The sequence below is a fragment of the Onychomys torridus genome, chromosome 8, assembly GCF_903995425.1.
Source record: "Onychomys torridus chromosome 8, mOncTor1.1, whole genome shotgun sequence".
NCBI lineage: Eukaryota > Metazoa > Chordata > Mammalia > Rodentia > Cricetidae > Onychomys > Onychomys torridus.
This window is the reverse complement of record NC_050450.1, coordinates 37,887,006-37,948,547: the sequence shown is the minus strand read 5'-3', so window position 1 is coordinate 37,948,547 and position 61,542 is coordinate 37,887,006. Positions and strand designations below refer to the sequence as shown.

Sequence of the window (61,542 nt, the reverse complement as noted above, 5' to 3'; positions counted from 1 at the left end):
AACACCTCCCTGGTGGCTAAAGACAGTACCCAGTTACTTGCTCACTCTTCTGGAGGCAAGCAGTCCAACATCACTGGGTTGAAAGCCAAGTGTTGGCAGGACTGCACTCTCTCAGGGGCTCTATGCAGCTAGAGGTTCATCCCTGGCTTCTTATAGCTTTGGGCATTCTTTGGCTCTGGCGATATCTTTCTAATGCCTGTCTCTGCCATCTGATTGTGTGTGTGTGTGTGTGTGTGTGTGTGTGTGTGTGTGTGTGTGAGAGAGAGAGAGAGAGAGAGAGAGAGAGAGAGAGAGAGAGAGAGGAGAGCTGTTTGCCTTTTTATTATGGCTACACGTCATTGCATTTAGGACTCACCCAGATAATCCAGGAGAATTGCCTTGTCCAACTGGCCATAGAAAGTGACATTCAAAGGATTTGGCAATTAGTTTTACTATGTGCCTTATCCTTTAATATTTGTGTTGCCTTCTCACAGGCCAGTGGAGTGTCTCCAGTGGGTGTCAAAGCCTACCTGACAAGGGGAGAGGGAGGGGGTGGACAGGAGTGGTCAGCATCCATTCTGGACTTTCTCTACTAGTTCCTGTATGCCTATCCCCTGGTGGCAGAGGGCTGGCTATGATACCAAGGAAGTGCTTGGCACTTCTTCAGATAACAGGGTCAGCTTGTCCCAGGACATGTTTGCAGGACATCCTATGGGCCAAAACAAACATTCATGCCTTGCCTATCCTCTGGGAGTTCAGGAAGTACTAGACGTAAACAGTGACTTTGAAGGCTCTGAGCATGAGCCAAATATCCACTTTGGAACTGTAGAACCATGAAGACCTCAAAGCTGGGTGCTCAGCCAATGGGGTGCTCCAGCAGATGGGGCCTCTGTCAGGGCTCCTGGCTTCAAAAGGCAGGGTGGGGAGTAGTGGGAGTGGGAGTGGGGGGGGGGGTTGCCGGGGAGGGAGTCATCCAGGCAGGATGCTCAGTGCTGTGCCTCAGGTAACAAAGACAGCAGGCCTCAAGGACTGTGACAAGAACAGAGGCTTGTCTACTCCTTCAAGGTCCATCAGCAGGCCTTTGTTTGAAAGGCCCCCAGGCTTGACCATGCTTTCTCCATGCTCAGATTCCTATCCCAGGCCCAACTCAACTCTCAGAGTGGCTCTGGGGTTTCCCTGGTCTATGCTTGGTGCACCTCCATTCATGTGAACACACCCGGGCCCAACTTGTGGCTGTTATGGGCATGCAGAGATGGAGTTGAAATGTGGGCTGGGACTGCCAGCAAAGCATCTCCTGAGCGCCTGGGTCAGGAGGGTCCCAGAAGGTCTCTTCTTATTTTTTCCACTTTAATTTTTATCAGTCACTAAGACTTGCTACCACAGAGCCCTCTCTGATACCCAGGCTAAGTACATTATTAACCAAGCTATGGACCCAGTTCCATCTCTCAGTGAGGAGTATGGCTGCCCTGCACGAGCAGGTACACCAGCTTCTCTGCCTTTTCAGACCAGGCATCTTGATGGTTACTCATCATGGGAGTTGTCTGGAGGTGAGCGTGAGACTTCCGTGATGACCTTTTCAGTTTTTACCATGACTCATTGCCATGTGGCCTTGCTGTGGGCTAGTTAGGTTAGACCTCTCTTTTTGTGGTTATTATGTGCTGCAGGACTGGTCTTAAAGAATTTGCGCCCATCTCTATGTATAGCCCATGAAGGTTGAAGCTTACAAATGGGCCGTGTTGAGTTTCTCTTCATTCCTTCTGTATTCTTTTCCCACCAGGAGGTGGGGATAGATGGACAGCCTCTGGGGTGAGCTGGTGTGCAGCCTCTTCCCAAGATCCTGGACCCCTTCTTAAGTCTGTGGAGGCATCTGATCTCAGATTCCCTTCCTTTCCACCAGTATGGCCATCTTCCTAGTGATGTCATCATCCTGGGTCATGACAGTTGTATGGTCAAGGGATAGATCCTTCGATCTCTCTTTTGCTTAAGTAGTCACCACGAGGCCAGGTGGGCACATTCAGGCTCTACTGGCAGCTAAGATGAGGCCACCGCAGCAGGGCCCTGGACTCTGTTTAACACCAGGTAAAGGTGGCTTGAAGAAGAAGCCTGGATCTGTCTGGTATGGCTGCAGCCACTAGCAGAGCCAGAGCAGTGGGGGCTGCTGAGCTCTCCCGGAATCCCTGGCTCACCCACCCCGTATACAGATTTGCTGTTCCCTCCTCTGGGGCCACTCGTGAATCTCTGCCAACCTACCCTCCTCGGTGGCCTCCTTCCTCCTTCCTCATGGCTCAGTCAACTGGGCTGTGGGTTCACAGCAGTGTCTCCAGTGTGTCCTGTTAGTACTTGAACGGATACCTTCACTTTGGTCAATATTGATCTGGCTCTTTCAAGCACTTCATTTTCTCCTTCCTCTCCCAAGGCCTCCTACAAAGGACCCTGTAGTGGAGGGGGTGGGACGATACTGTCAGCATGGTTCTCTCTGAGAGGGCTCAGGGCATTGCTGAAGGTGGCAGAGATGCTGACCCACGTGCAATAAGCGGTGATTGGAATTCCAAGGAAGGTGCTGCCATCCATCCAAGTTCAGCTGATGTCAACAGGACCTTGCCCTTCTCGGCTATCTCTCTGCTCCCCTTTTTCAATTTGTCCCTTCTGGGGCGACAAGTCAACAGCCAGCGATGCCAAGCAGGAGGCAGTGATGTGGGCTCAGGGAAACAAAACCTCCTCCTGTCTGCAAGGCCCTCCTTGGAGGTGTCAGTGGGCTCTCACTGCTCCAAAGGGCTGTGTGCTATTTCTGCATGGGCTAGGATGAAGTCCTATTGAGTTCATGGACTGAAGGTAGAGCTCACAGTGGCCCCTTAACAGAGATGAGGAGCGGTGGGGGATGAATATGCTTACCTTACTATAGTAGAAGAAAGTTCAGCAAATACCAGTGAGACGCCTGAGGTCCTCTGAACAGGGTCTGCATCAGAGCCAAGCTTGTCTCATGCCCAGTACCTTCATAGGGCAGGAAGGTCCCCCAGGAACTAGTGTTCTCTGCTGCCTCCACACACCAGGACCCAGAGCCATGTGAGTTGGTGGGTTAGGGACCTGGGGAAATTCCATCCCAAACTCTAGCCCAGTGTCCTGCTCACATCCAAGATGGAGTTACTGCTGTCCCAAAGTGAGATTGATACAACAGCTTAAAATGCAGTCCTTTGGTTACTCTCATCTCTTATTGGACATGGAAGGGGTGGAATGTGCAAGTTCCAGTTTCCCCAGCCCCAAAGCTGCTCCATCCTTCTCAGGGCAGGAAGTGCTCAGGTGTGCTACTGCACACAGGAGACTCTCAGGAGGCTTCCAACAGTGCCTCAGCAGCCAGACAGGACCCCAAGAGGCACACCTGCCTAGCCACCTGACACCTTGTTTGCAGAGGATTTTCAAGGATACTGTCTCCAGACAGTTTTCTCTCTCTGCAGTCTCTCTGAGTATCCCCCTGCCCTAATTTCAGCCTCCATTTCTATGTCCTCCTGACTCCTGTCTGGCTTTTGGCAAATTCATGCAGCTCGAACTGAAAAGTAGAGTGTCCTGCATCCTTCTGCACCTGTGCCTCTGATGGCATTCTGCACCCCTCTGCACCCATGACCGATAGCATTCTGCACCCCTCTGCACCCATGACCGATAGCATTCTGCACCCCTCTGCACCCATGACCAATGGCATTCTGCACCCATGACCGATGGCATTCTGCACCCCTCTGCACCCATGACCAATGGCATTCTGCACCCCTCTGCACCCGTGACCGATGGCATTCTGCACCCCTCTGCACCCGTGACCAATGGCATTCTGCACCCCTCTGCACCTGTGACTGATGGCAAGGCAGTGTAGATCGTTAGGTCCAGGACAGGGAAGCAAGTCACCTCCCTTGCTTTGGTGGTAGTAATCACTGGACTCTAAATTTCCCTAGATTAGAGTCACTGATGGACTCCTTGACTGCAGAACTCCCAGTTTTGTGTAACAGAGGGCTACAGGTCCTTCTGTTAATGTCCATTTCACCCCGTAGCCTCTAAGACAGGCTTCCCACCTCTCCCTGCAAAGCTTTCTGTTGCTGTCAGTGGCTGCAGCCTCCAGCGGTCTCTCTGAAATTGCTTGAAGGGTTGTTGTGGGGAGATGAGAACCCCACTTACTCTGATGCAGATGGATGGATAGGAGGGTGGTGACTTAGCTGAGTTTGCTATAACAAATGTCCATGATCTTGGCTTAAGCATGACACTTGTTCATTGTTTGCACTTCTGGAGGCTGCAAAGTCCAAGATCAAGAAGCAGGTGTGGTCTGTGTCTGGTGAAGGCTTGCTTTTTGAATTGTGGATGTTTTTTCGTATGACAGGAAGTGGGTGAAGGAGCTCTCTCTCTCTCTCTCTCTGTCTCTCTCTCTCTCTCTCTCTCTCTCTCTCTCTCTCTCTCTGTCTCTCTCTCTCTCTCTCTCTCTCTCTGTGTGTGTGTGTGTGTGTGTGTGTGTGTGTGTGTGTAGATGCAAAAAAAAGTCCCCCTTGGATGTTCTTTAGATGTCATCCACCTTGATTTTTGAGACAGGGTCTCAGACTGGTCTAGAGCTGTTGAGCAGGTTAGGCTAGGCTGGTTGCTTAACAGTCCCCAGAGATCTGTTTGCCTGTCTTCCAGGGCTCAGATTACGAACACATGCCACTCCACCTGGCGTTTTTACAACGGGTTCTGGGGGTTTAACTTGGCCTCTGGGCTTTCAAGGCAACTTACAGCACCTTGGTTTCCACCAAAGCTCTCAAGATGGAGACACCAGGGATCTGATGGGCACTGGTGCACCCAGGCTCACCCAGCTTCAGGGAGCCACATCCGGTCACTTGCCTGCCATTCTCAGTCCTGCACAAACCCACAGTCCAGCCTGGTCTGGTCTCTCTGGATAGCGAGAGAGGAGATCTAGTCCCGGGGACAGGCTTCTGTCTCTGATACTGTGGTCAAATGCAACTGATTATAACACAAGCCTAAGTGTCAAAATGTTTAGTGTGGATCTTTTTCTTTTTTTCCTGTTCAGATTTAGATTTATTGTAGAAGCCATGACCAAACAAAGCACCCCTACCACTAGCAGTTGCCTCTGTGGGGAGGAGCTCTTCCCACCAGAATGATGAAAACCAGGGACAACAAGAATGACAGGCCCAGAACGTGCAGCTGGCCCACCAGGGTACTGACCTTGTCTCCGGCCTTTGCCAGGCTCTTTCCTGTTCTCTTGGGTGAGGGGCCCATCTGTTTACGATAGCTGCCTGTTGTTGGGTGCTTAAGTCTACCTCCAGCCTGGTCCAGCTGACAAGCCTGCTGCCTCCCAATGGCCACTGCTAACTTTCCCCACCTGGGCCCCTGGGACATCTGACCTGGAGACAACCTCGGGGGTGTGGTGGACCTGCTTCCTTGGTGTGATTGGAAGGATGTAGGGAGCTGGTGCAGAGGACTTGCCTGGAGCTCAGTCCTCTGTGTCTACCACCGCTGGTGCTCAGAGGGCAACATATTGGTAGGTGACAAGAAAGCACTGCTTTATGTTATAGATGAAGTAGGTACTGGGAGAACATGTGTGTAGCATGTGTCTGGTAAAGACAGACTAGGTGGCCGGGCGGTAGTGGCGCACGCCTTTAATCCCAGCACTCAGGAGGCAGAGCCAGGCGGATCTCTGTGAGTTCGAGGCCAGCCTGGGATACAGAGTGAGCTCCAGGAAAGATGCAAAGCTACACAGAGAAACCCTATCTCAAAACAAAACAAAACAAAACAAAATTAAATAAATAAAAAACCACACACACACACACACACACACACTCACACACACACACACACACACACACACACACTCCAGACTAGGTGAGAGCTGAGCAGGCATCCTGATGCCTCCTCCGTGCCGTCTGCTGGCAGTTTTCGGGAATGTGAGCTGAGTTAGGGAGGGATGGGGATCAGGGCTCAACAAACAGCCTTGTCGAGGAGACCACACCAGGTTTCCTTTGAGCCCAGAAGCCTTTGGGGCTGTACAACATAGACCAGAATTTAACAGACAGCTTATTTAGAATCCATTCATTTTAACTCAAGGACTGGCATCAAGTTTATTATTATCTTCCGTTAAATATCTTAGATCGTTTCTGAGGACACCACCTGAAAGGGGCAGAGTACATTTTCTTCCCCAGTACGTTTTGTATGTGTGTAGTTAGAAGTCAGGAGAGGTGACGCGGACAGGTGACACACACGTGGGGGGAGCGGAGAAGGGCTCTGCAACCCCACCGCAGCCTTTGGTCCTCCCAGAGAACAGCCGCTCTTACTTCCACTAGGCAAGCTTGAGACTCAATCCCACAGACAGGTTAAGTGTGGAGGAATGGGGTAGGGGAGGGCCACAGGGCACAAAGAAGACAAGAATCCTACATGCATTCAACATATCATAGAAGAACAGTACACTTAGTGGGGAGGGTCTGCTGAGCAAGCCCCTGCTTGCTGTATGGTCGCCTGTCCTGCAAGCGTTCTTGTTGGGCTGGGGCTGGGGCTTGATGGGACTTATCTTTGTGAGGCTTTCTTCTGGTAGTGATGGTTGGGCAGTGTGAGCTGGGCTGGAGGTGTGCTGGGCAGGAAGGCCCCAGCTTCCATGGAGCGGTCTCTCAGGACAAAGGTTTGGCTTGTTCCAGTATAAGTATCAGGTCCAAGTCTAGGGTTAGCAGAAGGCAGGGGCCTCCAAGTAGCCTGGGGCCATGGAGCCATGCCAGAATGGCCCCAGGCCATGTGGTCCTCTGTGCCAGCCCCTGAAGCCTTCCTTGACAGACTCCACAGATCCTGGCTCAAGGGAAGTCCAGAACACTAGCTGGTTTCTCAGGTTCTAGGCCATGCATGTGGAGCCTGCCTGGGAGCCTTCAAGAGAGAGAGACAGAGAACTGGAGTGACTGGCATGCTCTGACTCCCTTTCAGTTGTTGGGAGCTTCAGAAGGGTGTCCTTGGGCTTCTTTCCACATGACTCTTTGGAGAATCAATTCTTCACAGCAGCATCTGACCTTCTGGTAAAACAAGGATCTTCTAACACTCAGGGCGGAGGTGCGGCTTTACTGTGATGTGTCATTGCATACACACAGCTGCCATGAGCTAGTTAGGTGTCTAGAGGACTCCTCCATTCCTCCTGAGGGGCTCTGAGATGGAAATGTCGTCTTCTCTCTTCAGCCCTGGAGGGCCAGGAGAAAGAAGCAGGAAGACAGATGGAAGTGGGGGACTTCATGTGGAGGGGATTGTGTTTGGGCCAGGACGTGGAGGCTGTGTGGTCTAACTCCACCTTGGTCCTCTGTGTGGCTCTCAGACACATGCGTTCTTTATCAGAACCCTGTCGTCCACCAGGGTAATGAAAGTAGGTGCTGGAGAAGGGTTCTCTGCCAGAGTGCTCATTCGAGAGCCAGCATCTGCGAATCCTGAGTGCTAAGGCAACTGAATGTGAGGGTGCGGATAACTGTCTGATGAGGGGCACAGGAATGGTGCAAAGTTCAAGGGAGCCCTTGTGTCTGAGTTTGACTCTTCCTGGCTAGGGAGACCGTGGAGGGGGAATAGAAAACTCCAGAGTTGGAGCTAGAGATGAATTCCCAGCCCAGGCCTCCAGCCTTGTCCTACTAGGAATACCCTCTAGCCCAGCAGTCAGAGCCTGGTTTCAGCAAGGGGTAGGAGGCCTTGCCGAATGTTTCCTTAGTAGCTGCTGTCTGCGAAGAAGGGGGAGCCAGCAGATGGGGAGCAGTCGCCTTCTTTACATGGCTGGGAGACCTCCCCGTACTCGCTGTTGTGAAACACCTTGCCTCCTTGTGCCCCTTGGGTGGGTCGCCGCCGCCTCCCCTGGGGGTCAGGGTGTCCTCTGGGAATATCCATGTGCTGGCCAGGACCTTTACAGCTGTCAAGACAGGGAGAATAATCTTAATAAGCACAGTGAGAGGACCCTGAGTCAGGGTGTGATTGGAATCACAGGTACAAGCAGCGCACGATGCGTGTGCAGAGGCTTTAAGACGCAGATTGGACATCAACTGCACAATAGACAGATCTGATGTGACAGGGGCAAGTTTCCTGTCCCAAGCCTGGACACAGGGCCTTGGAAACATGGCTAACTTCATCCCCTCAACCCTGCTGCATTAGGCCAGGAGAATCTATTTGCCCTGGGCAGGTAAACCTGATGCATCTTCTTCTGATGGATTTTAGGAAAAACCAGTGCAGAGAATAGCGCCCTCTGCTGCCATATACAGGGAGGTGCAGGGTACTTAGTAAAAAGTCCTCTTTGTCTTTTGAAATTTTGATACTTGTTTCCTTAGGATTTTTACTTTCCCTCCACTTTTTTCTCACCTCACCACAAAGCACCTAAGGTTCAGCACCGCCTTCCTGCTCACGGCACACTCTGAAGCAGTGGGCTCCCAAGACAGTGGTCCCTGTCTTGTCCATCTCAACAAATAGTGTCAGTGTTCTCTCTAGCTTAAGTCAAGTACCCGACTGTGGTTCTCGACTGTCCTCAGTCTTCATATCCAGTCCATCCAGAGGCCCTCCATTCTAACTGAAAAATACCTCACTGTCGACTCAGAGGGCATATGTCTCTGCATCCATCCTCACTTCCCTCCCTGGAAGGTATTTGGAGAGATCCTTTAGGTTAGATATAACATTGAGGTCCTCTCCTGCCACACCCTCCAAGGGCCTTTCATCACTCTTGGGGTGAAATCCTAGCTTTGGGATGGGGAAGGGCTCAATGGGTAAAATGCTTGCTGTGTAAGCATGAGGAGCAGAGTTTGGAACCCCAGCATCCCTGTAAAAGCAAAAGCCAGGCAGGTGTGGTGGCTCGCCTGCAGTTTCAGTGATCATGAAGGCAGAGACCGGGGATGCCTGGGGCAAGCTAGCTGAACAGCTGAATTAGCAAGCTCTGGATTCTGCAAGAGGTACTGTTTCAGTAAGTAAAGCCTCCAGAGAGATCGAGCAAGACACGTCATGTCAACTCGGGCTCCCATAGGCATGCACATACATGTGCACCTGCACACACACACACACACACACACACACACACACACACACACACACACACACACACCACAAATGCATGCACATCATATGCACAAAGAAGAAAAAATTCTAGCTTCTTGCTATGGCCTAGGAGGACTTGAAGACTCCAGCACTTACCTGCCCATCATCATCCTGCGGAGCACCACCCTTCACTCTCAATTTCTTTGAGGTTTTTATAAAATGGTGATTTATTACTTTTTGTAGCATGGCTCTATTAAGAAAATCATGATACCTTTTTTTAATCATTAGTAACTTGGTCTCTATTTTTTTTACATTTATTTATTTAGTGTGTATGTGTGCGAGAGAGAGACAGACATAGACAGACAGACACACATGTGCCTATGGATATTAGAGGACAACTTCTGGTTCTCTCCTTCCATGTAGGTCTTGAGGATGGAACTCAGGTCCTCCGGTCTAGTGGCGAGTGCTTTTATTGACTAAGCCATCTCCTGGCTTCAGAATATTTATCTTTAAAACCAAATTGTTCTAGAGTTGGGGATTTAGCTCAGTGGTAGAGTGCTTGCCTAGCAAGTGCAAGGCCCTGGGTTTGATCCTCAGCTAAAAAAACCAAAAAAACAAAAAGCAAAAAAACAAAAACAAAAAAACAAAACACAAAACAAAAAACAAAACAAAACAAAAAACAACCCAAATTGTTCTAATAGGAAATATCCCAGAGTTTACTCTTCTAGGTAAATTTCTTTAGGTAGACTTAATTTTTTAAATTAAAATTTTAAATTTGTGAGTGTGTGTGTGTGTGTGTGTGTGTGTGTGTGTGTGCCTTCAGAGGTCAGAAGAGTGCATCAGAACTGCTAGAGTTGGAGTTACAGGAAGTTATGAGTTGCCAGATGTGGGTGCTGGGAACAGAACTCAGGTCCTTTGGAAGAGCAGTGAGTACTCTGAACTGCTGAGCTACCTCTCTAGTCCCTTAGGCATACTTCTAGTATGTAGATTCGTAGCTTTTTTGTTTATATAAAGATGAAAGCTTGTTCTTAGCTTACAAGTTTAAGACAAATACTAACTTATTCTCACTGCCAACAGTGTCTTTAGGAGGCTCCAATTTTACAAATTCCACACTTTTGCTCATCTTCTACATTTATTTTTTCTGATCCTTTTATCTCTTTATTTCATTTAGTTTCATTTTATTGGTTCTTTTTTTCTTTGAGACAGGGTTTTTCTGTGTAGACCTGGCTGTCCTGGAACTCTCTCTATAGAGAAGGCTGGTCTTGAACTCACGGAGATTTCCTGCCTCTGCCTCCTGAGTGCTAGGATTAAGGGCGTGCACCACCACTTATTAGCTCTTTTCATTTCTTCCATTATATATCTAGTCATTTTTATTGTCCCTGGAGTACCCTGTTCTTCATTTGAAGAGGATTTATCTTTCACTTTTTTCCTGTGTTATCCATTTGTATTCTGAGCTATACAATTTCTGATTCTTGGTGCTGTGTTTGTTTCTTTACATATTTCATTCTTGTTGGTATATTGTGTTTGATTTACTCCTTTAAGATTTATTTTTGGGTTGGAGATTTAGCTCAGTGGTAGAGCACTTGCCTAGCAAGCATAAGGCCCTGGGTTCGATCCTCAGCTCCAAAAAAAAAAAAAAAAAGATTTATTTTTATTTATTTTTATTTAACATGTATGAGTGTTTTTCCTGCATGTGTGTACCATGTGTGTGAAGTACCCATAAAGGCCAGAAGAGGGTCAGATTCTCTGGAACTAGATTTGCAGATGGCTGTGAGCCACTGTGAGGGTGCTAGGACCCAAACCTGGGTCCTCTGCAAGAGCAGAGAGAGCTCTTCACCTCTGAGCCATCTCTCCAGCCTCAGCTTTCCTTCCTTCCTTCCTTCCTTCCTTCCTTCCTTCCTTTCTTTCTTTCTTTCTTTTTTCTTTTTTGGTTTTTCCTGACAGGGTTTCTCTGTATAGTTTTGTTGTCTGTCCTGGATCTTGCTCTGCAGACTGGCTGGCTTCGAACTCACAGAGATCCACCTGGCTCTGCCTCCCCAGTGCTGGGATTAAAGGCGTGTGCCACCAACACTTGGCCTTCATTTTTAATGAAGATCCTGCTGTGTCCCCGGTTTAGTTTTGCGGTAACTTCACATGGAGAGAATGCGTGGTTTTGTCTTTATGATGACTCATGTGGCATTTCCTACCTCAGAAGCAGCAGGTTTATCCCCTACAGAGGTGATGGATTCAACAGTTCACAGTTCATAAGCTGGAAAGTCAATCCTCAGTGCGGCCGTGTGGCAAGGTCATTCGGTTCATGCCATGGACCGGTGTCATAAAAACTGGGGTCATCTTTTACCCTACTCTTACCAGTTCCTGCCTTCTAGGGGACTCAGTGGTGCTTTGAGTCCATGCTACAGGAAGGACTCCAGCAGACCCCCTCACCACACTCTCAGACTTCTCAGCCTTAGGGACACAAGTCAACTACATTTTTGCTCACTCTACGTCGCCCAGGCTCAGGTTTGCCGTCACAGCAGCAGAAGGTAAATGAAGGATGATGACTTCCTAGGTTTCCTCATCCAAAAGCGTCATTTCAGACCCACATCTTTGGTTTCACCTCAGGTCCCCTTGATCACATCCTTCCCAGAGCCTCTTCTACCCTGTCCTGCTTTATACCAACAGCACAGGCAATCTGTCACTTTCCCTGGGTCATGCTGCCCAATCCTAACTTACATTGTTCAAGATTTCCTCCCACCCATAGTCTTGAAGCATTTCCAGGGAAACCTGTGCAAACTGTAGCGCCCTCTGCTGCTGTTCTGGAGAGGTGCAGTTTCTGCAATGAGCAAATGGCTTTCTCCTTGTCTTCTAGACTCTTCCTCTCTCTCTCCCTCTGAATTATGGACATTATCTTACTTCTGTAGGGTTATTATCTTCTAGAACTTTCTTCTTTCCTCATCACCAAACAGCAATCCCTTCAAGCTCACTGACCTGTCAGAAGCCATACTTTCCCAAGATAGCTCTGCCTCTGGAGCCTCAGAATTGTGCCAGGACCTTGGCCTTCTCCATTGTTCACTGTCTGTGTGACACATGGCTTTCATGGGACTGTCCCCAGCTGCCCCTCCTGCTGTGGCTCAGGCTTGGTTCTGCTCGGCATGATGTCAAGAACACACACCCAAACATATACATAAACACACAGGCGCAGAAACACAGAGACAGAGACATATACATAGACACACACATACGATACACATACACATAGACACACATACACACAGACACAGACACACAGACAAACATGTACAGATATACAAAGACACAGACACATACACAGACACACACAAACACACATATACACACAGACACATAGATACATACACATAGATACAAACTCAGAGACACAGAGACACAAACATACCCACACAAACACACACATAGACACAGACACACATATGCACAGACACAAACACACATAGACATAAACACACACACACACACACACACACACACACACACACACTCCCTCAGGTGCATCACATGCATGAGCTGAATGCCTTCATTCTAACTCCTTGAGGAACTGTTTTTTTAAGGAAGTGTGGAGATTTGGATTTCCACAGCAGTCATCATCCTTTGGTGGTGCATGGTGGGTGGTGGGGAGTGGGGCAGAGCACTGGGTGGAGCAGTGGTTTGGATCTCAGAGAAGCTCACTTTGAACACACAGAGAAAATAGGAAGGCACACAATCTTTTGGGCAAGAGTGCCAGAGCACTGCCAGGCCCCGGCTGCATCAGTGGGCTCCCACTCAGGGCCCTCCCGAGGATGGCATGCCTGCTTCTGGAGGCCCTTACCTGAAGCTGCCTTCTTGTCTATGCCTGCTTTCTATCTGCTCAAACTCTTCCGAGGCCAGCACCATCCCGCTGTCTGTCTGGTTATCCTGTGGGGAGAGAACCAACCAAGCCTGTGGGCCACGTGTGAGGCCCTTCTGCAGGGAAACTGTGTGCCAGCCTGGTCAGGAACCTGAGCCTTGCTGGCTTTATACCTATCCCTATGGGAACCGAGTTAGGCGAGCAGTTTCCAGCCCATCAGAATGTGCAGAGAGGGCCACATCTCTGACACGAAGGGAGAAACCATGGCCTGATGGTGGAGGCCTGGAGGGGAGGATCTGTGTCTGGCCTGTGGGACACTCCAGACTGGAGGGTGATGGGCTGAGCATGTACTCAATCTGAGTTCCCTAGGAGGCAGGAACTGGAATCTCAGAGCTGTTCCCAGAGGTCTTCATTGAGTGCTGGAGACATAAGCTCAGGTGTCTGTGGTCTGCTCAAGGGCCCCTCCCTGATGACCTTACCACCCACCCTCCCAGGGCCACAGCTCAGAGTCCAGGATCCATGCCCCCGTTGGATGGACTTAGGTCTGAAGCTGGAGCACTGACTCTAAGCCATTGGTCACCAGAGCTCAGACCTGGGGATCCAGTCTCATCCCTTACAGACAGACACACTTGCTGGGCTTCCCAGAACGTTACTATATATGATCTGATCTGAGGACACAAGGGGTCCACAGCCGAGTGGACCCCTGCCAGCTTCCTGCCCTGCATCCTCACCTTTTCAATGACACTTGTATTCTCTGGGTTGGTGGGGCCAACCACCACCCACAAGGTCATCTGTGGCCTAGGCTGGTTGGAATGTGCACTCTCTCTCTCTCACACACACATTCTTATATATACGGATATATGAATATACATGAATGTCCCAGTGTGTGTCTGGAGGGCAAAGAACAATGAACTCCTTCCACTATGTGGAAGGGATTGACCTCAGGTTGTAATCTTATCCACTGAGCTGTCTCACTGGCTCCAAGTCCCCCTCCTCTCCCTCTTCATCTCTTTCTTTAAAAGTGAGGGTTTCTACACAGCTGGGATAAAACGGGCAGGGAGGCCATAGGTGGGAGTGACTAGCAGTCGAGAAAGGATAGCTTTTGAGCGACCACCAAGATGCGAAAGAGCATAAGGTGTTCCCTGGACTTGACATTCTCGAGGACTTCCCCAAGGAGACGCCTTTGTGCCTGTGTATTGTGGCCTGACTCACAATAGGAGAGTGACTACCAGCCTAGGTGCCGTCAACAGAGGATGGGACAGGAAAATGTGGTGTGTGCACACAATGGGGTTTATTCAGCCACAGAGAAGAATAAAGCGCCGTTCTTTGCAGGAAATGAGCGGAACTGGAGGATACCACATGAAGTGAAATAAACCGCATGGAAAGATGAGTACGGCATGTTCTCTCATGTGGAACCTAAAGAATGGTTGACCTGGAAGTAGAACAGCCATTAATAGAGGTTGGGAAGAGTGAGAGGATATGGGTAAAGGGAAGCTGCATTTTATTAGTGCATCCTAGATACACGTCTTGAAATATCATTGCATCTATTAATACACACAATTTACACATTAATAAAAACTTAAATGAAATATTGCTTGCTTTTCTGTTACTAGTGTTGGGAATCCTTGATACTGTCCCCCACCTCTTAACATCCCTTGGCCCTGTCTAAGGTGCACATCCCTTCTCTCTCCACCTTTTCTTACCACAGAGGCTTTGTAGGTTGTAGGAGTCATGGGGAATTCTTCAAATGTCTTCATCCTGGAGGAACCTGGAGTCTGAGTTCCTCTGGTCAGGCACCCGGGAAAGGACACACAATTGTAATATCTGTGGGAAGGACACAGAAGGTCCTGATGAATTCATCCTAGCCTCCCCCACCTCTCAGGCTATTCCTCTCCCCAATGAGAAAGGCCTTCCAGCTGGATGAAGAGTATGGGTGGGGCCTGTCCAAGGTCTGGACTGGTCCTCAGATTCCACATTGGTGTCCATCACACACCTCAGCTGACCTTGGCATACCCCTCCTCGTTCCTGCCCTGCCCTACATTTTCTCTCCTGTTCAAGAGAATGGTGAGTGTACTGCTGGGGCTCTTCAGTGGAAGGAGAGTTGGGTAGTTATTCCCAGGCTGAGCATGGCTTGGAGCTGATTGACAGGTCTGACTTCCTCTTCAGGATGGGCCACAGGGATGGGGCAGTCCGCTTTCCTGCTATTAACCACTGACTGCCCTTTGCACATATGCATGCGTGTGCACAGTGTGTTGGGGGCTTGGTGAAAGCAGCCTGGCAAGGGCTGGCTTGCTCTTCTGTCCCCAGGCATGTCACTGCTCTGAGCACATAGGACAGGAGCCCTGGAGCCCCAGCCTCGCTGTCATGCTGGTCAGAACATGGATGATACAACATATTGGGGGTGTAAACTGCCAAGGGTAAGAGACAATGGATCCAGACTTCTAGAAACAGGCTGTTTCACTTCTGAATACAGAGAGTGTGTGGGCTTCACTGCTCTTAGGGCTTTGCCTGTGGTCCTGGGGATATGCTCTGGAGACAGAACAGAGATTGCACCCTGGGAGGGGTCTTAGCCCAAACACAGCTGACTCTACTTTGTGTCCCCAGAGAAAAATGCTCAAGATGGGTGGTCCCCGGAAAGTGTGGTGAAGGAGAGAGAAGATTTGGAGGAGGCCAGTCGCTGTGGTTGAGATATGGCTAGAGTGTGTCCCTAAGGTCCATATGCCAGAAGCTTCATGTGGAGGTGCTGAGGTGAGGGAGGCCCAGTGCATGGGAGCATCAGTCTTAGATGGACTGATGACCTGGTTAGTTCTCAAGAGACTGAGATGTTGTAAGGAGCGTAGTGAGGACCTCTGGCTCCCTCTGGCTCCCTCTGGCTCCCTCTGGCTCCCTCTGGCTCCCTCTGGCTCCCTCTGGCTCCCTCTGGCTCCCTCTGGCTTCTGTTCTCCCCATATGCTTTCTTCCTCATGTGCTTCTGCTACCAGGATGCCACCTGCCACGATACTCTCCCCAGAGGTAAGCAAATACTGATGCCATGTTCTTGAATCTCCATTGATGTGAACTGAATGGACCTCTTTTCTTTATAAAGCACTCAGCCCCAGGTATTTTGTTACAGCAACGGGCTGAGACACTCATGGGAAGAGATCTCTCTATTTGCTTTCCCTTGAGGACTCATAAAATGTGCCATCCCCAAACTGCTGTCACCATCAGGCCTGTGCCCAGACCTGGGGTGAGAGAAACTGACCTGGCTGCCAGGCTGTGGCAATGCACACTGGGAGGACTACTGTCAGCGTCAGCTTCGGTGATGTGCAGAGCTGTGGTGGACGTCTGCATGAAGCCACCCTCCTCCGAGCTCTGAGAGCTGTGCAGGGCCATGCATTCCTCTTCCTCTTCCTGTCAGGAATGGGAGGAGTTTCCAGGGTCAGAGGCTACCGCATGCTCACCCTCAGTCTTAATGCTGTACTCAGGACTCCTATGGTCCCAACCTCTGCCATAAGGTCAGGATGGGTTGTGTGTGTGATGGAGTACTCTGAGGATGTACTTGTTCACAGCAGGCCAAGCATGGAGGTTGCTAAATGCCTGCTGGGCTGGCCTTGTTCAGTTCTTCCAATAGGCCTTCCAGGTCCAGGCAAGTGGGACAGGATAGGCCTCAGCTGGGCATCCTCAATTCAGGTCCTAGAACATGAGGAATCAGCCCCAAGCTGCTACCCTCAGGAGGTACCTCTGGGGAAGGAGACATGGAGGATAGACAAGTCCAGTGTTTTTGTGCTCAGCGGTTCTAGGAGGTAAAGGAATGGACTACTATAGTGTTTGAGGATAGCATTACCATACAGGCTCAGTGTGGGCCAGCCTGGGACTCCTTGTGGGTAAAGATGACCTCTGACCATCTGTATGGCAGCTAGAGTAGACACTGGTGGTGTTTGCCCAACTTCATGTTGAGTGAGATGGAGGTGTGGGCAGTAAGGGGATAGGCCCATGGGCCTGGGGTCAGACGTGTGTGACCTTTGCTTGGTAGCTGACAGGTGTCCAGGGCTTAGAGGGGCTTGGAAAGATGGACAAGGCAGGAACCCAAGATTGGGCCATGGGTTGCAACAGGAAAGGACAAAGATGGGGCTCACCTGCCAGCCTCCTCCCTGAAGCAGGTCTCCCAGGATCTCCACCAGCTCGGAGAAAGCAGGCCTTGCTTTAGGGTCTCCAGACCAGCAACTCTGCATGATGTGGCGTCTGTGGGGGCAGCTGGCTGTTGACCTGTGGTCTGAGTGGACCGTGACCCTCCCACCAGCCGGTCCCATCACTCCTGCATCGCCTGGATCACTATGACAGTTTGGATAGGCAGTGTGTCCCCCTAAGATCCACGTGATGGGAGCTTGGTCCCCAGAGTGGCTGATCATTGTTGAGGTGATGGACAGTCCAGAGGTCTGAGAGGTCAAAGGGGCTCATGACTGGCTTAATGCTGTCTTGAGGGGTGGAGTCTCCTGAGAGCAGGCTGTTGTATATAAATTCCCTCGCTTCCTGTCTCTTCATGTGATCTGTCCCTTTCATGTGCTCCCAGCACGATGCCATCTGCCATACTGGGATGCAGACAGAAGGCCTTCCCCAGAGCTGAGTAGACAGAGGGGGATGTCTGCTCTTGAACTTCCGAAATGGAGCTAAACAAACTTCCCCCTCCCTTATGAAGAGTCCTGTGTCCAGGATGTTATAGGGACACAACAGGGACTAAAATTCTGTTGTCCCCTTCCAGACTTAGTGCTGGCTGTCCCTCCTGCCTGTCCCCCATCATTCTCTAGCTCTTTTCAGTCCCTCAAGGGCCACTTCAATGTCTTCTCGTCCCCTGATCACCTGACTTTCTAGTGCTTCTCAGGTGCTCCTAGAGCGTCTGTGTCCCATCTCGTTCTGTGCCTACCATCTGAATGTATCCTCTGGGGCAGGGCCTGGTCTGCTTTATGGGCTCTGGGTTTCCTGAGGATGGCCCAGCAGTGAAGTCCAGGATTAGGGGCATGTTAGTGGATGGATAGATGGATGGATGGATGGATGGATGGATGGATGGATGGATGAGTGTTGGAGATGGCATCTACACAGATGTTATGCTCCTGTGTCATCTCCCACCTGCCTGTTCTTTCTGGGCTTGAATTCTATCCCCTGTCCCACAACTCTATGTATGACCCCCTTTCCTTGAGTTCTCCCATGCGTGCCCTTAGACCCTCCTCCATGCAAATAGACTTCTCTTTCTGCTTTCCATCTCGCGGTCTGCACCAACCCTCGCCATTCCCCATGACTGCACACTTCTCTCTTGATGCCTGGCCCCCAGCAGTTGTGTGGTGAGCCAGGAAACTCACATGGCGGGGGTGGCCAGCTCCGGGGCTCTCATTCGTGTGCCGTCCTTCAGTCGCTGGCAGAACTCCTCGTTGATCTGCACCCCAGGGTATGGAGAGGCCCCTGATGGAAGAAAGGTGGTGGGGTGGGTGGGGAGCAGCTTGCCCTTGGTCCAGCCCAGGCTAACTTGTCCCTTCCTTTCTTCTTCATCGCTACCGGTGTCAGTATGATGTCTCTACCCAGGGGCTGGGCGGCTGCTAGGCCCCCCTCCCTGAATTCTAGTTAAATTAATTAAAATCAACAAATTAATTCTAGTTAATTTAATTAAAATCAACTAATTAATTCTAATTAAAAGAGGCTGAATGGGGCTGGAGAGATGTCTCAGCCATTAAAAACACTTGCTGTGCAATCGTGAGGATGAAAATTCTCATCCCAACACCTATGTAACAAGCTGGGCATCTGGCACATCCTGTAACTCCAGATCCAAGCAGGGCAGGGACAGGTGAATCACTGGGGATTGCTGGCTTCTAGAATAGCCAATAAAATGCCAGCCCCAGTTCTGGGAGATACTCTGCCTCAGAGGAACAGACAGAACACTTGACCCCTTCTGGCCTCCAAGTGCATATACCCCCACGTCCCCACAGCTGGGCATATTCTCTCTCTCTCTCTCTCTCTCTCTCTCTCTCTGACACACACACACACACACACACACACACACACACACAAGTAAACAAACAAACAAACAAACAAATAAAAATAATCAATAAATGCATCTTTAAAATAGGGTTGGTGAAGTTGCTCGTTTGCTAGGGTACCACGAGCATCCACATAGTCAACGTGCATTTGTGAGACTAGTTCCTGGGATAGGGGTACAGCCTCATAGGACCTGTTTAACGAAGTCCTTTTGCATCTCTTGATCATCCTGCCCACTGATTTGCCCACTTCCAACTCATGAGGACCACTGACCTGGTGTCCCCTTGCTCCTCCTAGGCCATCTGCCTCTACCCCACCTCTCTTATTTGTGGGCTGTGTGTGTGTTGCTAGAGATAGAATCCCCTGATACATGCTGAGCCCACTGAATGCATTCCAGCCCCTCTTCATGTGGCCTGGCTCCTTTCTACTTCCTCTGGCTTGCCCAGCAGACCAGGGCCCCTGAACTTTCTAGAGTCTTCCTGCTCCTGTTTTTAGGAACAGTGTTTCACAGTTGCCATTTGGTGACATTCATTGTCTTCTTCTACTCTTCATGAGGCCTTCTTCATCCTGTTTCCAGGTGGGATTTGTGTGAGCAGGTGTGACTGAATGTGGTGGTCTGCATGAGAATGGCCCTCAAAGACTCATATATTTGAATGCCTGGTCACCAGGGAGCAGAACTGTTTGAAAGGATTACAAGGATTAGGACGTGTGGCCTTGTTGGAGGAAACGTGTTCCTAGGGGTTTGTTGCCTTTGAGGTTTCAAAAGCCCATACCAGGCCCCAGTCTTTCTCTGTCTGCTGCCTAAGATCGGGATGCAGCTCTCAGCTAGTTCTCCAGCGCCATGCCCACCTTCCTGCTGTCATGCTCCCTGCCATGATAACAATGGACTAACCATCTCAAACTGTAAGCCAGCCCCTAGTTAAATGCTTTCCTTTGTAAGAGTTGCCTTGGTCATGGTTTCTCTTCATGGCAATAGAACAATGATTAAGACACTGAATGAGTACTGAGCTCCCTTTGGGACCCATGGTGAGGAGGCTGCCATGTGAACCAGGGTTTTTCCCTGCTCAGCACCAAAGTGGTGCCAAGGGAGCCCTGTTTGGAGGCAAAGTCCTCTGGAGGGCTAGGCCAGGTTGGGCAGAGGCAGGTGAGTGGGTGGGCTCTCTGTGACCCATCACTTGTCTCAGAAGGCCCCAGGGCTAACAGATCCATACACAACTACAGTTGTGTGACCAGCCTCCAGAGGCAGGTGATCCCCTCCCCTCTCCCGGGGATGGGCACCTTGCTCTTTACTCACCCAGGGAGAAGATCTCCCACAGCAGCACACCAAAGGACCACACATCACTCTGCGTGGTGTACACCTTATCAAAGATGCTCTCGGGGGCCATCCATTTCAGAGGCAGCCGAGCCTGAGTGGCAGAAGGAGATATGTCCAGTGGTGGAGGAGAGAGGGCTAAGGCTAGACACCAGGATACCCACAATCCCAAGTTCCTCCTGTGAGGATTGAAAATGCCTTCTTCATAGTTGTCCTGGATGCCCAGATCTCCCTTTCCACCTCCGTCTCCATCTCCCCCCCCAACCCCCCGTCTCCCCTCCTTCTCTCTCCTTTTCCCTCCCTCTCCTTCCCTTCTTCTAACTCTGTCCCCACTTCACGTCACTTCCCTTTTGACTTTCTCCTCTCTCTTCCCAACAGCTGTCTTTTGGGACAGACACCAGACACCTTCATCTTCTTTCTCTCTCCCTTTCTCCTCCCCATGCCCTTTTCTTTTCTCTCTCTCTCTCTGTCCCCTCTCTTCCCTTCTCTCTCTCTCTCTCTCTCTCTCTCTCTCTCTCTCTTTCCTGTCCCTCTCTCCTCTCTCTTCTCCTTTCTCTCTCCCCTTTACCTTTCTTCTCCTCTCCTTCTCTCTCTCCCACCTCTTTCTTGTGTACCCCTGGCTGGCCTTGAACTTGTGATCCTCCTGCCCCATCCTCTTTAGCTCAGGCATGCATCCCCACAGCCTGCTCCTGAGGGTGGATCTTGTATCTGCTGCTCCAAGTGTGGAGACTTAACTCAGCCTCCTGAGGTAATGTAGCCCTACATGCCACCAGTATCTCCTCTTGACCAACACTCATCAGCTCACTTTGTCCTCACACTGGAAGCAGAGTTCTTGTTCCCTCTCCCTCCCTTGCTTTCAATGATGCTTCCCATCACCAGTCTCCCTCCATCTCTGGCCTCATCTGGGATCCCTTCCACACTGGCAGTCCGTTCTCCTGACAGCTTATGGGGGAGAGGGCCAAAAGTGCCCACCTGCTGCCCACCTGCATTTGCTTCCCACACCTGTGAGTTAGTGTAAAAGACAAACGCCTTCTGTGGGGCTTCCACTCCGGGTAGGGTGGCCATCAGCCCACACCCCGGACACGCCCCGATCATTTCCTCTCTCCAGTCATCTTCCTCCCTCTCCCTGGCACAATCCCTTGCTCAGCTATGGTCACTCATTCAAGCACCCTTCTCTGAGCTCTGCCGGCAGCCCTGCCGTTGGGTCTGGACCTGTCTGGGAAGGATTACCTAGAATAGGCTAATTGAGACGGGAAGACCCAGCCTAAATGTGGGCTGTACTATTCTGTGCGCTTGGGTCCCAAGCTGAATAAAAGGAGAAAGAGAAGAGAGAAGCCAGGTGGACATTGAGAAGTGGAAGGAAGCCAAGCTGAGCTGGGCAAGAGCACCCATCCCCCTCTCCTCCCTGACTGATACCGGATGAGCAGCAGCCTCCTTTTCCAGACACTATGCCCTCTATGCCATGATACACTGTATCCCCTGGAGCTTTTAGCCCAAATAAACTCTTCCTCAAGTTGACTTTGTCAAGAGTTTCATCAAAGCAAGAAGACAAGCGACCAGCACCCTTGGTGAGCTCCTCGGAACAGTGAGTCTCCCAGCAGCTGGGCATGTAGCCTGGCAGACCAAGTGGACAGTTGGTCTGTGGTTTCCCTCTCCCCACCCACCCCAAGTGCCCTGTGGTCTGCACTCACACTGCCCTTCCGGACATAGTCAGGGTCTTTGTAGATGTCCCGGGCAAGACCAAAGTCGCAGATCTTCACTATGTCGCTTTCTGACAGTAAGATGTTCCGGGCAGCCAGGTCTCTGTGAATGCACTGTGGGGGAGGGAGGGAGGTGGTAAGGAGTTTAGCTTCAACCCCAAGGGTGACGTCACAGCCTAGCCCTCTGAGGTGCCCTAGGGTATACCCTGCCCTGCCTGCATCGTACTCATTGACAGAGAGATTAATGGACGAGGACATGAAATTGAGGACACCTCAATGACTTGGGGACTCAGACATGCTGATTCCATGGCCAGTGCTTAGCCTAGAGACCTGGGAAAGGGAATTCCTCGATTTGGGCTGAGTTTCCACTGAATGGGACAGATCTGAATTGATCCCAAGGCCACTGTGGAGTAAAATTACCACCGGGCATGTTTATACCAAGGGGTGTGCACCCTTCTCCTCTGAAGAGGACCTGGTGGGGTTCGGGGGACCTACCTTGCGGGAAGCCAGGAACTCCATTCCCCGGGCCACCTGGAAACTGTAGCAGACAAGGTCTTCCATCGTCAGTGGACTCAGCCATAGGTCCTCAGCTGCACAGAAGGAGGGGAGCTCAGGAGACACGTCTACACTAGTTCACCTTTCATCTCAGCTCCAAAACTAACATTTGGGCACCCACCCCTGACCGTGGCTCTCCTGGCCAGGCCCTGGAGACACTAGACACTATGCACCCTGTTTATATCTGTTACCTTCATGCTCTCTGGGGGCATCCACTTTTGCACCTGCTATTTGGCTCTGTGCCTCTCCCTGACCCTGTCTGCAAGGCACTTGCTGTTTATCCTGTGATGCGCAAGTTAAATTTCCTTGCCTGCCTCTTGGGTGTCTTCCCCTCGTGAAGCAGAGCGCATTACAGTTCTCCCATTGAAGCCCCTGCGCTGAGGGTCGCAGGCTAGATTATCCCTGGATGCCGATTGCGAGGCTTTAACTGGGCCAGACAGACACCAGCAAGAGGAAGCCAGGCTCTTACCTTCTTGGACAAGGGGGGCCCTCCGTACTCCTCCCTTGCCCATCAGGAGCCGCGAGAGCAGGGCCCTGTCGCTGCTTCCAGGTCTCCTCCTATCAGCCTTGGCGCCTTCTACCATCGCGCGGAAGCGTCTGCGTTGCTCGGGAGACTTCTCCTGCCCAAGTGAAGTGTAAAGCTGGCCTGCCTCTCATCCCTCGGACTTCCATCCCCAGCAAAGCCTGGTGCCCATCCACTCTCTAACTGCGCTCCCGCAGCAGACTAGTGTGTCCACTTACCGCGTAGGGGCTGAAAGCCTCCCGCTTGACACGCAAGAAGTTGGAGAGGTTGCCATACTTGCAAAATTCCACGATCACCATGAGAGGGCCTATGACACAGCGGAGCAGAAGCCAGGCACTTGGTGATGCCCGCAGCGCTGAGGCACCCGCGCCTCTACGGTCCATCCTTCCTGCACCCCACCAGGCTCCAACGTGGGCCCACCCCAGGACCCGCATGGCTCCTCCCATCCATAGTGAAGAGTGCCAGAGCCCACTGCTGGGTCCTTTCCCCAGGCATCTCATTTCCATACCGTTGGGCTTGGTGCACGCCCCCAGGAGGTTGACCACATTGAGGTGGTTCCCGATGTGAATTAGGATCTTGAGCTCTGACATCAGGGCACGGTGCTCGCTGGCAGTAGCGCCCTCTGGAGGAAACAAAGGGGGCACAGCACGATGCCAAACCTGCCCTGGTATGTTTCCCAATTTGCTCAACCCTCCCGAGACACAGACTTAGCAAAGACATGCTCAGCGCTGGTGCTGGGAGTGAGGGCTGCGCTGAGTCCCTAACACATGCTGCTGACCCTACAGAGGCAGAGGGTTCAGGTTAGAGGCTTGGATCTGATTCCTTTCTGCCGAGTCGTGGCTGGGATAGTAGCTTTGAGTGTTTCCTCCTCTTGCTCTTGCATCACTGTCCCACCCAGAGCTCCCCCCTCTTCCCCCTAGCTGCACAACCCCTTCTACCCACGAGCCCCACACCTTTCAGCATCTTCACGGCCACGGTGTCACAGCTGCTGCCTTTATTGATGCCAAAAGCAGAGGCTTCCACCACTTTCCCGAAAGCCCCATGGCCTAGGACTCTCCCTGTGGAGGCAGGGGACCAGTTCCAGGTGAGCTGTACAGGGGGTGGGATGTGAGGATGGAGAGGGGTGGACAGGAGGGGTGACCTGTCCCAAGAGCTTGGGGCAGGAGGAAAATGAAAGCCTCTCTGACAAACAGGAAGGGAACAGGGAGTGGAGTCTTAGAGAGGGAAAGCTGGAGAACAGGGGAGAGACAGACAGGAAGGCCCCAGCATCCTCTCCAGGCAGGTGGGACAGGTCCACCCTGCTCAGAGCAGCAGGAAATGACCTCAAGGGCCTGGGAACTGGGAGCCCTGGCTGTGGTTCTGGGGACTCAGGACCAGCTGGAACTGGTCAGGTCAGGTGGGGACCAGGAGGGCCATCCTGGCAGAAGTTCTAAGAATGGAAGGATTTCTGTCAGCCTGCTTGACCTGTGGCAGCTGAAGCTGTCTCTGCCAGGCAGTGCATTGCTGGGTGGGGCAAGCTGGGTGCTGGCCTCACCGAGGTGTAACCTTTCCCTGGGGAACTCCCACTGGCTGGCGTCATAGGACAGGTATTCACACTGCTCCTCCAAAGGCACCTCCCCGGGGTCCATGATGATGGACAGGTAGCCCGTCTTGATGTCTGCATGGGCAGGCTGGGGGTGGGGGTGGAGACAGCTCATTGATTTGGACATAGCACTGTGGCTTGGATACATTTTGCCTAGGACAAATGGCACTTGCTTCTGAGTTCTCAGTCAAGGAGGGGACAGGCCAACAGATAACCTCTGCTCTGTTTGGAACCAAGCATGAAAGGGTGCGGAGGATTCCCAGGGAAGGACATTGACAGGTGAACCAGGATGGGAATCTTAAGGGCTTGCTGGGATGAGAATGGAATGGGGAAACAGGAAGCCCCATTAGGTAATGGAGAGAACTTCTCCAGGGGAAGACCCTCACCCTTTTCATGTTACAGAAGATGAGGAGGAGGAGGACCCAGAAGAAGACAGCGATGACGCCAGTGCCAATGAGTATCACAATCTCCATGCTGCCTTTATCTTCAGAGCCTGGGTGGTAGATATGGGTGGGTGAGAGGGAGGATGTACCTAACAGGAAGTGCCCTTCTTGCTTGGGTACCACTTCACTAAGTGGCCACAGGAGAGTGCCAGCTGGGTGTGTGAGGTGGGCTGAACAGAGCCAGGCAGGGACGCACCTTCCACTGCCACACTGGCAGAAGAGTTCACACAGCCCTTAGCATTACACACGCTGCACAGATAACGACCCGCATCTTCCTCGCGCACGCGCTGGATGCTCAGCCTCTGATTCGAGTCTGCCAGGTCGATTCCTGCAGGCAGTAGGATGAAGGTTCCACCTCAGGCTGGTATGCAGACATCGGCCTTGCAGACCTCCGGACCCCGCCCGTCATCCAAGGCCACCTCCCCTACCAGACTCTTTCTCCAGGAGCCTTTCATCTTTGTACCACACAATACTGGGCACATGCGCTCCGGCCACCGGGCATCGCATCTCCAGCGAGTCGCTCACGTTCACCAGGAGGTCAGTCAAGTTCTGCGTGAGCCGAGGAGCTTCCAGGGCTGGGGCAGGGTGGAGAGGGAACTAAGTGAAGGCGCAGAAACCAAGAGAGTACCTTGGGATGGTGCAGCGTGGGGCTGAAAGTAGGGATGAGGTAGTGGCAGATGCAAGGGTGAGACAGGTGGCATGGCGCTGAAGGATCAAGGACCGAGCATGCGAAGGACTGAGCACTTCTATGGTTAGTTTGGGCGGTAGGGGTGCTCCTGAAGACCCAGGCTTCGGATTCGACCACCCAGGACTGTGCTGCGCGAGGTCGCAAAAGTAGAAGCTGCAAAGGCTGAGAAACGCGGCCCCGCCCCTCCGGCCTGCCACGCCCACCTCACCCTGCACGGACAGGTACTTCTTGTGGCAGTGCTTGTCCTGGCTGCGCCTATCCTGCACCTCACACACGTAGTCACCCTCGTGCTCGGGGGCCACTCGGGGGATATTCAAGCTGAGGGTGGCGTGGCGGGCCCCGGGCTCCGCCTCCTCTAGGTTGGCCGCTAGGGGCGTGGCATACAGGTGCACGTTCTTGCAGTCGAGCAGTAGAGGGTTCCCTTGAGCGTCGTGTAGCGTGGAGAGGTTGAGCCGGTACCAGCGCAGATGCTCGTAAGTGTAGTTGTCCGCTTGGCAGCTGAGGCGCACGGACTGGCCTTCTAAGGGATCCTCGGAAGGCTCTGATTCGATACTGAAGCCGTCCGGGATGGCTGGGGAGGAGAGAGGAAGCCGAGAGACACTGGCTTGGTGTTTGCTCACCTACACCAGCCGTAGTGTGGGTTTCCTTCTTCACCACTGATCTTGGAACGCACTCAGTTTTCAATCAAGGGTGTACATAGTGTGTAACAAGGGTTTCACACTCTCTAGAGCCCACTTCCTCTCCTTTTTCTTCCCCTCCCTAATCAAAGGACCCACCCCTCCGGGTTAGGCTCTTCCTTTTTGACTCTTCTAGCTACACTCCAAGCATATCACAGGAGCCCAGGGCCTTAAACGCTTATCCTCAGACCCAAGGGAACGCGTTCTTTTTTGTACTGACCAGACCCTGACCCTGGCTTTTCCTTGGAATGATTTCATTAGCTTCTGTCATTCTCTCGATTTCCATATGCCCTTTCAGGGGACTTCATCCATACTCCTGAGCCCCAGTGTCACCTCCTGGGACCCCTTTCTTTCTAGAGGTCACTAAGACATTTGAAAATCTGAGTTAAATGATGGGATTTCCCCCACAAATGCACACATGAATCAAATCACAGGACTCTAAACTGAGAAAGGGTGGGATTTCTCTTTGCTGAGGGTAGTGGGTACCATTCCATCGCATTGCATCAGCACCCAGTCTATAGACTGAGCATCCCTAAACTTATCTCTTCTACTCTGTCATGGTTTTAAGCCACGGGCTGGGTGCTCCCACGGTCACTGGAAATTCAGGAAGCTCATTCCCGGCACCCAGGCCTGCCTAGATGAAGTGGTAGTCCTGGGGGACAATCTGGTTACTCACTGGTCACATAGAAGTAGATGAGACGCTCATCCTGGCCCACTTTGTTGAAGACCACACACTTGTACATGGCTGACACATTGGCATCCTGGATCACCAGCTTGCTCACCGTCTACCCAGAACAGAGGCATAAGGCTCCATTGTCTGCCTAAACCCTCCTCTTCTTCAAAGAGGCTAGTGTGCCTACTAGTAACGGGGAAACAGGTTTGGGCTGACAATGGCCAAAGTCTAGGGACAGCCCAGATGATGAGGCAAGGTCCTTTTGCAGTAGAGAGGTGTCACCTCAGAAAAGTCAAGAAACAGTATATGGACAGCTGGCCGGACCAGAGGGACTTATCTTTGCCATGTCTCAGACTGTGGCCATGTTGAGGAATCAAAAGCCAGTTTGGTGGCTGGGCCTCTCTAAGCAAGGGTTAACATTCAGACTGTGATGAATCACATCAGGGCAAGCTTCTTCTAAATTATGGTCTAAGGTCAGTAGCTGGTCACTGTTCAAGGTCTTTGTGATGTGCCCACATTAGTCCAAAGGCATATAACAGTTCTTCATGGTCCAGGTTAGCAGAGAAGGCATGTACGTATGTACGTGTATAGAGGTATCCCAGGATTCTAGAAAACTTCTGCCCTTAGGGAGTAGGAAGTTTTAAAAGTAGGGGAGGAGAGTGGGCCATAGGCCCTGCCTACCATCCAAAGACCCCCACCCCCACCCCAAGCCGGGCACTTCCTGGCCAGGCCTGGAACAGGAAGAGGCTCTGGAGGTGTGTAGGAAAACAGGAAGTGACTGTAGGAAGTGGGTGCCTTTGTTCAGTCCCCCTCCTCCTCCCGGTCAACAGCTCACCAGCCTTCTATGGAGACCTAGTCTGCCCCCAGCCCCATCCCCTTCCAGTCTTGGGTCTTGTGGGCAGCTGGGTTCTCCTCCTGGATCTCAGTTTCCTTGTCTGGGAAGGCCTGGCTCACATGCAGTCAGGGAGGCTGGGGCCCAGAGAGGGCAGAAAAGTCGCCTGGCTGTCAGCTGCAGATCCCAGAGCTGGGCAGCTCGGGTGGCATCTGAGCCCAAGCAGGATGGAGCTCACTCAGCCTCCCTCCTCTTTGTCTACTCTCCTTGCCCAGCTGGTCTGCAGCTGGGGCTTTCTCTGCATAGGGTCTGTACCTTATTTTTCCCTTCCACAAACTCTGTCCAGGTGTCCAGGCTCTCGATGGGGTTGACAGCATCCTGGGTTGTCACCTCCCTCCAGTCTCGGCACTGTGGCATGCGATCCCTCTGCTGCCGCCTCCGGCTGCCATGGAGCCAGAGAGACAAGGACAGATCAGGATTAAGGACGGGGAAGACCTAAGCTGGGGGTGAGGGTGGTCACACCTTTGTTATCCTCAGACATTGTCTCACACCACAGTGGGTAAGAGAGAGCCCTCAGGCCTGGGGACAAGGGCAGTGAGGGGCTGGAACATTGTTGCAGCCCTGCAATCCTTCCTTCACACAGACACTCCTCCGTCCTGCTGGGTGCCTTTCTTCACAGTCCACCTTGCATGTGCTCGCCCAGTTTCCAGGAGGACCATGAGTCACCACTCAGCCCCACGAACCCCATCCCAGCTGATTCTCCTTCTCTTTCCTCCTGGGCATGCCCAGATCTTCCGCTGAGATGAGGCAAGTGGGGCAAGAGGAGATCTTGGCTGCCTGTCTGAAGAGTGGGGAGGGAGCATCCCAGGATCTTCACTTGGCACAGAGCATGATAGTAGATTACCAGAAGGGGCAAAGATGGAGGTACCAGTGTGAGCTACAGGCCACATGGTTCACAAGAGTCCCTTAAGAGCTTTGTCTGTCAGGCTCTCTCAGGCCCACAGGCCGCTTCTGAGCTTCCCCACTGATTGCTCTGGAGCCACAGCCCCTGGGCCAGCAGGTGGGGCTAGACTCCTTTCCTGCCTGGTTCCTGGCTTCTGTTCATTCCCTAGCACATGACCACAGAATCTTCCACTAAATGGCAAACCTGACTTGTCATTCTCCTGCTGAATGCCCTTCACTGGCTCCTTAACGACTTCAAAGTTTCTGTTCATGTGGCACCCTCCTCCTCTCCTGTTCCTTGTACGTCTCTTCCATCTCTGCCCAGAATGCCCTTCCAGGTTCCCCTGTCCCCTTTGTTTGCTGTTATTCTGGCTTTGAGCTCGCTATGTGGCCAAGGATGACCTTCAATTCCTCATCCTCTTGCCTCCACCTCCCAGTGCTGGGGTACAGGCATGCGTCACCACAGCCTCTCAGCTCCTCTTGTCCTTTGGACATTGAGCTGGGTGTAGGGAGCATGGCTCAGCATTTGGGCAGGCTCTGTTGCTTTACAGCTTTGACCTTGGGAAATTTGTCTCCCTTTTCTGGTCCTGTTTCCTTACCTATAAAGGGATGACATGGATGAGCTAAGATTTTGTGTGTAGTATCAGAGAATAGGGTGTGGTGGGGGACATACTCACAGGCTGCGCTGGGCAAATGTCTTGCAGGGTGTCCAGGGCCTCCAGTGCCACTGGACACTGAGAGGTTGGGGTACCCCATAGGCAGTGCAGGTGAGGGTCTGGCGGCTGTGGCGGGAGTAGATGCTGGGTGAGGAGGCTTCCTTTTCATGGATGTGGGGAGGCACTGGGGGCATAGGCAAACAGCTGGTCAGCTGGCTCTCATCGCCACCCCACACACCCTGGGATTCATCCCTTCTCCCATCCTTCCGGCCTGTACCGTTCACCACCAGCTCCAGGCTGATGTTTTGCCTCAGACCAGCTGCAGAGTTCCACAGGGCAAGAGTGTAGATGCCAGCACTGGCCTCGGTCACCTCTTTGAGCACCAGAGCATGTGGATTGTGACGCCCAGTCACTGCCTTTCTGTCCTTGTACCTGGCAGAGGAAGGGGATTCAGAAGCCCTGAGGACCCCATGCCAGCTCTGTGCTGGCATTTGCTGGCCCTCCAATGAGAGCGGTTCTCGATTTCCTGTTGGTCACCAAAATCTTTAATGATCAATCTAAAATACCCAATGGCATCAACAAGAACAAATTTTATTTGAAGATGCCATAATGAAGCCTATACTTTGTATGCTAATTAAAAATAAATAACTAAGACAAAATGAAACTCCAAATACCCAAAGCTCAAGTCCCTTCTGTAAAGTAGCACAGAATTTGCACATAAGCTATAGATGCGCCTCTAAATACTGTAAGTCATCTTGAGATGACATCTGACACTCAAGATATCGTGTTACACAAGAGGTTATGATAGTCACATGCTCAGGGACTATGACAAAAAACAAAAGGTCTGTATGCTTGGTACAGACACATTGGAAAAGGTAGTTTCCATTCAAGGTTCATTGGTTCTGTGGCTGCAGAATACACACATATGAAACACCCACACATACTGCTAGAGGTGGGGGAGAGAAGGCACATGGCACAGAGGCTAGAGCAGGAGGCCTCTTCTGTACCAGATCAAAGAGGGCAGCAGGAGGATGGGGTGGACAGAAGTCCCTGGTCTCAGGAGAGGCAGACACAGGCTCTGGACTAGGCTGTAGCAACCCATTGTCACAACTTACACGGCCAGCTCAGCAATGTCACTGACCTTCAGGACCATCATGAGATCTGCAGTGGCACTTCTGAACTCACCCCTAAGTCCTCTGCCATCCCCTCAGCCCCCAGTAACCAGTTTCTGCTTAGGGCAGCTACCCTCTCTTCGTGCTGTCTGTGAGCTTAGCCTAGGGTTGAGGAAGGCAGTTTGCCAGTTCATCCCCTGAAGTTCCTCCACATCTGCTAGCCCTCAGCCTCGGAGACGGACTACAGTGCCCTCGGTGGGCCCCTCTTCCTTCTCACAGTGCGTACCGATGGGCGAAGGGACAGTAACAGCTGAGCACATGGCGTGGCGATTGCCTGGTTCTCTGACACCTGGCTCTGGATGCTTCTGTGAGCTCTCCAGACAATGCAGCCTTCACAGGGCTTTTGCATTACTGTTATACTAGTTTGGATGCTCCTTCTGTAGATGACAATTTGCACGGCTCTCTCCTTCCTTTACTGGGGCTGGGGTACTGGCTCTTCAAAGACGGTTGTCATCTGGCTCTGCCTGCCCTGTTCCCCTCCCTCCCTTCCTTCTTTCTTTCCTTCCTTCCTTCCTTCCTTCCTTCCTTCCTTCCTTCCTCTCTCCCTCCCTCCCTCCTTCCCTCCCTCTCTCCTCTCCTTCCTTCCTTTTCTCCTCTAGAGAAAATCCAGGACTTCCACCTCCTATGCCAGTGTTCTGTCACTTAGTTACACTCCTGTCCGGCACACTGAGTTTTATACAAGGATTTGTTGGTGGACTCTCCTCTCACTGAGCTGTGATCTTCAGTGGGGACAGGGACAACTCATTGCTGTATCCTGTTTACATAATGCCCCACTGGGCATGTGTGGTCACTCTAGACCTCTGCTGTATGTGCAAGCAAATGTCTCACACCCTGGACTGTTTCTTCAGCCAGAGTCCTGGGCTTGGAGCTAGTTCTCCCAGGCCCCTCCCTTCTGGATAGGCTAAGCTGTGACTCTAGCCCTGAAAAGGCACATCTCTTAGGTAAAGATCTAAGATAAGGGGTTTAGGGATCCTACTCTCAACTGTGACAGCAGTCAGGGCTTAGAGAGGCATGTGACTGGCCTGGGGCCATAGACAGAGGCAGAATCAAGGCTGCGCTATCTGCCTGGCTGTGCTGCAGAAGGTTTCTGGAACCCTAGGCTTTTTACTTTGTCAGGTATGTGACCCAGGGAAGATCCCTTAACTGTCCCAAGCCTCAGTGTCTTCATCTGGAAACTGGAGCATGATACTTGCAGGCATTTCAAAGGCCCACTGAAACAGTGCCAGCACCTTGCTGGGCACCTTGGGCCAAAGATCCAGCCTGTCTACCTGTCGGTCTACTGGACGATCCATCTTTCACTGACTTCCATCATTATGCCACCTGTGGGACTGTAATGAACACAAGCACCCTGGGACAGTTGCACACTTTTGAGAGGGAGATGTTGGCTAAGTGGGAGTAGAAAAGTCAGAGAACGTATGTTCCTGTGGAAAGCTACACTGTGAGAAAGGCTCAGTCCTGCTGGCCTTGGAGCTCAGGGGACTCTCGGACTCTAAAAGTTGCATTTATGCAAGAGATGCTCCTGGCTTCATCACTGCCTTCAGGACCTTCCCTCTGATTCTGTGCCTTGTGGTACCTGTATGGCCCAAAGCCATGGCCTTCGATGGAGGAGGATTCAGGGTCACAAGGCTTGTGACTGGGATACCCTGAGCCTTCCCAGAAGCCAGCTTCCAGCCTACGGCCAGCGGGTCCTGACTGAGGACCTTTGGGCTCTCTGTCCTAGCACCAGAACCTCTTACCAGGTGTAAGGTGCCTCAAGCTTGGCAGGGCAGGGCTGCTCTGGGTTGACAAGAAAAGACAGAACAGGAACTTCTCCCAGGAGACCTGGGGCTCAGGTGGGAATGCTTGTCCCTCTTCTGGCCCATTTCCTTATCTGTACAATGTAGACAGAGACTGCAGTAGGATCTATCATGACTGAATCAAGGCAATAGCACGGAGTGTAAGGGGGATTGGGAAGATGCTGTCCTCTCCTGGGAGCATCTAGAAGGATGCAGCCATCACTGAGAGTCCCTTCTGTGCCCTGAGCACACCCTGTAGGGAAAACCTAACTCTCAGTTCTCCTGCAGGTCTCTCACTTCCACGTATCTCAGAGCCAGGCTCCGTAACAGTTTATCAGTCTCATGACATCTCAGATTTGTGGGTCAGAAGGTTCTCAGAGAGGAACCCTTATAGGAAGGGAGCCCAGAGAACAAGCCACTGCAGGGCAGACCCTGAGTTTCCTCAGTGTGTGGAGATCCAGCTGGCAGGGCCTTGGAGAGTCTGAGGGGGATGCAGGAAGTGGGGATATAAAACCCCATACTGTCCATTACGCTCCACATGTCAGAACCTGGTATTTAAATATTTTGAGGTTTAGCAGCTCCAGGGCTAACCTTCCTTCTAGCAGGATATATGCATTCTCCTTAGGGGCTCTGTTTAATAATGCTTCCACCTGAGTTTCAGGGTATGCAGGTCCCAATGGGCAGGGACAGATCCCCTTCTGAGATTCAGGGCTAATGATCTGGTGGGGAAGGACATTGTCCTTCTCACTCTTTGGCCAGTTCTTGGGTTAAGCCTGGCAGTGCAGCAAGGGGAGGGGGCCCAGGCTGTTACCATTGGAATTCAGGTGGGGGATAAGCTGCCAGCTTCACAGGCAGCTTCACCAGCTCGTCTCCGGCTGTGGCTTCCAGGACAGGTCCTTTGAGCCAATCGACACTGATGAAGGGCTTTTCTGCCAAACAGGAGGCATAAGTGTAAACTTGGGACTGAGCTACCATCCACCAGGCTTCCCAGCCTCCCGCTACAGATTGGAGCTTGCCTTGCTGTCCAGCTGGGTAGAAGCTGGGCAGGGTTTCCCCCACAGCCCTTCCTTCCTTTTGGCTGGCCCCTGCTGCTCAGGTGCATCATGACCTCTGACCCACACTGCACAGGGACCCTTGTTCTCCAGGCTCCATGATACTGGACCCATCCCATCTCATGCCGGGCATGATGACCTCAGCCTCCCAGATCATACCGTGCACAATGACCTCTGTGCTTTCCCGGAACCGCTGAATGCCATTGTTGGCCTCACACACGTAGGGGCCCAGGTCATGCTGGCTGACATTGTGGATGGTCAGGATGCTGGAGAGTTCTGTGTGAGTCTGCTGGGAACGCCGCTCAGGTACCCACTTACCCCGCTCTGCCTGTCACACGCAGGGGAAGCCCAGGATCAGCAGGCAAGCAGGGGCAGACCCAAGCCAGCAAAGGCACACACCTCTGCCCAAACACTAATAGCTCTGGATGCTTAGCCCCTGAGTTTGCTTTGGGATGGAAAACTTCCTCATCACATTTGGGTTTCTGAGTCTGTATCTCCTCCACACAGGGGCCAAGTATGTGCCAGGTACAGGTAGCATTGGTATGGTGAGTCCTGGGGGTGGTGCTGAGGACAGAGTAGTGGAAAGGAGGTACCTGGCAGAGCTGCTGAACTTACCTGCTTCCCTGGATAATCCCAGTCGAAGGTGACACCCGAGTTGAACTCAGCCCACACCGTACAGTTCAAAACCAGCTTCTCTCCAACCAGCAGCTCCAGTGACTTCTTTGGGAACAGCTGGATGTCATAGAGCTCATTGCCTGGTGACACACACAGTGTCACCTCCCACACTTCTCATAAGATAACACACACGGAGTGCAGAGCAGTGGGTGATAAGACCATCTGCGATACTAACAGCCCCGGGACTGGGAACTAGGGGCCCAGGGTTACAGTATGTCTGCCCTGTTCTCCTGTTCTTCTTGGGGCACAGAGCGCGGTAACTGGGTGAGACGGAAGTGGCAGCCCCTTACCTGTGACATGCACGAGGAAGGGGTTGGAGAGAAAGTCCTGGTCACCCCAGGTGGTCTCGCATTGCAGGTACAGGGCATCACGCAGCAGCGGTGTGGGTACCCGCATGCCCTGGCGGTCATCCCACAGCACCTCCTGCCCATCAGGGTGCAGCACTGAGCTTTGCTGGAGGGACACAGGGACTTTCAGCTGCCTATCCCAGGGATGGCACAGGAGGGTGGGCCTCTGGGGTGAGGTTGGGGAAGGGAATGGTACCGAGCGCAGTGTGATGTTGAGGCCCGGGACGGACACCAAGCAGGGCACCCACATCGAGTCCTTCCTGTTGACCAGGAGTGTGTCAGGTTTGTTGATGAAGGGCTGTTCAAAGTCTGAGGAGATGGAGTAGGAGTTGGGTAAGGCAGTGGCCCAGGGAGTCTTTGGCTAGGGCTGGGGTGGGGGAAGTATAGGGGAGCCACGTGGGTCAGGGTGGTGAAGTTCTAGCCTTCTGCTCTGTGTGGAGCGCAGTATGGCCCCATATTCACTCCTGACAGCCTGGTGTCAGCAGGCTGTGCATAGGCTCCAGCTACTCCCTCCAGGACCCTGCCCGAGACAGGCCTCACCTCTTACGAACACATAGGTGCTGGCAGCTGTGGTGCCCTCAATTCTGGCCTTGATGTACTTGTAGTAGCAGTGGTAGCTGCCCGTGTTGTTGGCGTGAGTCTGGGCCAGCAGCAGCACCTTGCAGTAGGGCCTAGCTTCTGTGCCTTCACAGTCTCGCACAACCCGTGTATCCTCACCGTCCTTCCCACCTGTGGTCAGTACCTCTTGTGCCCCTGGCCAGGTCCACTCAAGGGGGTGCTGCCCCCTAGCAGAGGATAGTAGAAGTGAGGATCTCTCCACCCCGGTTTTAGCCTAGAGCCACAGTCTCCAAGGAGCCTCCCACAAGGGCTAAGAGCTTTGCCCATCATTATCTCTTCCCAAAGAAGGGCAACCCAGGCTTGGGCTATATTCCACAGATCCACTCCCTGAGCCCTTGACTCTCTGCCTAGTTCTTGGAGCTATGAATGGGCAGGCTGGTAACATAAGCCTTCTCCAATAGCTGGTACTGTGAGGAGGCTCTGGAACCTCAGTGGTTGGCCTGGGGCTAGTGACAGGTGGCCAGGAATGGGGGTATAGGTGACCTGGAAGAGGTTTTAGTGGAGGCTGGGTGAGTTCAGGGTGCCATTCAGGGGCTTCTGGGAAACCACATCCTAGGACTTCCTCCCAGCCTCTAGGCCTCTGTTCTGGGGAGTAGGGGCCTTCTGGTTCTTCAGCCAGCCACCTCTTGTCCCAGTCTAGGGCAGCCTTCATGGACTGCCAGGAGGGAGGAGCCAGTACCTGCAGGATATGGATAGGCTGTCCCCGGTGTCAATGACATATGATTCCTCTGTGATGTTCAGGGTTGGAGGGGTCATGGAGTAACCATTTGCCAGGCCTGGGGTGAAAGACAAAGTCACAGTGGTGCTACTGGGGTCACATGACAGCTGCTGCACTGTCCAGTCACACTTGGGCCTTCTGGGATGTTTTCCCAAGGCTGGGCTAGCCTAGTGGCTTTCAGTCAGCATAGCCTTGTCTCCCCATGTGTGGTCTGACTACAGCATTAACCCAAAGGTCCCACAACAACTGCCAATCTCCACCACAAACTGTCCCTTGCTCTGGTCAAGGCCACTGGCCCCCATCGCAACTATCTCTGTCCACAAATGGAGCCCAGTCTCAACTAACTTTGACTGTTGCCCTGACCTCTGACCCTAAATGAGCTGAGTTGCCAGCAGGAAGCAGGAAGAGGCAGAGCCTCCAGGTCTCCTCCTATGGGATGGGGGGAGCAGGGTACTGAGGAAGAGATTTGGAGTGTGAAATCCACCACGGCTCTGCATGAGACCTCCCTCCTTCCTGAATCCCACATCCGTATCTACTGCTTATGAGGGGTTCATGCATCCCAGACCCATGCTCTGCACGTGACCTTGCCCTCTCCCATGTCCGAAACAGTTCCTTTCTTCACATTTTCTAGGCTCTACCAGCTTCTTTCCACTCTGCCTGACTGTCTGAGCCTTCTCTGGGTTTTGCCTGCCCAGGTCTCTTCCACATCTTTAGGCCTTCCTATGGTGCACAAGTGAACCTGCTTTGGCTGGTGAACCCACCTTCAGCCTTCCATGCCTAGGCTGATTAGGTGAGGTCTTTCTGATCTACAGGATCCCACCTCTGTGGTTCACATAGTTCTGTACCACCATCCATCTCCTAGTATGCATGTGCGCATGCACATATGGGTATCTGCACATGTGTACAAGCGGGGGTCTTCTATGTACACACATCTATTTGTAGCTGTGGGCCTGGGTGTGCAGATATGCATCTCTCTGAGTGACGTGTGTGGCTTTAGCTGTGTGCACAAGTGTGCATGGTTGTGCATCTCTGACAGGTTCTCAGTTGCATATACATGCACTTGAGGGGGTGGAATCCTGTTGAGGCAGTGCGGAGCATGGCCTGGGGGAGGTCTGGCCCTGGAACTTTGGCAGATGCATCCTGCCAGGACCATCCTGAGACAACAGGAAGGGAGGACTGTGTGGCTGGAGCCCAGGGCTCTGTCCTGTCCCTTCCCCCTTTTCCCTGTCCTCCTGGGATGGTGGTCACACATCGCTCTCCTGCCCCCAGGCTCCTTTCAGTCCTACAGGCCCTTGGGGTTTGGAGAAACAACTCAGGCTGTTTTGTTCCTCAGCTGGTTCTGTGGTCCCAGATTCCTTATAGCTAGTGGGGAGGGGTGAGAGAGCCTGGTATATCCCACTATGGATGGCTCTACACACCCTGACCACAAGCCACCTGATTGAGTAGTATGGTGCCAGGAAAGCACACCTCACACATCCTGGTCTCATTTCTGCATCATGTGGACAACAGGACCACCAGTCAATCAATACCCACTGGCTTCTCTCTTATGGTTACAGTTTGGCACTATTTCCCCTCTTCTGTCCTATTACCTCCCAGCCAAACTTGACTGGGACCTTATTAAGTATCTAACCCATGGTGCAGTCAGGGAAACTGAGGCCTCAGCTGGACTGAGGCTCTGCCTTATGAAGGAGCTGCTTGCCTACTCACCAGCTGCTGTGGCTGTTACCAGGGTCTCCCACTTGTGCTTAGCTCTTGATACGCAGACTAGCAGCCCTGGCCTGAGGAAACAGCTTTCTTTGAGGTTCTGAGCTGAGAAGTGTCTGGGCCCTGCAGACTGCTCTCTAAATGGGTGGGTACCTGACCTTCTATGCATGTCAGCTGGGTCTGAGTCTGAGGAGACGTCTACTGTGCTGGGGAGAGAGCTTACAGAAGGCTCAACTTCAGGGCTTGGAGGAATCCCAAGAGGGTCTATGTGGAGCTAGGCTTTGAAGATTTTTTTTTCTCCTCTGTTAAACACTGAAAAAATGAATAAGGCTGTGCTAGGTAAACAGCTGGGCAAGCATGTGAGTGATTGAGAGGACAGCAGTCTACAATCTGAGCTACAGAGGGAGGAGGTGTGGTGGGCATGGGTCTCGACCTGTGGCAGTGAGAGAGCTGTCCCCTCCTGATGGTCCTGATGGAGGTCGGGGGAAGGTGACATGTGGTATATGAAGAGAGCTACCATGGCCAGTGCCCATCTACCTCAACCCCATTTAGGAGAGGGGACATTCCCCCAGTGAAGTTGGGAGTGTACATCTGTGCACACTCCTGGTAACTGCCAGCTGCAGGACTGTGGCAACTGGAAGCCCGGGTTTCTTTTTTAAGCTTCTGAGACACAGCAGGGGAGCAGCCTACCTGCTGGCTGCTCCTTGTCCCTCTGGCCTCAGCTCCTAAGAGGGCATTGCAGCTCGTCTGTCCTGCAGTCTAGGACATTCCCATTTCCTTCCCTTCTGGGGCTATCCCTCTTCAGTCTAGTTCAATATGCCCCTTCCCTAGGGAGCAGTCATCATCATTCCGGCTTCCGCCTTGTCCTCCTCGGGCTCCGGCTATTAGAATAGTAATTAGATGGAACGGCGGCTTTCATCTTCCTAAACTCTAAACGGGAGATGTACAGCGAAGATTCAGAAGCTGGGTGTTAAGAGTGGTTGGTGGATAATAGATGGGAAGAGGATAAGACAAATGATGGACCATCAGGTGAATAAAGAGGATGGATGGGAGACTGGGCTGATAGAAGGATGAAGGACATAGACTGATGAGTGGATGAATGGATGGATGAATGGGAGAGGGTGGGAAGATAGATGGATGGGAAGAATAGAGCCTAAAGGAGCCTCCACACTGTATCTATCTCCCAGAGTAGGAATTCATCCTAATTAAGACTATCCATCCTGTTTCCTCTTGCTTATGTGAAACTTGACTGAGGACACCACTTCCTCTGCTGGGTTCTCCTCCCACCCCATATTCCAGATGGAGAATGCCTTTTGGCCATTTCCCCTCCCTGTAGCAACCCCTGGAAGCTCATGCTTTTGATGGCACCATGTTCTCCCCACTAAAGCTGTCATCAGCTCCTCTCCTGCCCACTTCCTTTCATTCTCTGTTGACTATAGCTCCTGGCTCACCATCCTCCTCCCCACCCCAACTCAGGCCATTCCCCATGACTTCAACATCCACAGGATGACTCACCCACACCCTCCCTCAACTTTAAGATCCTCTCCTCCTCTCCCTCTCAGCCACTGGCTTCCAGGGGCACACCCTGGATGTGGTCACCACCAAAATCGTGCCATCACCAAATGCCCGTGACCTGGGTTTCCTTTCTTTTCCTTCCTCCCTCCTTTCTTTCTTGCTCAGGTGTCCTTATCCACCATTGATAAATTCTTCATCTTCATCAGAAATATCCATTGCCCCATCTCCTCTCCTGGTTCTGCCCTGTCCATAGCCTGTCACTCTGATTATCTTTTTACCTATAATCCTTTCTTCAAAGCCAGGCTACCACATGCCAGAGAAACTCAACCCTGCTTAGCGAAGCCCCTCACAACGGCCATGTCCCATTAATTTCACTTCTTGCAGACTAAGCAGGTTAATATGTCCAGAATGTTCCTTTCTCCCCAACTCTCAGCATTGACAAACAAGACATCAGATGGAACGCTTTGCTGTTCTTCATCTGAAGCCAACACCCACCTCACAGAAGGGCTTCTGGAATTCCTGCTTTCAAACTACACTCACTGGTGTGCCCCAAACCCTAACTCCTTAGACCCAAGTATCACAGATCATTCCTTTCTCTTCTTCTCCCCCCACCCCCCGCCCCCAGGGTTTCTCTGTGTAGTTTTGGCACCTTTCCTGGATCTCACTCTGTAGACCAGGCTGGCCTCGAACTCACAGAGATCCGCCTCGCTCTGCCTCCCGAGTGCTGGGATTAAAGGCGTGCGCCACCACTGCCTAGCTCCTTTCTCTTATGATATCTAGTCTTTCTCTATGGAAACATCTCCCATCTTCATACAAGAAACACAGAGAAGCAATTCCGCACTTGCTTCTGGCTACTGTTCCTTTTTAGATTCTCCTTTGTGGCCAACGCCCCCCGTCACACCCTCTTGTGCACTTCTGAAGCCCCACACTTAGTGTGTCTCACACCTCAGATTCAGAGGTCACTCAGGACACTTGCTGGTTCCCCTGACATAGCTCTCCTCTTCTCTTCTTTAGTCTCCTCTGCCCTCCACTGCCTGCTTTTACTCTCCCTTCCCTATGCCCTCTCTTCTAAAGGCCCAGATAATTAAAAAAGTCTTTATCTTCAGCTCAGACCACTTCTCTCAACTCAGCTAAAGGTGTCCAGATACGCATTGGATTTGGCCCCACAGACACTCCAACTTTCTTGCTCCTCATCTAAAGGCCAGACTCAGACTCTGTTGTCCCTGTCAGAGGTCCCTTCTTCTGGAGTCTTGGTGTCACCAAATGGGAACCATCATGGATGGTCACCTTCTTTTCCCTACTTCGTAGGTCCCATGCTGTGGGGGACCAGCCACCACTTTTACAACCCAGGGTACTCTTAAGTAGGGAGAAGTGAGAAATAGTAACTAGAAGGAGATAACTAGATGACAAGAGGAAAGACAGAAACATAGGATAGCCTCGGGAGGGCCTGGATCCTAATCCACCATCCCAGAACTTTATTCCAAAGGGCCAAGGGGAGGAGCAAAGGACCTTCTCTTGCTAGGTACAGCCAAGGGTAAACCCTTCCAAAACCCTGATACTCAGGCCCGTGGTCCAATCATCCTCTTTCTGCAGACCTGCTGGGTAAAACCACCAGGAAACCTAAATGGGCTCCAACACCATGCATTACATATTTGATGTGTGCTCCCCTGCTGGGGGCCTGCCAACTACATTTACCTCCAAAGTAGCCTCCTAGGCATGCTCTTGTCTTTCTCAAGATTTCCTCCATGCATTGTTAGTAATATTAACACACACACACACACACACACACACACACACAATGAGGGGCTGGAGAGATGATTAATTGCACTGGTTATTTTTCAGAGCACTGGGTTTGATTCCTAGAACCCACATGCTGGCTCACAACCATCTGCAACTCCAATTCCAGGGGATCTGATACCTTCTGGCCTCTGTGGGCACCAGGCAGGCAAGTGGTACGTACATACATATCCATACACATAAAAATTATATATATTAAGTATAATATAAAATGCACTTTATAATATATAATTACATATTATATGTCTGGTGTGTGTGTATCACAATGAAGCCATATCACACATGTCTTTGAATCTTTTCTGTGACTTCACACTGTCTTTCTGGGAAGATCCCAACCCCTGGTGCCTGTGCACTTCTGCACACATTCCTGCCTCATGTCCACATCCTCCAACCACCACATTGTTTCGCCGCATGCCATGCTCATTCCTACCTTAGGGTCATGTCTGTCCTCCACACAAGTTTCTTCCTCATGCTCTGCTTATCTCCAGGCCACCACTTAGATGTCATCTCCTTACTTTTCCAAAACCCAAGCTCCTTCTTTGAGCTCCATTTCAGGCTTGTGCTTGCTTATGATGAATTGTAATTATTTGTTTGTCCCCGCTTGCCACTATCCTCCATTTGAAACAAGTTTCAATGGGTAAGGAACAAGATAATTCTCTTTTCTATCCCTCCCCATGCCTAGTTCAGCACCTGGCAAAATAAATAAATACTTGACCACTGACTAGGTGGATGGTTGGACAGAAGGATGGGTGAATAGCAGGACAGATGGAAGAACAGACAGACAGGCAAAAGTGAGGACAGATGGGTGAGTAGATGGATGGATGATTGGATGGATGATGTGTAGGTGGAAGGGCACAAATTGTTGTGGGAATAGATGAGTGGATGAGCTGATGGATGGAAGGATGGACAGATGGACGACTAGATGGCTGGGAGATGGATTGAAAGGCATAGTTGGGATAGTGAATAGATGGGTGTGTTGGTGGGTGAATAGATGAATGGAAGATGGCTAAACAGAGCTCAGCTTTGTTTCTTTGGGCTGGAACTATGTAGGAACTTGCTGCTCTTTTTGCAAAAGGTGCTTCCAGGTTTGAAGGGGCAGGAGAACCCCAGATTACTCAGCATCTGAGCCCATTTGGGCCTGAGGACTGCTGTGTCCAGAGGCTCTGTGACTGCCCAGCCCCCACGTGCAACCCTGAAAAGGGTGCATCCTTCCTGCTTGGCTGTTGTCTGTCTCTGCTGTCCTTCCTTTCCCGCAGCAGGAAGCACTGTCATCCTGGCCTCTGCTGCGCTCCCCCTGCCTTCCTGTTCCTGACTCGGGAACTGGCTTCTTCCTCCCCCCGGCCAGCAGGTCCCTGGCCCCCAAGGCTGCAGTAGAGCAGTAGAGGCAGACGCCAGGCAGGGGTCAGTAAGGCCAGAGTGCACACCTCCTCTTCCCTGTACTGTCAGCAGCCCTGGGGGCACCCTCCAGCCTCGGGTCACGGAGACCCTGGCGAGCGTGGCGTCCCTGGTGTCAGGCTCAAGGGACTGTGGTGCAGCCACTCTCAGGGAAAAGCTGGCATCTAGCTGAGGGTTCAAGCAGGTGGTATGGAAGTCTTCTGGCAGATGAAGTGCTGGGCCCTGGCCAGGCAAAGGGGCATCTCACTTAGGACTCACAACAGCCTCAGAGGGAGGGGAGGATCCTGAATCCAGTCAGTAATGAGGAAACTGAGGTGGCAGGTAGAAGTTGTAAGGCAGCCCAAATCTAGCTGAGCGTAGGTTCATTCCTGATTTGGAGCCTAAGGCAGTCGGCAAAGATCCTCCATCCAGAAACTAGTGCTTCCCCTTCCTCTGAATCTCTCACCTAAAGCCTTAGAACCCACCCCCCCCCACACACACACCAGGAAAGCCTATGCAGGAAGCTGTGTGGTCCTGGGATGCCAACTTCCCCTCACTCTTTTTTCTGCTTCCTGTTCATCTATTTCTTTAGTTTCATGGCTCAGTTTACAGCCAGCAAAAACCTTTAAACCACCAACCATTTCCCGCTCCTTTCCTTTTCAGTCAGGGTTTCACATAGCCAAGTCTAGTCTTAAATGCTCTATCCTCCTGCCTCAGCCTCCCAGATGCTAAGATTATAGCATGTACCTCCAACCCCAGCCATGACACGTTTTCCAAAGTGCCTGCCCAGAGGGACAGGGGAAACTCAACCAAACACAAGAGCTGCTGAGAGCTAGTGCGGATTCTTCCTCTACCATGGCTGTCCCTGGGCTGGGTGTGTCCCTGAGTTCTACCCAGGCGGGTCAAGAGAGAGGATGCTGAGAAAATATGGAGGATGCTAAGGATGTCTATAGAAAGGGCTCCGGGACAAAGGAGTCTGGAGCCAAGGGAGGGGATAGTCATCTACTTGATGAATGTGCCCAGGAGCTATGCTAGGACTTCAGAGGATGAAAAGTGTTGGACTTCTTTGCAGGGCAGGCTGGAGGGGGTTTTGGGGAGCTGCTGCACAGGTCCTTGGATATGGCCGAGGAAAGCTGGCATGATGGAGTGAGGTACCAATGGGCACACCTTCGACACTCCTCCTCACCCTCATCCTAACACCTCTGCATCCTTCCTCTCTTCCTGGCATTCTGAGCACTGGCCTGACTCCTCAATGCCCAGCAGCCAGCCTCCTTGGCCTCTAGCCTACTTCTAAGCATAGAGGGACATTGCTGCTTCAGGGCCCTGTCCCCGACTCCCATAGGCCACCTGGAGCTGTAGATGTCCTCAGGCTGGCCTTATTTCCTGAAAGGCCTTATTTTTCCACATTCTGGCTGAGCACTTTAGGCCGGCTTGGCTTCAGGCAATGTCCTTTGTCCTCCTTGTCTACACCTGAAGAATGTCTGCTGCTCTAAGGTCTGTGCAGTGTCCTTGATAGGGAGGCTTAAAGTAAAGCCTGCAGCCCAGCTCTGACCTGAAGCTCCAGGAGGGTTTGTGTCACTTGATGGTGCCTAGAGTTGGGGTGTGCGCAGCTCATATCTAGGTCCCCAGGTCCAGTATGACTGACACAGAATGATACCAGGATCTTTGCCCCTGGGCTGACTTGGAAAACAGCCTTGTTCATGTCAGAGTGGCATGCACTCTCTTTTGCAGCTGTACCCAGGAGGACAAAGATGGCCAGGCTGTCAACCACAGACAAGTTGTGGTGGAATGTAAATGGGGCATAGCTGATGCGTGGAGCTCAGGTTCTAGGGTACTGTTCTCAGGGTTGCCCCTGTGCTCACCCTGGCACTGAGCCTGTGCAGACAACACCTGGCAGGGAGATGGTGGGAGTGTTCTATCCTGGAGTCCTCCTGGGCTGGATGACATTCTGTGCCTTCTGAGCTCAAGGGTCGAGTGGCCATCAGTCTCCCATTTCCTGCCTGTAGGACAGGAGATGCCAGGGCTAGAAGGTGCTGCCCTGGACATGCTTGGAGTTGGCTGTTTTTTCACCTCAACTGCCTAGACCAGATTTTATGTCCCCCCCACCGAAGCTCCATATTATCCCCTTGTGAGATGATGATTCCTTTTAAGATTACTGTGAGTGGCAGATCACAAATACTGCAATACATGCCAAGAACCACTACAAGTTTAGAATAAAGTGTGACTGATTCATTGCTACCACATGCCTGCTGAGCGCTTGGCGTAAGCTGCTGTGTCTGCTAGTCACTCTGCGTTGGGGAGGGGGCTGGGCACAGCCTTGCTCAGTGGGAGCCAGGGAGGGTGTTTGTGTGAGCTCATCTGGGGTTCCTTGGCCTAGTAGGAAATCACTGGCCCACATGGTAACTTTGAAAAATCAGGTAGATGAGAGAGAGAGAGAGAGAGAGAGAGAGAGAGAGAGAGAGAGAGAATGATGTGGGTGATGAGGCCATAGAAAAAGGCCCAGGCCCTAGCCCTGCTTACTGGATACACCCTCTCCTTTGGACAGTGGGCATATCTTGGGTACTTCAACCCTGTTTTGTGCTCTCTGACCCTCCCCAACAGCTCTCCTGCATTTCTGTCCTGGTGAGACCCTCAGACCCAGGCCACATTTAACATCAGCAGGACAAACAGGAGCCTGGGAACACATGAGTGTCCACTCATCTGCTGAGCGAGAATTGAAAGCACGTACTTCCTCGGGTTGGCAAGGATGTGGAGAAGCAGCGGCTCACGCAGCAGCAATAAATAAAAAATGTTCACACACTCTGACCCCCAAATTCTGCTTATACCAATACATCCTGTTGCAAAAATAAAAGCAAATGCATATTTAGCACTTTTGGTGCGCCAGTGCAGTACCACACTGCTCACACACCCTATCCCCACTTATATGCTCCCCATGCCAGTTAGGTACGGTTATTACCCCTGTACAGAACCACTCGTCTCTGAAACTGAGGCACTTGCCTGAAATTTCATAGCTAGTAACAGACCGCCTTTGGGGAAAGGGTGATGCCCGCTTTCCAGGATGTCAGTATTACTTGCACTTCTGCAGTTTATGAAAGAGAACCAGCTTTCTCCTGTCCGCCATGGCATTACTGCTCACCCTCTGCTTAGGCTGGTGGTCCACTGATCCCACCGGTTGTCAGTAACCATACATGTCCACTCCACACCTGTTCTCAGAGCTGAAATAGCCTTTGTAGAGTGAGTAGGAGCTTGCTCACCCAGGAAGAGGCCATCAAGGACCAGGTTCTGATCCCTCTTCTCCTTATCATGCCAACACTGAATTTTGCATTCAGAGTTCAGATGCCTTGTAGGGCTGACCTCTCTCCATCCTCTGTCCTGTCCATTAGGTTGTCTGGACTGGCTCAGGGCACCAGCCTTGGACCAGCATATTCTCATCTGCCCAGTGGTCAGAGCATCTTCCTAGAACACAACTCCCTCTCCTGATGAAAGTATCTTGTGTCTCCCTTCTGTTTGGGTGCAATATGAATGCTCTTGGCTTCCCAGTCACTCACATTGTCCCTCTCTAGCCTGGAGATGCTGTCTTCCCCATGCTGTCTTTGTGTGACAATCTCTTCCTCTACTCTGGGCCCCTGCCCCAGGCTCCCTTCACAGGACCCTCACACTTGTTTGCAGCTTCTTGGAAAGTTGGCTTTCTCACACTTGACAGTTCCTTTATTCAAGACTGGGGGCTTTCACCTGTCTTGATTGTGGCAGCCTCAGAGTGTTCCTGTGAAATGAAATGTACTTTTTGAATGATTAACTCATGGTTGCTTTGGGGAACACTTCGTATTACATGGGCACATGCAGAGGTGGCACCTGGCAAAGTGGAGATGCCATGCACTGAGGTGTGCACCTCAGGCCCAAGCTAGACCTCGGGAAATCTAAGGCCCAGCACTGTTTGGGGGCATGCTGGGGACATCAAAGAGACAATGTCTGAGGGGTCAGGCACTTAGGAGTCCACCTGCCCTCCTCTCCAATGCTGCCCTACCTTCCTTGCTGGCCCCCTACCTCTTTGGCGTCTTTGTCATCTGGGATCAGACACCTGCCACTTTCTTCTTGTAACCAATCCACCCTAGTGGCCTTAATTTCCAAATCTCCAAAATGGGCTCAATGATGCCTACCTACATCACAGGGCTAAGCTCTCCATACACTCTGATGTGAAGTGATTTGATGAATCATTTTATACTGAGGTGTACATGTATAACTCACTCCTAGACTCTCTCTCTCTGTGTATGTGAATGTGTGCATGTGTGTGTTTGTGCACACTCATGTGTACTTGGCATGTGGCTTAATACAGATGATCCCCCACTTGGGAGAAGCTAAGGAAGCTTTGAAGCTGGTACTCTGGGCTCTTTCCAAGCCCCACCTGGAAGTCTGGAATCTGTACTCCTGGGCACACAGGGAATGGGAATGAACCTGCCCACCCTGGTGGACTCCTGCAGTGGAACAGACTTCTGGAGCTTCTAGCAGCCTTCCTGGTGTCTGTCTGGAGCAGAAAAAGGTCAGCAGTGGGTTAGGGATGCAATAGTCTGGGTGCCTGCAGGGTTAGGAGTGTGCAGACTGTGTGCCTGTGAGACTAAGTGGGTACAAACTGGGACCTGTGGGGCTAGGTGTGTGAAGGCTGGGTGTCTCTTAGGCCAGATGCCCTTGGAATCCAGAAGGAAGAGTCTGCTCTACTAGCAGGAGATGATGCTTATGTTTGGGGGCTTCTGGGAGTTTTAGATCTGTGTTTCAGAGATGTTCCTTGGGGAAACACCATGACAAACATCTGGCAGGTGCTGGACATCAAGAGCCAGGGATGAGGTTGGGAGTACAGGCTGTCTCTGTATTTTGTTGGGGTGCTGAAGGGGATGAGGGAACTCCAGCATGTGCTGACCTCTGAGAACTGGGTGGCTGTGGTATTGCAGTTGAGCCAACCAGTTGCCCTGGACACCCCTGGGGCCAGGTCTCTGGGGCCAGGTCTCTGTTCAGTGGCTGGCAAGACAAGCCACTTTATCACACAATCCAGCTGGCTCAGAGGTGGCCCCCCAGTGCTGCTAAATTGGGGCAACAAGCTTCTGCCTCAGGAAGAGGGAAATGCAGGCAGGATGTCCTCTTTTGTGGCCGACAAGTCCTTTCCCATGAACCTCTGCTGACCTTGCTGGCCACGTGGCAGGGGGCTCCCCCACTTGCCACCAGGACCTGCGCCTGCCTAGGCTTGGCCATCAGGGACAGGGTGGCAGGCTGAGGAGCAAGAGCAGATGGGCGTGACTGCTATTGGCACCGCCCAGCGGGGCAGGGCATGAGCCCTGAGCCTCTGAGATGCCTCCAGCAGAGTGCCCGCACCTTCCTGCTCCCAGACGTGTCCCCGCAGTGTGACCGGAAGACTGTGATCCCAGAGGAAGCCAGTGTCTGAAAAGGACCAAAACTCAGCAATCCCTGGCTCTGGCTGGGACATGCCGGCTGCTTCTCTATCAGAGATGTCCCGGCAGAGTGCAAGAGGGTCTTTGGGCACATCTCCCCACCCGCCTTTCACTCCCAAGAAGCTTCTCAGAAGCTGTGGGGTGGAATCCAGACTGTAGTGGAGAGACACCTGACCAGTAGAGAAAAACACCAAACAATAAACTAGACACAGAGAACATTCTTCCTTCCCTCCACGGGGTTGCGCTCAGGTTCTCCCAACTTTCCTTCCTTGTCTGACCTGGCTGCATGAACTGGTGTCTTCCAGAAAGTCAAATGGATGCCTCCATCTGGAGACTACGTTTCTCCACGCCTTTTCCTCCTCCCAGGATCCTCCTCAGATGCATGACCATATCATCCACCTGTTTGCTTAAGCCAGAGTCCTGGAGTACAACCTAGCCCCTTTTCACTTACTAATGTCCCATCCACTTGTAGGTCCCTGCCTCATCTGGACAGCCATCTCTTGCTGCTGGCTCCTGTCATCTCCTCTGTACTCCCTATCCAGCCGCCCCAAGCTCTGGCAAGCCTCAGCTGACCATTCACTTGTCTTCATCGGCACATTCCTATCTCTGGGCCTCCTGTGAGGGACTCCTCACACTGCTTAGAACTTCCTTTCCTGGCATTCTGCAGATCCCCCCTAGAATCCCCAAGATAAGTGGTTCTCAACATGTGGGTCATGACCCCTTAGAGGGTCCAATGACTCTTTCACAGGGGTTGCCTAAGACCCTCTGCATATTGGATGTTTACATTATGATTCATAACAGAAGCAAAATTACCATTATGAAGTAGCAATGGAAATTTTATGGTTAGGGGTCACTACAGCATGAGGAATTGTATTAAGGGGTTGCAGCATTAGGGAGGTTGAGAACCACTGCCCTATACAGAAGTGACATGCCTTCCTGTGCAGCCCACAGGTGGCAGCTGGGTCTCTCTGAGCACATTCACCCTGCACTACAAACACCCAATGCCACATCAGAGTCCCTACTAGTCTGGCACTTGGGAACCCCTGCAGGATGGGGTCAGGCCCTGTCCTTTCTGCCGTGCTGAGCAGGTGATGTATAGCTGTGGCTGCGCAGAGCTAGTCTCCTTCCCTGAGACACTAGGGAGTGGTCAGACTGTCCACCACGCCATCCCAGGCCTGGCTCTGATGAGGGATCAGGGTTCTTTTTTTGACACTGGTTCTGAGAGACACTGAAGACCACAGGCACTTGCAGACCTCACTATCCTGGACGTAAGAGCAGGGATATCAGAGAGCTAGGTGACCATGTTTGATGTAGACCATGGCAAGGCAGGGCATCCTTAGGTGAAGCCACCACAGCTGCCCAGCAGTCTCCTGGTCCCCAGCTGTCTTACCCCTAGGCTAAAGTCCTGAGATAAAGTTTCTTGAAGCTGCCATCTGCCCCTTCTACAAGGACACCGCTAAGGTGAGGCTTAAGGGACTGGATCAGGACACCAAGCTTTGAAGTCCAGCCCAAGTCTAAGAAGCCCCTCTGTGTCTACCTGCCCGCCCACAATGCATGCGGAAATATTGGCACTGAGTGGGGAAAGGAGGGCTCAGGCTACACCTTGAGGACTTTGAGGGCACAGCTAAGACAAAAGCGTGAGTCTACTGCCTTTGAGGACTTCATTTTAGGGTTCCCAGGCTTCACACAGATCATCTGCTCTGGCTTGCCTGCTCTTAGAGGATTTTCTTTCTGTACTCTACCACTGAGCTGTACACCCCGCTCTCTACACTTGGGGGTTCATGTTCCTGCTGCAGCATACCCCACCAGGCTGGGAGCTCCTGGGTTTTCTCTGACCCAGCAGTGGGTGGAATTAGGCACAGGACTCACGGAGACTTGATCTCCATTTCCATCGGCAGCCCTCACCCCCCCCCCCCTACCATCTATTCTAGGACATCCTATCAAGCTATCATCTCCTTCCCTTCACAGCCCATGTGCTCAGAGTCATGGGTGCTTACCTCATTGAAGAGCACCCCAACCCCATTTGCATTGGCCTCTACTGGTCCTCACATTCTTACAAAGTACCTGTCTGTTAAGGGGAAGACATCCCCTTCCTTTCAGGCCTCTTACCCCAGGATTCCAGCAGTGGGGAGGGGAAGAATTTGAGCCTTTTGCATTCCAGCCAACCTAACCTCCTAGAGCCTCAGATACCTTACTTGGCTGAATGTAGGAGGTCTCCTGGGCACAGCAAAGTCTCATTTCTCACCCGTCTTGTCCAACCAGAGCCCCATTTACTTCTCCCACACATTCAGTCACTTCACAACACATCCTGAACATAGGTAAGAAGCCTGGTCCAGGGCTGGGTGCAGTGGAGCAAAAAACCAGCAAAGGGCCAGTCATCCTTCAGTGCCATTCACATCCCCTTTAGCTTCCCTGTCTGACGGTACAGAGTGGGAGCTGAAAGCAAGGCTTCTGTAGCAAAACTGGCATTGATTCGATCCCATCCTTCCCACGCCTGAGGACCTTGCGTGCGACGTTACACCATTTCCCCATATATAAAACAGGTCTCACACTCTGTGGGAAGAAGAGATGAAACATGCAAAGTTGATTTCTATGGCATACAAACATACAGGTTTCCCCTCTCTTTCCGAGGCCGCTCAGCACTCCTCCATCAAGCATCAGGGGCTCTGTGATGACCCTGCCACCCTGGATTTCCAGGGACAGCGAATCCTGAGCGGATGCCCCCTCATTCCATGCCTTATCCCCGGTGCTTCCTTCCTGGCCCCTCCTCGCAGTCACTCCGCTACTCTTCAGCACCTCAGAGCCAATCTCTCAACACAAACTTGAACCTGCCGGTCCCTGTGCCCAAGTCTCGCTCTTTGCAGCCTCTGCTTTATGGTTCAAGTCTCCTGTCCCTTCTGACCCGGAGATCCCCTCAAATTCCAGGAGCCCAGGCCTTTCACCATGACGCGGATCGGTCTGGAGTTGCAGACTCAAGAGTCGCCTTAGGTTTCAACTTGCACCTAAGATCACCTGGGATGGCGCTAGTGTTGGGTGCCTGGAGTTGGATGCGGGGTGAGGTGTCCCGAGTCCTCAATCCCAGCCCCGGAGAAGGTAGACGCCCTTCGGGAGCGCCCTCTTGGGGACCTCGGGGGACCGACCTCCAGCGCAGACGCAAGGCGTCGGGAAGTGCGCACCCAAGTGCGGGGTCGGGCGGGGATCAGTGGGGGAAATGATTCACGCTGGAGGATCGGGACCCAGAGGCGGTGTGCCCCGGACTCCCTAGAGAGCGAGTAAGGATCCGAAGGAGCCAGGCTAAGGATGCAGTTCACCCCGGACCATAGATAGACCAAAGACTGGGATCTGGCCACAGCCCCTCCACCCTGTCCGTGACCCGGCTGCAGTCCCCGCCCGTTCTTTCCTGCTCCCCGCGGTCCCGGCCCCCAGCCCCCAGCTCCCCCCCTCCCCGTCTTTCCGGGCTCCGGAGGGCGTCCGTACACCCAGGCTCCCAAGCTGCCCGTCCCTCCTCCCGCCCCGTCGGTGCGGTCTCACCACTGGTCCCTGGCGCGCAGCGGCCCCCTGGCGGTTAAGCGGGGCAGGGGCTTGGGTTGTGGCCCGGGCGCTCACCGTGGAGGAGTCCGAGGCAGAGCCACAGGCGCAGGGTCAGCGCGGCGCCCGGCTGCATCTCCGGCCCTTGGGCGCGGGTGGGACCTGCGCGGCCGCAGCTCTGGGCTGGGAGTGAGAGCGCGCGCCGAGGCGCGGGTGGGGCGCGGACCGGTCAGCGGCCCGGGGGCGGGGCCGAGGCAGCCCGGGGCGGGGCTCGGGGGTGGGGTGGGGGTGGGAGGAGGGTCACCGTAGCCTCAGCCCGCCCCTCGCCCCTCTCTGTCCCTTCTAGCCGGTCCCAGCACGGAGAGCGCCCACTTTGCGCAGTCTACGCCAAAGGCTCCCAGTCCCAAAGTATCCGCCACCAAGCACCCCCTCCAGGGCCACTGCGGGCGGCCGAGGCGCGCAGGTGATTGCACTGTCCCCCGGGCGCGTTGTGGCGTCGGGGAGTGAACAAAAGCGGGCAGTGGTGTTTTCCTGTATTTCCCGTCCATCCCGTGAGCAAAGTGGCAACGAATATAACGTTAAAACAGCTGTACGTTAAGTCTTAGCGAGCACCCTGCAGAAAGAAGCCTCTCACGCAGATAGTGTGAATGGAGCCCTGCAGGCACCTGGGTAACCGCCTCCCCACTCCCTCGGACTCTGGAGGACTGGCTTTCGCTTTAGCTTCCCCACCAAATACTTTTGCTCTGAGCTCATTCATAAGTCTTTTTTTTTTTTTTTTTTTTTTTTTTAAATCAGGTGACACTTCACTTTCTGTTTTGGCAAACGCACTAGCGCAGGCTTCCTTTCTCTTTGTGGTTCTTTCGCTAGAATTTTCCTATTTCAAAATAAATTCGAATGACAATGACGATTTCAGCTTCTGCTTTTATTTAATCTGTTCCCACTGTTCCCACGCTCCCCACTTCCCAGCCTACGGTCACCCTTGCCAAAAACATCAAGGCCAGACTGATGATGATGATGATGATGATGATGATGATGATGACCGTTTTGAAGTCTCCTACTTTCAAGCACAAGAAAACTGAATAGGAATACAACTACTACGTATGTATGTCTTCAACTCAGACTGACGGCCCTGAATAATTTTTTTATTTTATTTAGCTTGTACTGGAATTCCGTTGTGGTATTAATTGACTTTTCCCTAACTGCCACTGAGGCTGAACACATTTTTTTTTTTTTTTTAATAACTGACCATTTGGAACTCAAATCTTTTGCTCTAGTGCCTGTCGTTTTTCTTATCGATCTGCAAGGAGGTTGGTTTGTTGTTTTTAAATAAATTCTGTGTTTTCCTTGCTCAGCCTTGTTTGCTGTGGTTGTGTAACAATTTACCTCATAATGCGAGACACAAAGTGACAATTCTTTCTTTCTTTCTTCTTTTTTTTTTTCTTGGCTTTTCAAGACAGGGTTTCTTTTTGTAGACCTGGCTGTCCTGGAAATAGCTATGTAGAACAGGTGATTTAGCTCAGTGGTAGAGTGTTCGCCTAGCAAGCACAAGGCCCTGGGTTCGATCCCCAGCTCAAAAAACTACTACAACAACAACAAACAAACAAACAAACAAAAAACAGGTTAGTCTTAAACTCAGAGATCCGCCTGCCTCTGCTTCTGGAGTGCTGGGATTAAAGGCATGTGCCACCACACCCAGCTTCGAAAAGGCATCTCTTATCTCATTCCTGTTTGGGAATGAGCCTGCAAGAGGCATTTTTGTGGTTCTTGATTGGGCTGTTAGCAATCTGAAGGTGCCATTGGATGGGAAGGCTTGAGGCAGGGGGAGGGGGGCCGTGTCGCTGACGATCCTCTGGAAATTCAGCTGAGGCTGTTAGCTGGTACACTCACTCACAGGCTTTCCCCTATGGCAGTCTCATACATAGTGGCTTCTCCAAAGTGAGTTATGAAGTGGTCCTGAAGAAACAGAGCCCGAGCAAAAGGACATTCTCCCTTACCTCTTGACAGGGCAAGAAGTGTGGGGTGGGAGATATTGTGGAAGCCATCTTTGGGAAACACACTTGGTCACTGAGGTAACAAATCCCCTCTCCCATTCAGCATCTTATTTTTTATTCTTTCTGAGATAGAATCTCATTCTGTTGCCTGGGCTGTCCTCAAACTCTTGGGGTCAAACAGTCCTTCTGCCTCAGCCTCCTGATGTTTGCCACGGCTCCACCTCATTCTCTTCATTGTATCTGAGGACTAGGGGACAATGGTAGTATTAGTTCCATGCAGCTCCTTTATGAGTCAGTCATTTTCCTTCCGGCTAGTGTCATTTATATTCATTCAGAGAAATCTTTTTCTGTCTCAGTGCCACAAAGACATTTACTGCCTTTGTCAGTAACAAAGTCAAATTGTTTTGTTTTGTTTTGTTTTTTACATTTAGACCCCCAGGCACTTGTAATGGCTGTGAAGTAGAGAAGGGTCAAGCTTACCTTCCTCTTCTCCAAAATCATTTGTGAAGAGATAATTTTTCCTGCATGGCTTTTTATTTCTCCCTTGGCTGTAAACAGCATCTGTTTGGAAAGGACTGTTCCTGGGCTTTGTCTCACTGTCAAGTTTTGTGCTGATCCACCATGGTTGAACCTTTGCTTCATATCTGGAAGTATAAACCCTCCTCACTTACTCTTAAAAAGTGACTTCAATTCTCTACAAGTTACATCTCTGTTCACATTTCAGACTCATTTCTGTTGGTTTCTAGACACTTTTGATATCCCAGGATACTGATTTAAGTAATTAGTCTATCAGCAATTTGGGAAAGCTGACTCCCTTTCAACCCACAAGCATTGACTATTGTTCCATTTTAGGATTTATCTGTCAGTCACCTTTCATAGTTTTGTGTGTCAAGCTCATGAACATTGTTAGACTTAGCCCCAGATAGTTAAAAATACTATGCATTTGCACAGATAAACATATGTGGACATTTCATTTTCTAATTATTTGCTACTTTTATCTGAAAACATTTGCTGTTTTAAAAAGTGCTTTATTTTCTTGCTAGTGATACTTTAGAGCCCATTGGATATTTAGAGACAGAAATATAATTTATCAGAAATATGATTTGTAAATGTTATCTGCACTTTGTCTTGCCATTCTCTTAAGAGTTTCTGTCTTTTGAGGGAGCTGGGGATATGGTTTAGTGGTTAACAACACCTACTGCTCTTGTAGAAGACCCGGGTTCAATTCCCAGCATCCACATTCAGCTCCCAATCACCTGTAACTCCAGCTCCAGGAGATTTGCTCCATTTTCTGGCCTCTGTGGCACTGCATACATGTGATGCATGTATATGCATACCTACATATAACCAAATCACTCATACACATAAAATGAAAATAAGTAAATCTCAAACTTTTTAAATCTCTTTTTATTTTATGTATATATATATGTCTGTGTACCACCTGCACACAGTGCCAGAGGAGGTCAAGTGTTAGATCTCCTGGGACTGGAGTGACAGACAGTTGTGAGCTGCCATGTGGCTTCTGAGAACTGAATCTGGGTCCTCTAGAAGAGCCTAAGCTCTTACCTACTGATCCATCTCTCCAGTCCCAAAGATAAATCAATTAAAAAAATAATGTATTTTGTAAAGCAGAAGTTTTTGGCTTTGATGAAGTTCAATTCATTGATTTGCTATGTTCTGGACCATAATTTCACATAGGTTTCATCTCCTTGATCCACATAGTGCCCTTAGACAGAAAGCTGAGACATTTATAGGCTTTACCTGATTTGCTTGTAAAAGGGCTTGCTTTCTAGTTGTTCATGGTAGAGAGGAGAAGGTATTCTGGTCCAACGGGCAATCATCTCACTTTTTATTTGTATTGACACATGTGCTATTTATTGGCATACTCTCTGCTCTGAAGGGCCTGCTCAATTCTTTAATCCACTTTCTACTGCCTGTCATTCTCTTGTGAATCCATAAAAGTTCCTCACTCAGCCACACATCACTGAATGATGGGAGAGGGGTGTTCCAAGCAGCATGCTGTCAAGTGAATTTTGTCATTCGCTATCATAGCACATACTCACACAAACCTCACGTCTAGGATCTAGGATGTATACAAGGTACAGTCTATTTCTCCTTTTGTCGTGATACCAAAACAACAAAAGATTAAATCAAGCACAAGAAACTCATGCAAGAAATAACAAGTTATAAAGCTGCTGCTGGCTTAACACGGCCCATTTACTGTTTCATGGTAAATGTTTTTGCAGGCTGTCCTAGTCAGGGATACTATTGCTGTGATGAAACTCCTTGACCAAAGCAACTTGTGGAGGAAAGAGTTTATTCAGCTTACACTTCCATATCACAGTTCTTCATCAAAGGAAGTCAGGACAGGAACTCAAGCAGGGCAAGAACCTGGAGGCAAGAGTTGATGCAGAGGCCATGGAGGGGTGCTGCTTACTGGCTTGCTCTCCATGGCTTGCTCTACCTGCTTTCTTATAAAACCCAGGACCACCAGACCAGGGATGGCACCATCCATAATGGGCTGGGCCCTTCCCCACCAAATCCCTTAAAGAAAATGCCTCACAGCCAAATCTTATGGGAGCATTTTCTTAGTTGAGGTCCCCTCCTTTCAGATAACTCTTGTTTGTGTGGCAAGCTGACATAAGACTAGCCAACACACAGATGTGGGGTGGCTAATCTTGATTGCCAATGTGTCATACCTGGGATGAAGGAACCAATTGAAGAACTGCCTCCATCGGATTGGCCTCTGGGCATGTCCGTAGGAGTACTTCCTTTATTCTTAACTAATGTAGGGGGACCCAGGACACTGGGTAGTTCCATTCCTAGGTATACGGGCCTGGGCTCTATAAGAAAGGTAGCTGAACAAGCCATGGAAGCGAGCTCCTTCCTTTGTGTTTTCTGCTTCCAGTTCCTGCCTTCACTTCCTGGATTGACTTCCCTGGATGGTGGGCTGTAACCTGCAAAATGAAATAAACCCTGTCCTCTTGACATTGCTTTTGGTCATGGCATTTGTCACAACAACAGAGAAGGGAGCTAAGACATAGAAGGAGCACATTAGAGTGGTGAGAAGCTAGCAGACCCTTTTATCGCTGTTGAGCATCACGGACTTCACGGAACTGTGACTGTCATACCTCTTTGTGGTTGTGGGGTGGATTTCTTTCCCTTGGGTGTGTATGGTGACTTTCCAATTTTGTCTATATGAACAATTGCTTTTGAAGGTCCTAGCCTTTAACGGCTGGCTTAAAAGGGAGGAACGTGTTCATAGCTTCCCACCTCACGGCTGAGCGAGGAACTGAAGTGACCCATAACTTGCCACCCAGGCCTCCCATGGGACGTTGCCTTCTATAGACTCCAGAGAGCCCAAATAATGACATTAGCCAAGCTCTGCCAGTGTGGTCATCCAGGCAGGGAGACAGATTCCTGGTGTTTCTCTATTAGCCATCCCCCTGAAATCCTCCCCTGAATCAATTAACTTTTTGACAAGACTTCCAAGATCTTGGAAGAAATAGCCTCTTTAGTAAATGGGATTGGTGCCAACCCTGAGCAGTTAAGTTAGACCTTTATCTCACATGATCTACAAATGTTAATTGAAAATGGGTCAACCAGCTTTCTCTAAAGGAACAGAACTGATAAAGTGAATATATACTAGATGAACATATAGTATATATTTATATGTTAAATGATTATATAGCATATATTATTTATATTAAAAGGGGATTTACTGTGCTTTTCTCTTCTATTCACATGGTAGATTTCCAAGCTGGCCACTAACTCTCCTTACTTCCCCCGTAGCCACTCACTGCTATGGTGGTTTTTGACAGTGCCTTCTGCCCAGTGCAGAAGGTGATTTCTCTTTTCTTTGAAGATGAGTTGGACTGCTGACTTACTTTAGCTGAGCCATTTCAGCAAAAGTGGCACCAAGAAGACTTTCCTTTAGCGCTCTTGCGACTCAGCAGCCAGCGTGAGATGTACATGTTTACAGGAGCATGTGGGAAGTTTGGAAGGGGAGGTGGATCTCCAAGAAGAAATCAACCAGCCGAGAATTTCAGATGAGATGTTTTAGAACACTGGGAAGAGTAAATATTCTGAATGTGAGAAGCATTTTGATTGGAGCTTGCTAGGGGTGTTAGATGGTTTTGGTTTGAACTTTGGGGAAGGCCAAGCTTGGAAGGACCACACCACAGAGTTTATAAAATTAAGCCACAAAGTAGTAGAGAAACATTTCCTACCTAAGACCCTGCCCCCTCCAGCCCCAAGGAAAGTTGTGCATGTCATAGGCAGGTAGGAGGAAGGGAACGAGGAAGGAACAAAATAGGAGTCAGATGAGGTCTGCACTTTCAAAGATACTGGGAGTTCCCAGCGCTCAGACCCTGACTCATGAAGAGACAGCAGGAGTAGTCATGGGAGAGTACCTCACAGTGTGGAGGCAGCATTTTACTTCTGAGGGAGTTGCCAGAAGTAATGTGGGCCCTGGAGAAATGACCACAGAACCAGCCAGCCTGCTGAATGGGCTCAGAGAGATACTCACAGTGACAGACCCAAAGCAGCTTCCCAGAGAGGGCCCTCTGCTCAATACAAGCTAGGAAGGCTGAGGAGAAGTCCCTGGACCAGTTCCCACAGTACCCCAGCAGATGCGGTGTGGAGGAGCCACAGTCACCATGGGGAGCTTCAACAGAGCATAGCTCCAGTCAGTCAGCCACATACCAGTGGTCAAAAACGGAGGAGAGCTGTGGGGTACTGCTGAGGCTGGGGGAGGGACTTCATGTAGCCTTTACAACATCCACATGGGATGGAAGGGGGCACTAACCAAAGGGAGCCAGAGTTAGCCAGAGAGGACTGGATTTAATCTATAAATGACTGGAAAATCTATAGGCATAGATTGTTGGCTCACACAGTCTTCACAAATGGGAGGAATGGTTCCTGGCTGTAATTCATTCAGTTATGGATAAAAACATGTGACTCTGTGCCTGTGAGTTACAGTATGTGAATATCAAAATCTCCACATTTATGTGGGTGAGAGAAGCTCTAAAACAGGATTTATTTGAATAACTTAATAAAGCCACCATGATGGTTAGCCTCAACTGTCCAACCTGACAAATAAGTGTTGTCTAGATTAGGTTGAACAGTGAGCATGTCTGTTAGGGTTTATCTTGATTGCTTTACCTGATGTGGGAAGATCCAGACTGAACGTGAGCAGTGCCATTTCCTGGCTTGGGGGCACCTGGACTGCGTAAGGGTAGAGAAAGCTAGCTGAATAGAAGTATGCACGCATTCATTTCTCTGTGCTCTTGACTATGGATGTGACTAGCTGTTGTAGGTTCCTGCTGTCTTGACTTCCTGTGATGATGAACTTTAACCTACAATTGTGAGCTGAATAAAGACTTTCTTCCCTATGTTGCTTTTTTATCGGGGCATTTCATGGCAGCAACAGAAAGAGAGTTAGAACAGCCACTCAGAGTGGAATACCAGAGATCCAGGTAATAGATGTGATTAAACTTTCATGTACTAATGACATGAGGTGTCTATGGGAAACAACAATGTTCAATGTAACTTATTTTAGGTGAGGAAAAAATGAGGCATCTTTTAGTGGGTTTTCTATTGCTAAAACAAACAAAGCAATTCAAGATTGGATAACTTATGAGGAAGAGAAGTTTATTTGCCTAGCAAGTCCGGGTGTTGGTAAGGGGTTTCTTTCTGTGTCATAGCACGACGGTACAGGGCAGCATCATGTGACAAGATACTATAGGTGTGCTAGTTTGTGGTTTGTGTGTCTTGTCCTCATCTAGAGACACCAGTACTGTGCAGAATTTGATGCATTTGTCTAATCTTCCCACATTTAACATTATCATATCAATTTGGGTATTAAATTATCTATCTGTCTATCATCTATCTATCTATCTATCTATCTGAGATGGGGTCTCATGTGATCTAGGATGGCCTTGAACTCACTATTTAGCCAAGGATGACCTTGAATTTATGATTTTTTCACCTTCACCTCGAGTGCTGGGGTTTCAGGCATGAGATATCATTCTGGTTTATGTAGTGCTGGGATGCTATCCAGGGCTTCATGTATGCTCCACCAACTGATCTGTATCCCCAGGCCCCCAGTACAGGAAAATTTGAAGGACACATTCAAATTATAGTTAGAGGAAAGAAGGAAGGGAGATAGGCAGGCAGGCAGGAGCTTTTTCCCTAAAGGAGAGATGAAGTTCCTTTCATATGGTACTCCGCCACCCAACCTCCTGACCCCCTTACCAGGCCACTTACCTGCTAATTCTCATTTATTATTCATTGTGTGTGGGGCATAACTGTGATCTTGCTGATACTGAAATTGTCCTGCATGAAGACAGTACCGAATCTTTAAATATCTAAAGGGAGGATGGGAAAGGAGACTAGACTCCTTCTACCTGGCTCTGAGAAAGACAGGTCTAAGAGTGATGCCTTGAGATTTCAAAGTGGCTCTATTTTATTTGAAGTAATAGACTTCTGAAGAGTATATACATATATGTCAGAGCAGACATCAAGACTAGTGTTTCTCTCTCTCTGTGTACCTGTACATGGATAAAGTAGGAAGAGAGTCTTATATATGTGTGTATACTCTTTTTTCTTTGTATGACAGGTCTTGCTAAATAGTCTAGGCTGGCATGAAACTTTCTATGTAGTCTACTTTGGCCCCAAACTTACAGAAATCCTCCTGCCTCAGCCTCCCAAGTGTTGGGATCATAAACGTGTGCTGTCATGCCTGGCTCTGTGTCTGTTCTTGGTGCCCATATATTTATGGCTGTTGGTCTTGTGTATCCATGACCTGTATCTTCTACCTCACAGACTCTCAGATGTCAATTTTTCTGCTATCTCTCAGCTCTATCCTCCAGGGAAGAATGATCTCAGTGATGAGGACTTTAAAACAGGATATTCACAGAAAACACACACGAAGGCTGAGATGCTGACGTGTAACAGCCTGGGTTGTAAAACACTGTCTGTTGACTGGCTACATGGTGCCACCACGTGGCCATATTTTGTCATGTGGCACCATGTACCTTAGATAGGTCATCTTTAAAATTGCTCCTCCAATTTATTTTTCGAGAATATTGGAGTGGTTCACATTATATTTCCAAACTGCATTTAGTGAGGCTTTAGTAACGATATTTAGCATTCATAATTTGTCCTGTTGAGACCATGGATGCAGTAGGAAAGTAGAACTGACTAATCAGCAGAAAAGCTATTCTGACACCTGTGACATCTGCAAACGCTCTTCCTTCCTTCCCACCTGTGCTGGGATGCCAGCAGGCCCAGTGAGGTGCTTACACTAGTCAGATACTCCCAGTGTCTGTGCTAAGTATCTATAGCATATACATTTGCATGTCCACTTGGCAGTTAATCAGGTTCATCCTGTTATGTGGCAGCCACTCATGCTAAAGATACGAGCAAGCAGGAGATTTTTTTTTTTTTTTTTTTTTTTGCCAGGGCTGAGGACCAAACCCAGGGCCTTGTGCTTACTAGGCAAGCACTCTACCACTGAGCTAAATCCCCAAACCCGAGATTCTTGCCTTTGTTGAATCGACTGGCCCTGTGTAACACTTCCAATGAGATACATCCCTCATGGGCTCATGTATTTGAACACTTTGGGTCACCAGTTGGGGACATTGCTTGGGGGACACTTTTGGGAGTGTAGCCTTGCTGGAGGAAGCATGTCACTGGAGGCAGGCTTTGAGAGCTGATATCCGCAACCTATTTCTGGTTCACTCGGTTTCTTGTTTGTGTTGGAAGATGTGATCTCTTAGCTGCTTCCTCCTGCTGCTTGCTGCCATGCCTACCCTACTACTCTGGAGCTGTAAGACAAAGCAAATTCTTTATTTCCTAAGTTGCATCTGCTCATGGTGTTTTGTTTTACCATGGCAACAAAATAAACAATACACCAAACCACTACCATGAAGTCATAACATCTATCTTAATTTGCATACTGAGAAAACGAAGTAGGTAAAGGCCAGCACACTTTCCCTTGTCGAAGGACTCCAGGGTTTATGGCTTGGAGATGCTTATGCCACCAGTGGTTCCCAGCTGACGACATCTCTTGGGGGATGGATCATACAAGCAGAAGGACCACATGTGAAGTACATTGCAAGATGTGTTTTAAAGTTGTCTGTGAGCTAAGCCTGTCTCTGTGTTCTCTGGTCTAGTCCAGTGGCCTAGTCGCCTGACTTTGTGCTGTACCAAGACACCTTAAAATTATATGGGTCTGGAACAAATCCTTCATTTGTGACAGCAAACCACATCTATTCATTCTCTCTTGAAGTGTCTTGGTGTGCCTGTTCAAATATAGGTTTTATTAGTTAAGATGGCTGTCATTGGAAAAAGACTGTCACTCACAGATCCCTAGGAGGGGAACATGTGACTTGGGAAGGGAGTACAAGGAGGATCTCCAGGGCTAGTCAGAAAGC

At 50.9% G+C, this 61,542-nt stretch overlaps 1 protein-coding gene across 1 annotated transcript; it reads right to left on the bottom strand.

Moving 5' to 3' along the window:
* Positions 1 to 6,059: 6,059 nt before the first annotated feature.
* Flt4 (fms related receptor tyrosine kinase 4) lies at positions 6,060 to 51,294 on the bottom strand. The gene is made up of 30 exons (XM_036198092.1): positions 51,192 to 51,294; positions 35,719 to 35,815; positions 34,962 to 35,206; positions 34,618 to 34,730; positions 34,365 to 34,527; positions 34,015 to 34,154; positions 33,559 to 33,727; positions 33,159 to 33,276; positions 29,678 to 29,832; positions 29,422 to 29,584; positions 28,118 to 28,244; positions 26,974 to 27,082; positions 25,829 to 26,191; positions 25,361 to 25,507; positions 25,129 to 25,260; positions 24,876 to 24,982; positions 24,442 to 24,577; positions 23,861 to 23,965; positions 23,416 to 23,529; positions 23,126 to 23,214; positions 22,854 to 23,004; positions 22,325 to 22,419; positions 21,821 to 21,943; positions 20,112 to 20,223; positions 18,148 to 18,247; positions 16,930 to 17,035; positions 16,056 to 16,204; positions 14,518 to 14,638; positions 12,797 to 12,882; positions 6,060 to 7,867 (listed from the first exon to the last, which is right to left on the bottom strand). Exons 1-30 carry the CDS (start codon positions 51,247 to 51,249, stop codon positions 7,669 to 7,671), a joined length of 4,092 nt encoding a protein of 1,363 aa, XP_036053985.1. The 5' UTR covers positions 51,250 to 51,294; the 3' UTR covers positions 6,060 to 7,668.
* Between the last annotated feature and the right edge of the window lie 10,248 nt (positions 51,295 to 61,542).

Excerpts from the sequence above, each read along its gene's own strand:
- Flt4 (XM_036198092.1), bottom strand. The coding sequence starts at position 51,249 with ATGCAGCCGGGCGCCGCGCTGACCCTGCGCCTGTGGCTCTGCCTCGGA. Across the intron at positions 29,585-29,677 it reads CCTGGAGCTGGTGGTGAACG|TGCCTCCCCACATCCATGAA; the intron begins GTACAGGCCGGA and ends CTATGCCCCCAG. Across the intron at positions 23,530-23,860 it reads GGCCGTGAAGATGCTGAAAG|AGGGCGCTACTGCCAGCGAG; the intron begins GTGTGGGGCTCG and ends TGTTTCCTCCAG.